This window comes from Trematomus bernacchii, unplaced genomic scaffold (genome assembly GCF_902827165.1).
Source record: "Trematomus bernacchii unplaced genomic scaffold, fTreBer1.1, whole genome shotgun sequence".
NCBI lineage: Eukaryota > Metazoa > Chordata > Actinopteri > Perciformes > Nototheniidae > Trematomus > Trematomus bernacchii.
The window spans coordinates 3,301,872-3,362,413 of NW_022987409.1; the positions used below are offsets into that span (position 1 = coordinate 3,301,872).

Consider the following 60,542-nt stretch of genomic DNA (forward strand, 5'->3'; position numbering starts at 1 on the left):
TTATGCATCTAAGGGTTAAAATCCATGACACAGTGCCTAGTCTGCACTGCCTGTATAGAATTCAAAAGAACAAGGCGTGGCTTTAATTAAATGACAAGGACAGTAAATGTTGCACCGTGGGTTTTATTTTCATTGGAGCAGGATGGAAGTCCTGAATTGTCACACAGCAGCTCAACTGGCAAACAAGGAAAACGACTAACCGTAACCACACACCTCTTTCTGCCATGCAATAAACTGTTGGAGCTCACAAGTCATACAAAATAAAGATTGGAGTGAAACTAAATATGCAAAAGTGTATATAGATGATTTGTCTTTTATAAATAATGAGCTCCGTAACTAAAGAAGCCAATTATTTATATGTTATCTAGGAATGATTGCAGGGTGTCAAGACAAGCTGGAAATAATCTTGAGTGAATAAAAAGCACATATATCACTTATCTCAAAGCCTCACCTGTGAAGAGGAAGAAGATGAGGACCATAATCAACGTGTATCCGAAGTAGAGGAAGGTGCTGGCAGCGCCGACAATTTGTAGCTTTGAGAAGAAGTAATGCACAGAGTAGATGAAGAGATAGACTGCTGTGAAGCCGCTGGTGAGGAAGGAACGCCACCACCAGTGGTAGTCCTGCACACACATCACAAATAATAACATGTTAGGATATGTGTACTTTAATTACTATAGGCAAAAAAGTATGAGTATAACATTTATTTTTAATTCTATTTTACTTGTATATAGTTCACTTAGTCTTGCAACATTCTCTTGCACTATTTCATTTCCACTTGTTTCTTCTTGCACTATTTTTATTGTCGTTTTATTGATGTTTTATGACTTATATATATTTATATTGCATTGTTGGAGTAGCCTGGGTCTTAAGATTTGTATTGCCATAACTACAATGTGGCTACTGTGCATATGACAATAAAGCCTTTGAACCTTTAGACCTTTAGTCAGGAGAGTGACATTAAATAACTAATATCTTCAAAGGCAAGAGAAGAATACTAGCTTAAAATATATGAATATATTCATTTGTATTTCTTTCATTTCTACAACAGTGGGACTATGATATTACAATTATAGTATGAACTATTAACAGTGAAGTTATTTTCAAGTTTCAATCAGTTTTTCCAGACTCAAGTTTGTGAACTGAGACAAAGTTCTCTGAACATGTGGGTACCTCAGCACACAGGTGGAAGTAGCAGAGCAGGACTGTGGCCTCGGAGCAAGTGATGAGAAGAATAATAAAGACCAAGAACAGGAACCCGAACATGTAGTACATCTGATGTGACCTGAAAAGAACAGAGGCAAACAACATGTACTGTAACAAAGAGCTCAACCACACCTTCCCTTTCAAATCAGGAAATACAGCATGTCTGTGTTCTTACCAAATGCTGTTGAGAATGAAGAAAAGCTGGATGAATATGCAACCAAAGGGCAGGATCCCGCCCATGACGATACCAGGTACAGGCTTTGTAAAGAAAGACTGCTCAGGAATTTGACGAGGGATTTGATTTGTTCTCACCGGTTGCTCGATCGCCTGCATGGCAGCAGAAAGAGAGAGGATTTTATAACAAACTCAAGCATATTTGATCAACAATCAATTACTTCAAGATCATTTGATAAACTCGGAGCTCTAACTCACAGCTTTCTTGAATCCAAAGTAGGCGCCGAGGAAGGTGAGGGGCACAGAGATTCCAAACCACAGAGCCAAAATGGCGACCAGAGTGCCGAAGGGGATCGCTGCTGAGGAACCTTCCACCCAAAGGATCAGGTTCATCAGGAAGAAGTCTGCAAACACAATACTAGGGAAGAGAGGGGGACGGAAGACAATGACACAGAGAGGGACAATACATGTGAGAATGATAAAAGTAGTGCAAAGGCATTTACAGCATAACATTTCACTCCAGGGCAGAAACAAAGTAGAAAAATGGAAACCTAAGTAAACCTACCCTGGGCACAAGAGGGCTGTCAGCAACACGTTTGTCTTCCACTTCTCACCTCCGAAAGCTAAAAGCAGAAAACAGAGACATTAGAATGAGAACGATCACACTGACTGCTATAACTCTTAAGACCTTTGTAAAGCCGTGTGAGGTGTTTTCAGTTGACTCTTACTTTTGTAGAGGCGAGCAGACACATAGCCAGCAGGCGTTCCCAGCAGCACCCAGAGGACCACAGAGCACGTCATGAGGGCCCCTCTGTTGGCCGGCGACAGGAAGCCCAGACAGGCCAGGACTACAGGGGACAAACAAACTTTAAACCTTGTTCTGAATGTTTTAAGAAGAAATATCTTCACATTAATTGTTCTACTGCCCTCTCAATCTGTAGGGATGTCCAATACCATGAAGGCAAATTAAAACCTTGCTCAGGGATTGTTTTTGGATTAAATAATGCAAGCTAAAACGTATCTGTTTGTCTTTTTTTTAAACTGGCTTTTAATGTGTGATTAATGTTGTGTCCTTTGTGTTAAACATTGTTTTATTAACTACATTTTAAATTTGACTTTTATTTGATTAGTTTGATTAGTTTGCACATAAACCATTTTTAGTTCATATATAATTAATTGTAACTAAGTTGACTAATAAGGCAGCTGTTTAGTTTAATACTGACTGCAACAATAATAATCTGGAACAATGATGTGTGCAAACAAATGGTACACTCCCTGATGTGGTGAACACAAAGATAATTGAAAGTAATGATAGGCATTACTAAGAAGGAAACTATGTATTACTAATAACTGATACAAAACAGTCCTTACAGAGAGTGATGAAGGTCATGATGAAGATCTGGGTGCCCTGTCCGAGGAACACAGACAACAACATGCCTTTCCTGGGGGGCCGGAAAACATCCCCGTGCACCTGCTTCCATCCGGACTCCTCCTGTGCGTCCTCCTGGGAAGAGAGAAAGCAAACAATAGAGCAACAGTCACTATCAAGGAAGTAATGAATATTTCCATTGATAAAAGTTAAAGGTTAACCCACAACCAAGCAGTGAACACTACCTCACCTGGTAGCAGGAAAAACGAGGCAAAGACAGCGAGAACTTGGTTTACCAAAAGCTGTAAAATGTGGTTTGAAACTTGTCTATGAATTCATTCACTAAACGTCTTCCTTGAAAATTGCACAAATATTCACACCACATTTTACATTCTGTTCTAGAGTGCAGGTTTTCTGCAATCACACACCCAAACACCTGATTCAACAACCACAAAAAGGTTCTGTTAAAAGAGCTTCCATTAAGCTTACGTAAGGCACCGAGGATTTTTCCTTGGTCGTTGGAAGCTTTATGAAGTCTGCCTGTGAAATGTAACAAAATATTCATAGTTGTGGGTACTGTGCACCTGGTGTGCTTGGTGGTATTTTACACTGCAGAACTAAAGCATTAGCCATGTCACTGTGATGAACACCACCACACATTTAGTTAGAAGGATATTATGTGTAATGTTACATTTTTCAGCTAAATAGAAAAGTATTATCCATGGGATAAAAAACATGTGCAACATTTTAAAGTAACCATTTAAACCCAAATAACATAGCCTCAATAGTGTATGGTCATGAAAGCTTTTAGTATCACTATAATGTTAACGCTAAAATGGTACCATCTCATTTGAATATTTAATGTGCATGGTGTCGACACGTTGCCCTGCAGCACACAAAGAAGACAAAAACGAATGAGGTTCAAATTGTACACTTTAACAACATAATCTGCATCTTTAAGAAATGTCTATTTGTATGCTAGTGCTTCATAAACGTATCTATATCAGCTCAAACTAAGAGTTTTACAATGCCTTTACCTGGTCCACCTGGTTGTATCTGGCAATGTCCTTGTGCAGAGTTCTCAGCATGATCATGGCAACCATGCCAGACAGGAAGAGGACAATGACCAAGGAGTTCATGATGCTGGACAAACACAAAAGACATACCATAGCATCAAATAACAAGCATCAAGACCAAGGGAGTTTTAGTGAGACAGAGTTTCTGTGGTGCGCAATGTAGAAAACATCTTCAAACCTAAACCACTGGATGTTGGTGTGAGGCATGGACACCAGGATGTAGTCCCACCTAGAGGCCCACTTGATAGCATTGTTTTCCTGTAAAAAGAATTACATTCAGTGCAAAAAAAACCCCACACATTGTATTTGTCATTCTCCAAGTCATATAGAAAATGTATACATTAGTTATGTACAATAAGTTGTACATTATAATTGGTGAGATGGTGGGAGACCTACCTCAAATGTAACAGAGTAGGTGTAGACTATTTTCACATCGCTATCGAACACCCCAGGGACCTCCATCGGGATGGCTCCTTCACAATTTGGGTTCTTTTCATCTGCCTGGTTGATACTGTGCAAAACACACAAAACCTTCCATGTTAGATTATTAATAGATCAAATGATGGTTATGAATGGTGAGATGTCACTCAGTTGCAGCACGTTGAGGTAGATTAGACCTAAATTAAATCATATCATGTAGACGTCATAAGATGTCAAGCTACGATCAAAAACCAGTAACCTCTTTGGCTCCAGAGTGGCAGCAACCAGCCGAGCCCCTGTCCATCCCTCCGCTTCTCCACTGTGGTAAGATATCTTGATGTCCACATGGTTGAAGACGTAGAATGTGTTCTTCTTGTGGAACTCAGCCTGGGAAAAAAATAATTGTATTAATTATCAGGTTCTCTGATTTCTCTGGGTAAGATTTGGATACACTCATCGGTGTGTTATGTATCTCCAATGCAGTTATTAGCGAATTCATATTATAAAATGACCTGTAAATACACCTTAACGTAGAACTTTTAGGTGTACTTTTCTGGCTCTATATGAGCTGGACCCATTCATTTGGCTTACATTTTTTCTTTAATAATTTATATGAATGATCTACAAATATAATAAAATAATGTTTGCTGGTTTTAATTTAAAGTTAATGTAAATTATAGACAATGTTTGAATTCTAATTACAATATATTATGCTATAAAAATCACTAAAATAAGCAAATTGATCAAAGTAGGTTCAGGTTGTACTCGTAGGTAGATTTAGTATGCAGATAAAAAGACAAGGGACCCATCCTGACACACATTCTAAGAACAACACAGACAAATCTCTAATAAAAGTACACCCTGCTCCGTCACCTCTAAAAACAGTAGTACAAACATGGGCATTGGAAGTTAATAAATAAATAAATACATAAATAAATACATAAATAAATAGGCATCTGTGTGACACCGCTACGACTTATTCATTTGTGCGATAGCTGCCGGAATAAAGCTGGTTTTACACCGCTTTGTTTTACACTTTGGGATAACTAACATCCGGCCCGAAGGAAGAAGCTTAAATTCTGAGTGCAACGGGTGGGAGTCATCATTCAATAAAGAGCTGGGTAACCGCTGTAACTGCCTGAGGTACAGGGTCTCCAGGTTTAGCTGTGGCTCACCAATCAGTCTGCTAGACCACTTTATGATCAGAGTGCTCTTTAAAGGCAGGTTACCAAACCATGACATTAAAAGGACAGAATTTACTTAGGTAACACATGGGAGATTATTTATAGTTTAGTAAATTACTATATATTTCAGGGAGGCCCCTACCCAAAACAAGCATCCCAGGTAACGTAGTATATCATGAGGACAACTACTCAATCAGATGAGCAATTAGGTCAAACTTAATATAGAGTTCATTTTCGAAAAAAGAAATCCAAACTCACATTGATAACGCAAGCATCTTTAGGTTTTCCATCTTGGTTCACAAGGCAGCCAACAGGGAAGCCCGGGTTGCAGTACTTCTGATCATCTTCAACATCATAGCACCATGTCACCGGCATGTTGTCAATTATCCTGAAAAGAAAAATTGGCTTACTACAACAACTTCTTAACAAATACATTATTTGCCCGCTCGTGTTGGATTGTATTTCTGTTGTTATCCCTTTAACAAACAAAACCTCATGCTAGGGCTGCACGATATATCGTGTCGTGACGATAATCGCGATATTCACATGGCAGGATGTGCGATTTAAAAAAAAAAAAAAAGTAAATTCTTTAAATATAGTTTAGAAATACCAATTGTATAGCATTAAAGTTCAAGAAAGGATGGTTTGCAGGAAAAAAAACAGTCTTTTCTTCAATTCCTGTATGTTTTCATATCGCAGGGGGAAAGAAATCGCAATGTCAGTTTTTTCCAATATCGTGCAGCCCTACCTCATGCTATTTATATAACATTTCAATGCATTATTATCTTTACAAACCAGTGGTGCTGGTAGTTCAACTGCATTCCCATCTTGAGAAAATCCAGTTTGGTTGCATCCTCTTTGTTCCCCTTTTTGTAAGACTTGGTGCACAAACTCTTGCATTTAACTTCTTCTTGAAAGTTGACCTGTTAAGGCAAACAACAGTCATTATTTTCAATTAAAAACATTAAAACAGATGTATGGAATGTGAAATAAGAAACAGTGTAAGAGAAGCAAGCTTAGATGTTCTGGTTGACACCCACCTTGTAGGGAGAAGACTCAATTCGTTCACCAAACAGCACCTGTCCTAGGTTCTCAGAAGGCCTCGTTTCCTTTTCATCTTTGCAAAAGTCGAACCTTTTAACATATAATGAGAATATATTAGTGACCTAGAAAACATAGGTATATCAAGATATTGCACAGATGGAATGAAGTAGAAAGTTAACGTTACTTACATATCATACTCGTAAGGCAGGACTGACTCTACTGAGTCAAGGCGATTGACAAACAGCTGAATCACTGTCTGTAGAAGAAACACACACAATTGTCCGTCAAAAAAAAGGATGTGTTTAACTGAAAAAAACATTGTATATATGGTCTCTATTTTTTGGTTTCAGTCATACAACAAATGTTAGTAATGAATCTGTCGTAACCAAATAATTGGTTAAACTGTGATATATCGTTATGATGGTTATTGAATTGTAAAAAAAACAATCCTGTCAGTGCATATAAAAAAAACGATATATATGCATCTATACACCTAAGAAAAATGTAAATACATATATACATGCATATGATAAATGTAGTTCAAATCCCAGTGTTTAAAAATAGACAGGTAGTGAGATTTTGAGTGAGTTGATCTGATCACTTAATAAAGAAAGAAATTCAGCAATAAATATGTGTTGATGACAACTTGTAGGCCATTGCAATAACAAGTTATTCAGTTCAATATTAGATCAGTCTCTCAAAAGGTCAATTGATTTGCATAGATCCAACGGCCAAGGTAACTGCCAGGTAACTTTAACACAGCAACGCCCAGTTAATACAAGAACAATGATGACTATGATCTATTATAATGTATTATTTCAATTGTTGAAAGGTGAGTCCTTTTGAGGGTTTTATCACCATCTCATCTACTACAACAGAGACACACACTGCACTCCTATGGTTTCTGTGTTTCTTGGTGGGCTGGTGAAACTCCCACACGTCAGTTAGTTTAAAAACATCCATGGCAATGACAACGTGTGCCAGCAAAATCAATGTATAAACCCATTGGAATATTATGCTAATGCTCCGGTTCCAGGTAATAGCCGGGGCCTAAAGAGAGTGTTGGCTAGCTAGCAACTTAAGAAGATACCACATTGAAAAGAATATACAAACTCCAACTGCTACAGACAATGCACTATATTAAATAAGAATTGTGAACATCATAAATTCAATATAACGTTACCTGACAATCTTCACCGCCTTTGTCTTTTGCACAAAAACTCACTGGGGCTAAACCCGGAAGATAAAACGCCGAGCACGAATAGAAATACGAGACGAGAGAATAAACCAGCACAAAACCACAGTGTATCCGCCTCTTCATTTTACCACGGACACCTTGTATTCTAAGATTCGGTAAAACTTTTGTCCAAGGAGAGCTTATCCTTTTCTAAAGAAAGTGAATGTTTGCTAGCCGTACACTGTTAGTACGTCTTAGCACTCGGGACGCAGTAGCTGACCTGACTGACTCAAACAGCATTGATGACGAAACGCCACAAGATCGGCTCCAGTTAAACGAGTTAAACGAGTTTCCCTTCAAAATAAATTCGTTTAATAAGTTATCTGTGTTGTACGTAACAAATATACATTTATAGCTGGAGTTTACACTGTCATGACATATTTGTAAGGTTCCTTTATGTATGACTTTGAATTTAAACAATTATATGTGCAATATGAGTAACACATACATCGCCAATTATTTTAAGTTGAAAGGAAAAAAACCGGAAGTCATATTTTGTTCGCAGCAGTTTGACAGGCTTGACACCGTGGAAGTACTGACGTTGCTTGTCGGTTCCTGCATCAACATCCTTGTTTTCTCACTACGAACAATCTTGTGCTTTATACTGCAAAAAGGTTTATGAAAGAATATAACAAGAATGTGGAGGTCAACAAAGTATAATGGGAAAGTTAAAGAAAGTTCAGGGTTTACTTACTTATATTTAATTCGGATTGTAGGCAAGTAGGCCTATCTATATGGGAGATTATTTAAAGACGACTGACCAGAAAATCCGGTACGGGCAAAGTATCCCGCAAGAAATACGACTCATATATTATATTGCAAACAGACATTTGCATTTACTCGAAGGTACAATTACGAAAGGAAAATATTGCGCTTATCACTTTACTTACTTAACATTTTTAATACAAACCCTTTAATAGCAACAGTGTTGCTACTTCTTGCACCAAATCAATCGAAGTCAATCAAAATGTATTTAGCCCAACATCACAAATTGTACTTTTGTCTCAGGGGCCTTTACAGTTGCAGAGAACATGAATACGTCGCAAATTCCCGGTGCGGTAGCTTTTACAATATGTTTTGAAGAGAGATGAGTCACTGTGTTTCTCTTTGCACTATGTACAACTTGACACAAAGCTTCCAAATAAAAGTGGGACTGGTCAGAGGAAGTGAAATAAAATATGACAGCAACTCAAAGATATTGTTAAAGACACGTGCACTTGTTGAAACGTTCAGAGCAATTGAAAGTACATTCATTTGTTAGAAATGTTGTCGTATTAACAGAATACAAGGCTACCAAGCAAAACAACATTGTGTGAAACACGCACAGATACAGAAATTAATAAAAATAAATGTAGAAAATACATTAAAGATATATAATGTGTGTTCTGTTTTATTCTCTTTGTTTTCTTGTGTTTATTTAGTGTTGTATTTATTTACACATTTATTTATTCATTTCTGTATTTATTTATTCTTTCTTGTGTTTATTTATTTCTGTATTTATTTCCCCATTCTTTTATTTCTGTTTTTTTTCTCACATTAATTAATTTATTTATCGTCTTCTGCTATGCTGATGTTGAATCTGGAGAAATTGTCCCCACCTCTTTTTCTAACAAAGTGATCCCGCGGTGTTCATATCTTCACAAAATCTATATTCCAAAAATGTTGTCGTAAAAGCCACTGGTCGGATACACTTATTTAGCTGTGGGAGTTGTCAGATAATTTAAAAATATTTAGTTTGTAAAATGCTCAGGTAGTACTCAGAGATCTTAAGATTTGAAATAACAAAGTGTAGGCATACTCTGTTTTAAGTAAAAGTCCGGAATTCAAAATGTTAGTCCAGTAAAAGTACAAAATAATTAGCATCCAAATATACTTAAAGTACCAAACTTAAAAAAACTAATCGTGCAGCTTATTTTAGAATAATATATATTAATGAATGATTATTGAAGTATACATGTGTTTATCAAGCTTGTAAAGGTGGAATACATTTGAATTATTATATTTACTGCAGGGTAGCATGTGAATTTAATCCAGGTGCAACTAAAGTCTTATTTAAGTGTTGATCATATTTTTATGTAAAATTACAATATTTACCTCTGAATTCCTTGTGGAGTAGAAGTAAAGTCACAACAAATTGCAACGTCTCTCAAATTTGCACTTGAGTAAATGAACTTAGTTACTTTACATTAGAGGTAAAGTGAATAGCGTGATTATTTGTAATGGTTCATTTTTAAAGCAGAAATGCTCAATAATTACTACTCCGTTCTGCCTGTAGGTGGCAGTGTTACTGTTTATGGCGTCTGCTCTGCCGGAAAAAGTGAAGGAGAAGAAGAGAGAAGGAAAGAATAACGGCGAGGACAAGCTTCTCTTTATACACACTACACACCCATGGAAACAACCGTACCTACAGAGTATAGTCTGACAACACCTGGCTGCATGTTTGATGATTAATTAATGTGTTTCCATGTGTTCAGCGTAGCGTGTTTATATTTGGAAATCTCGACACAACCGTTAGTAGCTTGCTAGCTAGCGTTATCCAAGTAACTAGCTAAAACAGCTGGCACGTTTATCGCCATTTTGCGCATTCGACAGCTCAAGACTTTCGCAAACAACAAGGTAACTCCACCAGAAATATTCTGAAAGCAAGGATTTAGACAACGTGATATGCTTGTGTGTGTACATTTTTGAATGACCTAAGATCCCGCTTTTGTTTCAGGTGGTGTAGTTTGTAGCATGGCAGAGGCAGACCGACCAGGGAAGCTCTTCATCGGGGGACTGAACACCGAGACCACCGAGAAGGCCCTTGAGCAATACTTCAGCAAATATGGCAGGATTGTTGAAGGTATGTGCTGATCCACTGCTGGCCATTTAATTCTTTCTTACTTCTTTGCAAAACATATTTAACGTTCATGCAATGCTTTAAGTCATTCTTAAATACGTGTTCACTTACCTGGCAATTGTAAAGACATTCAGTGTTTGCCTTTTCACACATTTCGTGTTTGTGTAAGTATAATCTTGCAGTTAGTTTCCCGAACTAGTTATGTTATATGTTATACATCTGTGATTTTATTTGTATTTCTTTATATTTTTCTTTATCATTTCAGTTCTTTTGATGAAAGACCGGGAGACAAACAAATCCAGAGGCTTTGCTTTTGTTACTTTTGAGAGTCCGGCTGATGCAAAGGATGCAGCACGAGAGATGAATGGAAAGGTAATAACAAGTACAATCTTCAATCAGTCATGCTTTTCAACAAATCTGCTTGAAGTTGCGATTTTAATTGTAACTATTTTTTAACAGTCTCTTGATGGCAAGCCTATCAAAGTGGAACAAGCTACAAAGCCTCAATTTGAGAGTGCTGGCAGGCGAGGACCCCCCATGCAATCACGCAGTCGTGGTCCACCCAGAGGGCCCCGTGGTTCCAGGGGTGGTGCTGGTGGTATGAGAAGTCCACCATCCAGAGGTAAATTCTTGATATGATCAGTTGAGTTTCAAACTAATTGAATGTGTGCTCAAGTTTTTGATTGTGTTTTGAATGTTTTTTTTTTTGTCTTGAGATTAGTGTGTTAATATCTGTATTTCTTGTCTGTGCAAAGACTACTATGATAATTCAGGGAATGTAGAACCCTTCTTTAAAGGGATGTCATCCCGAGGCCCCCCGGCAATGAAAAGAGGACCCCCAGTTCGTAACGGAGGTCCCCCAGCCAAGAGGTCTGCCCCATCTGGTCCCATGAGCAGAAGTAAGTGTGCCTGCTGTGTAGTCTTCAAAAAGATGTCTTTATCCAACAAGGTTTTTCACTTATCTAGCTTTCACGCAATTACTCAGATGGCCTGTGGGCATCTTATAATTTTTGTCAATACTTTGTGTGTTGCAGCCCCCATGTCAAGAGACCGGGATCCCTATGGTCCACCCCCTCCTCGCAGAGACTCCATGATGTCCAGGAGGGATGATTATCCATCACCAAGAGATGAACATTACAACTCCAAAGATAGGTGGGACATTAGGTTACAGTGATGTGTCGAAACAAAAATATTTAGCCTGCTTGTTTCTGATATCTCTAAAAGGTTTCATTATACATGAACAAAAAAAAGGGGCAGTTGTGAAGTAATAATTAAAAACGTGAGTAAAATATGATCCACATTCAATTTTATGCGGCTTGAATCTCAATCTATAACATTTTTATTTTCAAAGAAAGTTGTCTTTAGATCTAAAAAGATATAGATTTTTATGTTACTTTAGTCTTGTCTATATAACATAACTGTGTAGATCTTTGGAAAAAAAAACGAAGAATATTCTGCTTATCAGGGTTTCGGATTTACAGTTAATCTTTCTATGTTTCACCGCTACTCCAGTCGGGATTATAATTCGAGAGACTCAAGGGACTACGGACCTCCTCAAAGAGATGATTCATGCAGAGAATATTCCAACTCCAGTTCCCGAGACGACTATGGCTCGATGTCAAGAGGATACAGGTAAGACTTCTGGTTAATACAAAGGGTAAAAAACGGAGGTTTTGAGGCTCACATTTTTTTTTAAATAACAATTGTTCCTGTCTTATAGTGATCGCGATGGCTATGGGGGAGGCCGAGAACCGAGAAATTACATGGACCGTTCAAGTGGTGGCTCCTACAGAGATTCATATGATGGTTACGGTAAGACATGACTCCATGATTGTAATGACGACAGATACCTACTGTGGGACAAAGAAGAGCTGCATCAATAACCAACCAAATCAAACCATTGACTACCAGTCTCCAGTCACAAGCCCCTGCACTTTTTTCCCCCTCACCAGAGAAAACCGAATTTCAGACAGCCTCTTTAAACTTTTTTCTTTCCCTTTGCCACAACCCTGACTTGCACTCCAAGTTGCGTATTTTCATGCTATTCAAAATATGACCATTGGCTTTTCAACAAAAAACTAAATTATATCTAAAGCATTAGTCCACATATGACAGTCCATGTTACCACTGCATTCAACAAAGATTCAGTGTTTGTGGCAATGTCATGCAGAAATAACACTTTTAATGTGCCCCAGAGAGCGTCATACCGTAAGGAGTCCCAAAAAGTCCTTGGAAACGACCGTTGACCACTCCGTATGTGTTGCCTAGCAAAGCTCTCCCTCAAGGAGTAACGTTCAGAAAAAAACATCAAGACGACTCTGAAAACTTCGTCCCTCCGCAGTTCTAACACTTGGAGCTCTAAAAGGAAAAATGGCTTCTCAAATCAATGGCATGCTAGAAATGGGTAACACCGCCCATTTATTCCCAGTGCTTGGATATGTGAAAGGCCATATCGACTTAATGTCCATGATACATTTAAGATTGATTACATGATGGGACATTTAAACATGTCCTCAATAATTACAAATTTTTAGATCATTCATCTAATCAAAAAAAAAAAAAAAAAAAAAAAAATAGCACTTCACAGTGCATGGAAATGTATAAGTTGAACCGTGCCAATTACCTGACCCATTGACCCTGCAGGTAACTCTCGCAGCGCCCCAACTTCACGGGGCCCCCCACCAGCCTATGGTGGGAGCAGTGGAAGCAGTCGTTACGATGACTATGGCAGCAGTTCCCGAGATGGCTATGGCAGTCGTGACAGTTACCCCAGCAGTCGGAGTGAGCCATATCCACCTAGTCGTGGCGAGCGAATGGGCAGGCAGGAGAGGGGCCCAGCTCCCCCTGTTGAGAGAGGCTACCCTCCTCGTGAGTCGTACAGCAGCTCAAGCCGTGGAGGGCCACGCGGTGGCCGCGGTGGCAATCGACCCGATAGAGGGATGGCTCGCAGCAGATACTGAACTGGACTTGGAAATCACATTAAAGTAAACGTTAGTCAACGTGCACAGTTACAAGTGTTTTGGAAGAAATCTAACGAGACAAACTAGCCATGTCTAAATATGTGGAAAGTGAGGCTTAGCTTTGACCTGTACCTTGAATTTTCCAGTTTTTTATGTGTAAAAGTATTTTTTTGTTTTTTTGTAGTGTTTCTCTTGTACATGTAACAGTACAGTTACAAAGTTAGTGTTAGTTTTTGTACATCAGTGCTGTTGGAAACTGCAATGCCCTATCCGTCTGGCTTTCCTACTCCTAATAAAGCTTTTAGTTGTACCTTGACCACTGCTCATCGATTTTTCAAATGAACAACCAGAGACCGTAACAAGAATGTTGAGTTAAAAACATGATCTCCTTTGAAATATTCTCTGCAAGCATAGGTGAGTCTCTGCAAATGCTCTATAGTCAAGTGACTTGAGTTCTTCTTAACACAAATGTGCCAACAACTGGACGCTACTGTTTTCAAGGGTTTGGCAAATGTTACTGTCAAAATGTTCCAATGTAATCTCCTTGGAAATGGATCCATCACCCTAGAGTCATTTGATGGCATGCAACGACAAAACCAAAGGCAACAACAACCAAATGCAACTCGACTGGTAGTCAACAGCTGGTAAGCAAAGCAAACCTCTTTGTTTCTCATCAGTAAATGAGTTTCTCATTGTCCTGTATTGCAATCTCCCCTCAAAGGGTGGTACCCAAGACAGCTTTTGCCTCGGGGAACAAAAGAAAAAAAAGTTCAACTGAATGAGCCTTTTTCGATGTAGTCCGGTTTCATCAGCTAACATTGTGAAAAGTGCCGCAACATCCCAATAAGTTTCGTCCTTTTTCAGCAATGAACGTGTAACCGCCATTTTGAAAACTGAGCCCTTAAATGACCATTTTTGCCAAAGAAATCGTCCGACCTCAGTTAAATGATTGGCAACAGGTCATTTTTAAATCAAAATAAAGATTTCTTAAGTACTTGTAAGAACTTTTTGGAAAAAGAACATTTTTAAATTTGAAAGAAAATGTCTCGGTTTCAAAACTTTAACCACAAGCATGCCATTTCAAACAACGGAGACCTCTGGAAGAACGCCATCGTCCCAACAGCCAAACTGGAAACAATTGCTGAAGCCAATTCGCAGTCGGACCAAGGACTATATATAATAATTTTCAGATGCTTTTGAAATACAAGCTGAAGATAAGGGCAACGTGTTAATTGTGTGTTCTAATTGCAGGATGAACCCTCCTCCAAGGCAACTGCCCTTGCAACTATCCTGAATTGTGTCCTCAAGTTGTTGGACCAATAAACCAAAGTGCACCAGTGCGGGTATGTCTACTTGAAAAATGTATGTACTGCAAAGTATGCATACAATACGTTCTTGCTAAGTAAATCTACATCTCTTGCACTAAAAACGTTGTGAAACTCTACTTTTGAAATGTTGACAATGATTGAGTGTATTAATACTGCTGTAAAATGAAACATATGTAATGGGCTTTTCTCTTTTTTTTTTTTTTTTATATTTACTGCTTTTCAGCTGCTGGCACAGGCTTCCCTTGAGAGTGCTGGTGGAATCTTCAAGTGGAAATGTGCATTGAAAGTGGGACGAACAGAGGCTCGAATTAAAGTGTTTCTGCTGTTTTTAAATAAAGACTTTAAAATGACATTTTTGTTGTTCACTCAGTTTTGTAAATTTGTTCTGATTGTTTACAATAGTCAAATATAGTTGTTAATGATACTGAGGTGTGTGGCAGTTGCGCTACTTGTAACAATTGTTTGTGTTTTTTATTCTAGATTGATTGTAATTCCGATGCTTCTCTAAAAGTTGATAAACTGGCATTTAACATGTTCAGCTTTTATCTTCCTCATCTTTTAAATGTATTGGGACTTCCTATTTCCTGATTCAAATTCTTCACACAGCTTGTATTATCAGAAACTTCCACATGAATCAATTTGCATGTTGACCAACAAGGTTTTACTTGGTGAGGATGCTATGGCTTTCAACGGCAATGAAACATCATTTTGACTATTTACATGTAAGGATTGCATCACCTCATTCCTACAGTGTAAAATGGTCCATTTTTGTTTTGCAAAAAATTGCTGATGCATTTCAAATATCACTTCCCTGGAGGTATTTCCTAATGATTGCTGCATTTTCACTTGTAACATGATATTGGAGAAAGTGCCCTCTGCCAGCATGTGCTACTTTGCAGAGGAAAACGACTCCTGTCCATTGTTGAGGTGCCTATTTGCCAGTAGGGGTGATCATCAGTTTTGCGTGTAGAAACAGCGTCGTCCTTCCCCCACCGCCTCTTTTTTTAACTTCTAGCAGAAGTGCGGATGTGAGTTGCATATTGATACGGAACAGGCCGCCACTTTATTTCTTTTATAGCAATGCGTGCTTAGGCAATGATCATTTCGTGGAGCTATGAATCCAGAGGAGCAGACCGTAACGTGGTTGATATCACTCGGAGTGCTCAGCTCGCCTAAAAAGAACATAGCGGACCCGGAGGAGTTTTTGAAAACCTCGCTGAAGGATGGGGTCGTCCTGTGCAAGCTCACGGAGAGACTTATACCTGGCTTTACTCCCAAGGTGAGTTGTTGATCTAAGTTTACTAAGTCAACAAACGACAAATGATCGACGGCTGCTGGTGAAAGAAAGGGAGGTGTTTGATGAAAATGATACCGATATAAAACTTCTGCCTGCAGCAGGCCTTTCATTTCTGTAGCTCTCACTTCTTGAGCCGTGAAGTTTTAATAGCCGCCTGTGCGTTCAGTATGATGCCCAGTGAATCAAAAATACAGCCGCATTTGTTTAGTTTTAAGATATGAGATTACAATATGTGGTTTCCTGTGAAGCAAGCAAAATGTTCCGCATTCTTGACATGAGTGAGTCGGTGTGAACACCCACCAAAACAGGACACATTATTCGGTAGGAAGAGTGCGTGAAACATTGGACACAGAGCCATATTGGAGACAGTGAGCTGGGGGTCATACAGGACTCGGTTTTAAACAACTTTTTCGACGTGTTAAACCAACCATAATTACACTCTTAGTTGTTAAGATGACAAAGTTGATAATGACAAATAACAGTTGCAAAGACAGTTCGTCACTTCCTCCTGAAGGCTCTTCCCTGTACGACCTCCCCCTTTGAAAAAAGGCATCAATACAGCTGAAGCAGAGAATAAAACCGGAAGTAGTAACTTCTCTCTTTTCACATTTACTACCTCGCCTTTTGTTTGTTGCTGTTGACCTTGTTTGGTTGTCATACAATCCCCTATAAAAGAACAGTGTGATTTATACTTAATAAAAAGTCCAGATTGTTCCCCTCATTAAATGTGTTAACGTTGCAATGCGGTCTTTAAACATAACTTTATTTTGAAAATTTGACAAGTGAGCGGATGTTTTCCCTAAATGTGTCTACTTTGACATTTCTATGGTGTAATGGTTTTATATGCATGAAGGAGACCCAGAAAGAATCCACAGTTATTTTGTTAACTGTAGTTAACCGGATTTACTTGCGCTTTTATGTGTACCTAAATGAAATATCACGTCGGTGTCAGGCTTGTGTCAGATGTGTGTCTCCCTTACTAAGCCGTAGTTTGTGTTTATATATTTATTTCGTGTGTGTGCTCAGTATTGCCAGGATCCAAGAACTGAAGCCGACTGCATTACCAACATCAAGGAGTTTTTAAGAGGATGCTCGTCTTTGAAAGTGGAGGTAAGTGTTAGTCAAATTTAAGTGTATAAAAAGTGCAATGTTACTTATGACATGGGCTGACCCCTCTTTCATGATCTCTTTACTTAGCCCCCTGAGCCCACTGCAGTTTATAGACAAGACTTAAACACACTCTTGCTTGTGTTGTGTTCTGCATCCATGCTGTCAGTCACTCCCACTGACCAGACAGGAAGGGACCTGTCCTGTTGTTTTGAAATGGCCACAACTTAGTTTTCAACAGTGTTTACTTCCTTTTAAATTCCCTTTCTCTTTCATACTGCAGGGACATTTATATGTATTGCTTACTGGGCAATACACGGCATGGCTGTGTTGCTAAAGAGATGTTCTAATATTAGAAAGGGGCAAATCATTCACAGATGTTGGGAGTTTTCCCTGTCTCTGTACCAGCCTGTTTGTGAACGCCACACTGGACAGTAATGTGTCCTCTAGCTTTATAAATATTCCTTTCTGGTCTTGAGTCACCTCAGTTGGTTTCTTTAAACAGCTAATTGACTCCGCAAGCTGGCTCTCTGCAGAGTCAAGTGGTTTGGCACTCCTGCCCAGCTGGCTTGTTATGTCTGGGAGGTCCCCTTTGCTTTTATCCACCAACTCAGCCTTGGCCCATAATTAGACCTTTTGCGGCCCGCCAGTAGCTCACGGGCTGTCGTTTTTGGAGAGCCTCTGTCAAGTGGATCGGTCAGGGGATGTCTGTAGCGCAACGGCGAGCCATACCCTTCATTTTGGTCAGTGATGTGATCATGCTTGGAGAACCTTTTTTTGCCATAGCATATGGTGCCTGTTTGTCCTGTGACTGCACAAAGGGAGCAGTCGTTCTGCTTTCACTTCTGCACTGAGATGCAGAAAGAGGAAGCGCCAATTACTGCTCAAGGATATTTTTAGCTGTGTTATTAACTGCATGAAATTATTTATTTGTTCTGGTTTTATACACTTACTGTAGTAATTTAATTTAACATGAATCATAGAAACTACTGGCGCTGACAATGGTCAAGATGTCAATACTGGCAACCGTTATTACTGATCAATACTGTGATGTAAGACCTATCCACTCCATTTTGTTTTATTATTGTGTATGGGGTTTTCCATTTTTTTCTACTTTCAAATAACAAGTACAAAATCATTTTGTACGACACTGTGTTTAACCCCCTTTTTAACACGATGAAAAGTGAGAAAAGTAAATCTTAGTAGTGATGTTGACCCTCAGGCCGATCCCACCTTACAGAGATCTAACAGTCACACTTTACCTCTAGGTGAGGTTGTACGCAACTCATGACCAAGCCTGGACTGCTCAAACTCTACTGTATATTTAAGATGTTTTATTTAAAATGGGAAACCTTATCTGCTGGAGGAAAGAAGATAGCTGTCTGAGACCGAGTGATCAAGCAGTGTGACTGTTTATGTGGCGATCATCAGTGTGTGCGCGCAAGTGCATAGCGAATTGCAAATGAGACTGGCACTGTCTGTTTTATTACTAACTACTAAGTCACAAAATATGGGTCACGCTCAACATGTCGGATTTGATCTCTGTCTTGTTATAAGTTTATTAAAATCCCTGTGTTTCATTGTGTGTGGGTGTGGGTGTGTGCATGTGTGTGTATTGTTTGTTTTGCTGCTCGGATTTGTGTAGAACTTCACATTTTAACTTGCTCTTCTTCATCTTCTCTGTTCCTTTCTTTCCAGGGGTTTGAACCAGAGTGCTTATACACTGGTGAGAATTTTGGCAAGGTGCTGACCACTTTGCTGGCAGTCAACTTTGCCACACAAGGTAAGAGCTTTGCCGTCTGGGTAAAAAAACATTTGAATTCTATAAAAGGTGGCACATTAGGCTAAATACTGCAGATAATGCTTCTTTGGTGTTCATCAGTGAAGCTATATGTGTGTCCGTAGATGCACATTTTCGAATGAAATGCTTGGGTGGTTAAAAACTGAACAAGTATCGACATGTTAGCAGCCGTTGCCAGATGATTCTTTATGATCCTCTACACATTTGTGCTATGATGGTGGTCATTTTCACAGACGTTGTCCATGCAGCCCTTGTTAATCATGTTGAGTGTGTTTCCCATGGGCAGCTGGCATGGCAGTGTGTGTTTGGATCATGCTGAGTGCCATATTTACTCATGTGCATCCAAAGCTTGATACACCATGAATTTGATCCTCTTGCTCATTTGATGGGTTTTGAAAATGTTGATTAAACTCAAAATGCATATAGTGACTTAATATCACTTTTAGACACACACATACACGTCCTTCTCAAGTGCATTTCTTCAATAAGGACACAGCTGAAAGTGTTTCGCAGTGCAGCAGCCCAACAGCAATTTGTGGCTAATTACTTTGCTCGAGATTCCTCGTTTGAGGGCATTGAAGAGGTAATGCCTTTAGTTTCCAGCTCACAGCTGCCACAAAACCAGCAGCCTTACAATTATTAAGTCAGCAATTTTGGATAAATGTGCCCCCTCTGGATGCTCTCTGACAAATGCACAATGCTCCAATCTGTTTGTGTTATTCCTGTGTAAATGGCAGTGAAGATTGAGATTACAACTAATGATTATTTTAATTTTTTATCAATTAATTGTTCTATAAAAGTCAGACATTTTTTTTAATTGATCTTCGCAATTTCCAAGACCCCAATTTGATTGTAATTCAAATTGCTTGTTTTATTTGACTAAAAGTAATTAAAAAAAGGTATTCAATCTACATTGGTGTTCAGCACAAATGCACCCCATCTTCACCTTATCCTCACTCTAGTAGCAGCAAATATTTGGCATGTTTGCTTGAGAAATGAATAAAATGATTTATTATCGTAATAGTATTTGGTCTTGTAATTAATCGGCTAAGTGTTTCAACGCTACATGATATTACTCTCCTTTGGTGATGTGGTACATGTGCTATGACTAAATGTACAGGAGGCATGCCACAGTGTGAAATGTAGACCACAAGCATCGGTCAGTACTCTCTTTTTGATATTCAAATGTTTGATATAGGCTGGCTATGCCCAGCAGCTGCTCTTTCATCTCTCAAAGTGAACTCGATTTAAAGTGGATTAGTCACAAGTTAGTTGATATGATCTAACAGAAGAGGCCTCCATCTTTTAACTTGTGATTCTCTTCCAAGTCTGGCTTAGCTCCTGACTCAGTGTTTAGAATACATGTTTGTTTTTAGGGGGATATGATCTTCAACATAGCCTGCACACAAAAATAACGTTGGTAACCTTAGAGCTGACAGAAGGGCTTGTTAGTCTTCTCTGTGTGTGTTGGGAGGGGCATGTGGATCCATGAGCCCCACCTGCAGTTCATGTGGACTCTCCCGCTGCCTTTAGTGTCCTTCTCATCAGTTCGGCCTCCCTGACATCTCAGCATATGGAAAGCAGTAGGGAATCTCCAGCCTTCACCTTACATAACATAGGTTACAGATGATCTCCTGATGAAACAAGATCACAAAAAAGTGTTATCGCATTTCACTGCCTGTAAATGGAAGTGCAAGGAAGCATTTGTCAGTTTTATAGGATCCGAGTTGAACACCTCATTGGATCTGAATTAGAGGTGGCTAAGACTAATGGTGCACTTTTTTTATTTTATTTATTCTTCTTGGATATACAGTGGACCTGGCATGCATCCAGTTTGCATTTAATAGGGAGTCCTCAGTGAGGGTGTTTCTGTTTGTTAGTGTAAGAGGTTGCAGGGTTGTCATGTGTCATTTTTCAAGTGAGTACCAGCTACAGAATTGATCCCTCTGTCAGCTCACCTCAAGGACTGCACATACACTGCAGGGCAGCTGGCAGCTCCAGGCACTAAATCACGGTTCCTCTGCTGCAGCGGCACAGTGATGACACTGTGGAGGGAACGAGTGTCGGTGTCATACATTTTTTTTTTTCACCGAACTGCAGGGATAACAGACAGTGTTGGTGGGAAATGTAGCTAAATATGTGTCAAGTAGCTATAGAAAGTATGAGTGATTACTGGAACATATTTATATTTTAGTCTAAAGACTGCATGCTGCATTCCTTCTTACAGCTGCTTTATCTAATGTGGTTGCAGTGTGCCAGCTTTGGTTAAATCAGATGATTCTATCAGGCATTGTTAATGTGTAGCGTGTGTGTTTTTTGTGCTGGGGCTGTGCAGAGCAATGGACCATACTCGCATGCATTATCATCAAGTTGCCAGCCCCTTCAAGTATGTGTACCTGCGTCAACTGTGATGATGTTCTTTACCAGATAAGAACAAACCATGTGTACAAATCTAAATAAAATAGGCTCTGTATTTCCTCTGTGTCCGTAGACTGTGCTGCTGAGAGATGTTCGCAGTCCGGTGCCCACTCTCCTAGTCAGTCGACATCTTCACACACACTCTCCTCTGCCAAAACCAAAGGCTCTCTGCGTAGACACTCCAAATCAGTGGTATGCTACTTCTTTATACACTACATATCGACTTTCTGTTTTTCTATGTCACTACTAATTTCACTAAATTATGTTGAATGTATCAGTTAATTTATTTATTGTTAACCTCAAATGACTACACATTGCATTTCCCTGCCCCATGACGAGCTAAAATATATAAAGAGAAACCCAAATTATTTCTTAAAAAGCCTAATTTATAAGCTTAATGTGCAGTTTAAAGATATGGTGAATGTTTTTATTTATTTTACAATTCTTTATTTAGTTATATGTGCATCTTATACAATGTTCATGAACTTTATACAATAATAGAAGGGATGTTTCGTAACAGAGGCATAATTGACATAGTGAGGGGCAATCCTGCAGGTGTAATAACAGTCAAACAAACAATAAATTACAATAATTTGGTAATTAGACCAAGCACCCTTTTTCTTTTGGTGATAGAACTGGTTATCAGCTCATCAGTAGTTTGTTAATTCTATGAAATGTGGCCGTGTCTGGCGGATAAAGGAAACCCAATCCTACCATAGCTCAGTAGGTGAATGTTTTTTTTATAATGCACGCTGTGTACAGTATATAGAGCTAATACTGATGATACATTTGTTTGTGTTGTTGACCGTCTCTCTATCAGGAGATGTCTGAGAACGGTGGAGGTGGGCAGCTGATGGTGAAGGCTCGCTTCAACTTCAAGCAGAACAATGAGGATGAGCTGTCCTTCAATAAAGGCGACTTGATCCATGTGATGCGGCAGGAGGAGGGGGGGTGGTGGGAGGGCGCCCTCAACACCAAGACGGGCTGGTTTCCCAGCAACTACGTCCGGGAGATCAAACCCTGCGGTGAGTCTGGCCACACAAACAAGATCATGAATTCCTGAGTATAATAGGGACTGTAAGTTTCATAAAGTTTCATTCTAAATGTTGCCACACTTTCATGGTAATTTAAATATTACACTTTATTTCGGAAGGGAAATTACAACATTAGAGTCTGATGATGCAGTAACATTATGCTGTTTAAAAAAAAAAGGCTATGATAAACAACAGTTATGTTATAAAATAGCAACTTGTTTAGCCTCGTTCTATTGTTATTTGTTCCAACACTTTTTGAGAATTAAAACTAAATAAAACTATTTGCATAAGAGAATCGAGTTTTTCTTTTTTGAATTGGGTTTTTAACATCTCCAACAGATTTTCTGAGAAGGTCATTATATATATCGAATATTCTGTTAAAATGTTTATTTTTCAAACTTTCTGATATTTTGGTTGAAAAAGCTTTGAACAATTGTCCTATCCCTATCTATGTCCTCTACAGAGAAGCCTGTGTCTCCTAAAGGAACTCAGCTGACCAAGAACTACTACAGTGTGGTGAGTCAAAATGATGCAGGGCATGGCTAATGTTTTATTCTTTGTGTCATACCACTTTAGAAATCAGAAATTAGTCAATGTAAAAATGTTTCTCATGTTTGTATCTTAGCTGTCTATTTGGGTTTATCAAAATGTAGCTTTTTCTTGCTACTGCTTCTGTCCTGATGAAAAAGAAGAAAACAATTATCTAACAGTAAATGAGTTAAGTTAAGGAGTTTATCAGCTCATACAACATAGGATCAGTGTGTCTGCTTGTCATTTAAGGGCTCTTCACTATGATCCGTTTTTCGGAAGTAATCTTGTTCTTAACTTCTAAAAATACAACAAGTAGCTTCTCCGTTTTTAAACCGCACTCGGTCAGCAAAACCTCACTTTGTTTTTTCACATTTTGAGTGGACTAAACATAACCACAGTGATCAAATGTTGTTGACTAATAATGACAAAATCATCTAGATTATCGAGCAGTTTAACCTGAGATTTTAACTTGAAGGAAAAACTGTTTCCCTGGAATCTGTTTACGCAAAATATTCAGATTTATGTGCTGTTTTTCAGGTTGTACAAGACATCTTGGAACATGAGCGGGAATTTGTCAAAGAACTACAAACAGTGCTGAGCTGTTATCTACGACCCCTGCAAGCCAGCGACAAGTAAGAGCATGAAACTTTGTGAAATAAGTGTTTAGATATGAGTCAATATTCTTGAATTGACTGAAATTGTAATCAACGATGATGATTACTGTACTTTCATGTTTATTGTATGTTGTAGGACAGTCCCTATAGTCTCCTCTTATGCTAAATATGTGTATATCCAGGCTGAGCAGTGCAGACAGCGCCACCCTGTGTGGAAACCTGGAGGAGATACTCACCTTCCAGCAGGGACTGTGTGCGGCTTTGGAGGACTGTACCAAGTAAGTCATACTTTACACGGACCTCCATGAAATATGTGGTAGTTTGCTCAGTAAATTCAACATCTAATTTAACTTATATCAGAGGAGATCAATATTTGTACACCCCGTTGTGCTTGTATTGTAAGCCATAATGAAATGCCTTTCAGAAGACTTTTCTAGTTTTCATTTATGTTTTATAGTCATGTTCTCCACTGCAAGCATACTATACATTACTGCCAAGTGTTCCGCAAAGCATATCATACTTCATTATATTTTCGCAACCACTTCCTTCCTCCCTGACATCTCTATTATATTCACTTCTTCATGGTACAAATATAAACTTGCAAAAACATGTTTTAAATAGCTAATCCATCCTTGTCCCTTTGCCTCATACATTATTCTTAATGTTTACTCCGCATTCATTCATTTGGTGCATTCAAGGTTCAAGGTTCTTTATTTAGTCATACGAACATAGCTACAGTGTAGTTATGCCGATGAAAATCTTGTGTCACAGGCTTCTCCAACAGAGCACACAAAACACAGATAAACAAATATAGTGCAAGTAAATAGTAATACAAAAAGAAAAAATAGTTTTAAAAAAAAATTGTGCAATAAGAGTCTATATGCAAGTTGTTGAAATATGATAGGTAAATAGATAAATAATTTAAAAATAATCTTTAAGTAGCAGCCAGATGAATATTAAGGATGTTGTTTCAACTGTTCAGGTGTTTAACAGATGTTACACTAGTGTGGAAACTCTGACCAGCAACTTCAAACTAAGACAAATGTTTTCACTAGCTTTGAACGCCATTTGAAATCTCTGCCTTGGGGGAAAATACATTCATACGTAGAAGGTATGGTATGGTATGCTTTGGAAAATGGCCGGTAGGAATGTGAAGAATCTACAATTGTTAGAATACAGTAAACTACATTATTTTAGGTTGAGCCTTGGAATGTCTTCAATGTGTCTCAAATACAGTAGAGATGTTATGATTCTGTGGTGTTCTGTTTTGGAAGTGAAATCAGGTGAGTGTTTAAGACCTGTATTCTGCCAGGTTTCAAAACTGCAAGCCCAGTCTTGTATTTGAACTGTCAGTAAAAACATCTGGATCAAGCCCTAAACAATGGCAGCTTTTGAGATATTTTCACTGCATGTTTTTTCCTCTTATCTCTTACCATATCTTTCTTTTTCCCCAACTGTTTCTTTTTTAATTGTTAACCCCCCTCTCACCTTGTTTCTGTGTTACTTTGCAGAGTCTCTGAAGGCCAGCAGCGAGTGGCGGGTTGCTATTTAAACCTGATGTCTCAGATCAAGACTCTGTATCTGGCTTATTGTTCCAGCCATCCTTCAGCTGTTTGCATCCTCACTGATCACAGGTCAGTCCTGCACACAACACAGCACAACACTGCCAAAATAAGTCTGATACCGACTGAGTCATATCGAGAATTTGGATGAACAGTGCAGAAGTAAAGTGTTACAGTCAGAAGAAAACTGTGGTAAAGGGGACGTGTCAAGAAAAAGTCATATTTCAATGCATTTGGGTATCCAAAATGATTACCAACCAACACACTGTGAAATGACACAGTTTTTGTGGTTTGCCTTTGTTAGAAAACTTTTAACAAGCCCCTCATATTTGGCTACCCTCCCTACGTCCCATGTAGGCATATTAGAAATGACTGCTCCCCGTATGAGTATCTCCACCTGAATTTTGAGAAATATTGTGGCAATTTATTCACAAGACAAATAAAGCAGACTGTGGCCTGAAGAGACATGTGCTAAAACAGATCGTGGATAAATGTATATTTTTAGATTATCCAAAATAATGTTTTACCCTTTTAAAGCCCTTAAAGGTCCCATGTCATGGCCATTTCTACTGATCATAATTCCATTGTTGAGGTCTACTAAAATAGATTTATACTGTGCAATTTTCCAAACTCACATTGGTTTCTCATACAGCATCTCTGTATAGTATGTGTATTCACTCTCTGTCCTAAACGGCTTGTTGGAGCTCCTGCCCCCCCCCCTCCCTGTGAGCCCAGTGGCCGTCTGCGAGACACCGCGAAACTCAGCCTGGGCACACACACACACACACCCGCAGCCTGGCTGGGAGTTTGTGTGTGTGCCCAGGCTGAGTTCCGCGGTGTCTCGCTGTCTCGCCGACCCCACACCAGTGAGCCAGCTCACAGTGTCCCGCTGGTCCAAACGTAAAGGCTCCGCGGTCAATTTGGACCAATCTGCGGAGCCGTTACGTAACGTTACGTCACTATACCCGAAATACGTCACTATACCCAAGAAGTAAACAATGGAACAAGGGAAATCTCCAACGAGGCGTTCTGGGCAGCACAGACAGGTTTTTTCTGTGTTAGAGTTTTACTCGCTACAGGGTGTACTTTGAGGGTTTGTGACTCTGCAGACCGTTTACATGCAGAAAAACCTTCATAACACACAAGGGGACGGGTAATAACCGGAAAAGCATGACATGGGACCTTTTAATGTGCTATTCGGGACCCAAATAAGAGTATGAACCCAAAACTTAGCATAATATAGATGCTTTAAATCATTAAGCATAACTTTAAGATTGCATTTTTTTTAAGGTTTGATATAAACCAGCAGGGGTCACAAGATGAATTAAAGGAGTCATGACATTATTCTCTGGGTAGGAAATTAAAGAAAAATGAACCGTGTAACACAAATGTAGTAGTTTTATTCCTATCTGTCCAAAAAAGTATTCATATAAGGGATAATAATTAAGAAGGGATAGTACATGTTTCATTGAACCTTTCTTAAGGCATACACCCTGTAATGTGCAATGAGGTGAAAGGCAAACATGTGGAAACCATCAGTATGACCAACCAAATGCCCAAGACTTGCTTACCTTATCCTTTTTCACCCTACTTTTGAGGCAAGTCTACATGGGTCTTGGTAGTCGTGTCATTTTGTGCACTACTGCATGTTGTTATCTGTCGATGAGCTGCAGTTTAGCAATACACCGCACGGTGTCAGGCTTCCCTTCTGTAAACGTCTAAGAGGCTAAACTAAGTCTGATCGTTATAGTGAGATCTTCATATGCATTTTTCCCATTAAGTAGGACCTATTGGTATGGAAATCTATTGCATTGATCAGTCACTGTGAAATGGCAGAATAAAGAATAAAGAATTTAAATGATTGAATCTTGGCTTATGTAGAAGTGGTGTTTCATATTATACGCTGTGAACTGCACAATAAGTTGAATAACACACAGGAAGCAGACCGTTGGCAGGATACATAGAAATGTGGTTTTGTTGACAGGCAAGCGAGACACTTTTTCACAGTAAGCAGATTTTTGTCTCACTTGCAAAAGCCTCTTTTGTGACCTTTACATTTACTCAAAGTTACCTGTTAGTGTTGCAACTGGGTATCGTGTCAGTCTTAGACTATAGAAACTCATGAATGGTGTTACTTTCAAGTCATGTTTTCAGTTTGGCTGTGAAGTGAGCGTGATGCAAAGGAGAAAAATAAAAACTATGACCTCATTTGATCTGCCTTTTAACACCATTACAGTCGGTTATTCTAACACTCACCCCAGATGTGACATACTGTGTGTTTTTCATCATTGCGTTAGTGGTTTTTAAATGAATGACAAATAAATGGAAACCTTTAGTGGTTACATAAGTGTTGCCCACTTTCCTGTCCTCATTAGAAAGTGTGATGCTTTGAATTGCCTTCTCAGAGAACGTTTTATAATGCAGGTATTGTATAGTTTAAGTGCGTCTCGATGCATTTATGTTTATTTGTGTCCCTGTATGTAAATGCATCTTCGTTGGGGAGGCACAGATAATGGACTGTGGACACACATTTTCCTCAAGCTCTATCTTTTTTTCCACTTAACCTACACAGTCTGCATAATCTATAAGAAATTATTCTCTTGCAGTAATAGCAACATTTTATTAGATGGTAAAACCTTTATGTATCATACATTTTATATTAATATAAAGCCTAAATGTAACGCTATGGAATTAGCACCAAAGAAAATCTCAATCTTTATTTATTTATATATGATTAAATGTTGTTTTATATTTGATTTTATGGTCTTTCAAGTTCTCATCATCAGAAATTGGCCTCTTTTTAATGTTTTTTTAACCTGTTTAGTCAGTTATTCTAAATCTTACAATCTAAAAACCTTAACTGTGCATTACAAGTGTTTTCTTTGTGTGTTCAACAGCGAGGAACTAGACAAGTTCATGGAGAGCCAGGGAGCCAGCGCTCCGGGGATCCTGGCCCTGACCACCAGCCTCAGTAAGCCCTTCATGAGGCTCGACAAATACCCCACGCTGCTGCAGGAGCTGGAGAGACATGTGGAGGTACAGGAGAAAATAAACATAGTATAGTATATATATACAGTATATGTCGGACAATGTACCTTATCTCTTTTGATCTCTGAATTTCTTGGCATATTACAGAATATTCAGGCTGCCATGTTTGCTGATGTTTTGTTTATTTCCTCCACAGGAAGCTCACCCAGATTATGCTGACATTGTAAAGGCAACAGCAACATGCAGGAGCTTAGTGGTAAGTGTGGGACGTCCCGGGGTTCTACGTGCTCAAATGATATAGATAATATATAGTAATCCATATCATTTTTTTTTATCTCCACTTTTGATTGGGCTTGCTCTGTACAAAAGCAGGCTTAAAGTTAAACAACCTATGATTGTTCCATCATCCGCCGTGAAGGCTACTGGGTATAGTTACAGCAAAAAACGTGCTCTTTGGTAACTGGCAATAGCTACAAATAGCTACCATGAAAAACAAAAGCACTACCCTCTTCAGTTTTGGTCGTGCAATGTTTGACGCACTTACTTTGTTGTATACATTTTTACTTAATTTTCCTGGGAGATTGAACTCCGTGCCAGTTGTTGCATATTAAAACAAAACTAGGAGAAACAAACTAAACAAAGGTGATGTCATTATTTTCATAATTATAATTAAAAGCTTTTCAAATGTATGCTATTATGTTTGTACTTTTATGTTATTAACTGACTAAAACACTTAAATTAAATCAGTCTTGTGTTGGTTATTGTTATGACTTCACCTCTGTCAGATGGGCTACACACTAATGGCATGGTAACGTTACAAAGCACTTCAAAATAAATCAAGCACAGGTTGGCAGAGAGGCAAACAATTATGGAAGTTTGTACTGCATGTTGAGTGATGTTCCTACAGTGGGTGTAAACTGAAATGCCATTTTAGAAGGGATGGATTAGAAGCGAGTTACCGCATTGTACCTCAGTGAAGATCACTCTCTGAGACACAGTTTCCTCGGTAAAGCTCTGAGTTCCTAGTAAGAATAGATGAGGTGACTCACACATGTCTGTTCAGCAGAGCTGCACAGCAATGCGGGAAAAAAATCATCACACAACAGTGAATGTTGCAATTTGCAAGTCTCATTTTTTTCTGTGTGGTTGGGTAGGCAGGAAAGCTAGTTACAACCTCTGTAGTGCACAGAACATCATTCTTGTGTGCTGTGGAAAATGAAAGCAGTTGCATTGTCATTTTTCCTGTTTGAACAGGGAGCGCCCCTGCCTAGCACCTGAAATTGTTCTACGTTATGTTGCAGGTTACTCCATATACTTCTGGAAAATACGTAAATAAAAAATCAATGATCAGTAAACTTACATTTTCTAAAGCAGGAAAAAAAACCCTGCTGCACATTACTCAGTGTTTCTAAAAATCAGGAAACCACCTTTTCTTTATGTGAGTTTATGTAATATAATTTGGATTTCAATCCAGAAATCAGGAAAAGATTTGAATAGCAGCTTTGCCTTGATGTGACTTATTTGGTTTCCAAATCTATCCAAAGTGACCCTTTATGTCTCATGGTAAATTATGAATTATGTAACACAATCTTTGTTGATGTGTAATATATATTTGTATTTTTGTCTGCATGTGTGTCTGTTTGTTTAGACACAATGCCAGGAATTGCGAAAGCGTAAGAACCTGGAGCTCCAGATCTTGTCGGAGCCGGTGCGGGGCTGGGAGGGAGACAGCATGAAGAGCCTCGGTCACGTGGCCTACATGTCCCAGGTCCACGTCAAAAATGGGTCCAGTGAGGTGAGATACTTCGGCTTTGATGCATCCCGAGGACTGAAAGAAGTTGGAATCAATTGTCCCTTTTTGATCTAATTGTTAGAATTTGTATAGTGAAAGCTTCAGATTGGTTCCATTCAGTGAAAGAGGATAAAAGCACAAAATGTGCCTGCCTGAGTGAAGACTGTAAGAAGAACTTTTATACGTCCTCATTCCCATCGCTAAAATACTTTTATTTGGTCTTTATATATAATGTAATGTCCTAGATTGAGAGTACATGGGCTGTTTAATGCAGACAGCAGAAGTATGAATGGCATTGGAGGTGAAATGCTCTAGATTTGTTTGACCTATGCCAAGTCTCATGATTACTAGTAACCAGAAGTTTGTCAATAATTTAACTTAAAGTGGACCTATCATGCTATATTTGAATAATATAGTGTAGGACCATACCTATATAAGGCATATTTATACTTTTTTTTTTTCAAAATACCAAACAGATCATGCATTTTAGCCATGCCTCATTTTGCTCAATTTGACAATTTCTAGCTCTGGGCAGATTCAGTGAGAACAGCACCATCTACTGGCCTGGCATATGTACTACAGCGTCTCCAGCGCTTTCGAACGGCTATGGCCGTGGCTGTCTCCTCCTGATTGGTGGAGTTGGCCCAATAGCCGTAGCGCCACCGTCCTGACGTCAGGACAGTGTTCAAATCTGGATCAGTTTTTATCAGATCCGTTGCAGCCCCTTTTTTAGAGATTTGGGTATGGAGGAAAATAGAGAGGGTTGTGTTTTCTGACACTTGGTGAGTTCCCTGGAACACCGGGGACACATATTCATGTATAAAAGACGTACAAAAGTGCATTTTGCATGATAGGTCCCCTTTAAGATATGTGCGTTATAGGGTTCCCAATGTTAAAGAATCGTGTAGGCAAAAATGAATCGTCCATTTTTTGGAAATTCAATATCCCGCTGGTGTCAAAACAGAAACCTATGTGGGCCATAAGCATTCTGAAAACCATCTCTTCTTTCTTGTGTGGTTTCTAAGCAGGGGTTTACTTTGAAATGGTGGTTGGAAGAAAAGCCTTGTATAGACGTCTGAATGCCCTATCTTTTAATCACTGCCAACCACTTTCCAACCACCATATTATATTAAGCCTTCTCGGGAGCTCATCTAATTTTCCATCTGTATCAAAAACAACAGCCCAGCCAAATTGTATTAAGTATAAAGATTAATCAAAAATAATTACACAAACTTGAACTACTCACTTAATTTATGCTTTACAGATTAGCAAAGTGGTTCAAATTCAACTAGAGTATTCTGAGAAAGTGTAGGATGTGAATGAATTGTCACATAATCTCTATTGATAATCTATGAAACATCCACAGACAATGCAACACTTTTAGTTGTCGTTTCATAATCTATAAACTGTTGCAATGTTACAAGAAGGATCAGCTAAAGCCACCTTCCTTTAACTGACTGTTTAAATGTATTTGTTCCTACATTACAACTACATTTTCTTCTCTCTTTCTTGCAGGAAAAAGAGGAGTGCTATCTAATGCTTTTCCCTAACATGCTCGTCATGCTTTCCGCCAGTCCCCGGATGAGTGGCTTTATTTATCAGGTGAGGACTGTCCCCTAAATCAATCATTCATGACCTTTTTTGTTATCTTTATACATTTGTATTTATTGGGCACACCATTTTAGTACTTTCAGGAGTCTCTTATCTACAATATCTTTGCCTTATTTCACCTTTCCTTTTGTTTGTCCCCTTCAGGGAAGACTGCCGCTGACCGGCACCACAGTCACAAGACAAGCAGAGGATGCAGACAACGCCCACTATGCCTTGGACATCACAGGTTTGCATCTGAGTTATCGAACATAATGATGACTAATCTTCTTTAGTTTAGTCGAAGATGTAGCAGTCACTCGGCATACAGAATCCTAGATAAAGCCTCATTGAACAGCCGCAGGATTGTGTTTTCAAAACTCTTAAAGTATGAACAAATGTCACTCCATCCCAGGGAACTCATTAATATGAGATTACTCTAAACATAAAAAGTCTAATTTAGTCAATGCATCCCCTTTTCCCTGTGAAATATACATGCTGGTGTCCAAGCAGTCAATACAAATATATAAGAATCGCCCTACTGTTGCAGTTGGTAGTTGCAACACACGTGAATTAAACATTTGATTCAGATAATCCCTTGATTTGCACAGTAAGAAATTACCTCATGATATACCAAAACATATTGCTTCGCCATATCTATTCGTTTATGGCATCTTTGTTAAGAGGTTTGACATACATTTTGTGTTTAATCATGTATACTTATTGTCACAGTGCATGAATGACTATTTCTTGCAGAGATATTTAAGGTAGACCTAGATCTTCTATGATGCCTGCATTTCCTCAATAAGAGTTTCCACTTGTGGTTGTAGCGTGTGTTGACTTTTGTGCAGCCATAGGTAACTCTCACTTGTGTGTGTGTGTGTGTGTGTGTGTGTGTGTGTGTGTGTGTGTGTGTGTGTGTGTGTGTGTGTGTGTGTGTGTGTGTGTGTGTGTGTGTGTGTGGTGTGTGTGTGTGTGTGTGTGTGTGTGTGTGTGTGTGTGTGTGTGTGTGTGTGTGTGGTGTGTGTGTGTGTGTGGTGTGTGTGTGTGTGTGTGTGTGTGTGTGTGTGTGTGTGTGTGTGTGTGTGTGTGTGTGTGTGTGTGTGTGTGTGTGTGTGTGTGTGTGTGTGTGTGTGTGTGTGTGTGTGTGTGTGTGTGTGTCTGTGTGTGTGTGTGTGTGTGTGTGTGTGTGTGTGTGTGTGTGTGTGTGTGTGTGTGTGTGTGTGTGTGTGTGTGTGTGTGTGTGTGTGTTGCAGGAGGCCTGATCGATCGTGTCACAGTGTTCTGCAGTAGTTCCCAGGAGTTACAAGAATGGCTCGATCAGCTTCAGCCCTTCACCAAAGGGGGCAGCCCTGCAGGCACAATCTTGAAGGTTAGTACATGTACATGCACACAAACACGCACACAAACACATACAGTCAAAGCATTACCCACAGTGAATCCTGCAACAAACCGAGGTGTGAACATTAGACTCATCTCTTATCGCACGTACATTTCTCACACTCATGCTTTTATTGTCCCATGCAGACTGTAGAAGGCAAGCCACTGAGCATGGTCGGCCCCCCCACTCACCTATCTCACCTGGGCAGCCGTGGCCCCCTGGAGCCCCCAAAGATCAGCAAGCCCTGGTCCCTCAGCTGTCTGCGCCCCGCACCCCCCCTCAAACCCTCTGCTGCTCTGGGGTACAAAGAGGTAGGAGGTTTAGCGCTGCACAAACAAACCCACACACACTTCTTATGCATCTCCTATAAGCAGTCATACATTGTTAGTCAGAAACCACAAGACATCTACCTCATCTACTACCTCTCTGTTTCCCCTTCTGTTTATTCAGATCTCCACTGACCTGTTTTACACAAAAATAAGCAAGCATGCAAAAAAATACACAAGTGATGTTGACCTACATACCTTTAATGTTTTAATTAGAGTCTAATTTATAGTATGTTTAATTATTAGACTTTCTATAAATTGACACATATTCAACAATGAAATACATTCATACTCCGACTTTACAGAATATATATTTGTGTAAATATTATGTGAAACGCTGGATTACCTGTAGACATAATTTGTTAGATGCCTGTAATTTACTTTTGTATCTAAGTAGCTTCCAGTGTGTAGAGTTATTCATATTGAATCACTTATAATTTGAGTGCTTTTCATCAAATTGATCAAATATGTATTACTATTCCTTAGTAACGTTTAAACATGTACTAAAACGTAGACTACCTATGCTCTAAAAACATTTGACTGTGGCGTGATGACAACAGGAAAACCCATATATAGATCAGTTCTTTGCACGTCATTTATGCTAATTAAAAAACATGGTCACTGTTAAGCAGCAACAACTATTATTGTTACAATAATTTATGCATATAGGGGAACAAATTACTTTGGGGGGTTACAACAAGAGATGTCCTGAGGACGGCCCTTTCACAGCAGCATCCCTGAATCAAACAGGGCCATGAACAATGACATTAATAAGACATGTGTTTACCCTGTGATGAAATGGCTGCCGAGAAAATGCGCTGTTCTGGTGAATTCAGCATGATCGCCAACTCTGTCGGGCATTGAGTCTACCGGTATTTTGAGCTATGAGTGGTATGGTTGTCACTTGGTGGTGTATGTGGGAGGTAGAAGCTTTACACTGATCGTCAGTACTTTTAAAGTTTCAGTAAGCATGGACAGTCTAGTCATTGGTTGAATATATGTCTACACTAAACATGCATTAAGTTTGATAAGCTGTAATTGAACAAACATTGCCACAAACATTTACTTCTAAACTGAATATTGTCCACCTATCTATGAGAAAATAACCAAGCATGCGTGTAGCAAATGGCTCTTATTTTCTTGCATGCATCAAAACTTTCTTTCCCCATATGTCCCTTTTTCTACAGGAAGTAATCACCCTATTTTGCGTATACAAAGAATAGGTGAATGGCAGATGGGGGTGTAAAAATGATCACTATTAACTCTCTATCACACCCTTCTCTCGTTGTATTTTTCATGCACATTTCCCCTTTTTCTCTTTCTCCATCCTGCCTTCTGTAGAGGATGTCTTATATCATGAAGGTAAGGTTAGAACTCACTCTGTTTCTATCTGTGTGTGTGTGGGTAAGGATGTGGTTTGGGTGGGGGAGGTTGAATGGGGTTGCCTGTGTGTGTTGAGCTGGCATGCCTTTGCTCTGTTTGCTTCACTCTTCTCTCATTGTCATCTGTTGGATTCCTGTTTTCTGTGGCCCTGCGTGTCTGCTCTTTTTTTTTCTTTCTCTGTATCGAGTCAAGGTGTCTGACCACGCATTGTATCAGTTAAAAAAAAAAAACCTTCCTCAGGTAACCTGTACGTTTTATGGCTACAAAAAAGTCCCAGTTTTGCATTTCATCCCACTACTCTCTTTCCCTGCATCTCCTCTATCTCTCAAACATCACTATGACATATCAAGATATACTTATATATATATAAGTGTTATAGTGGATTAATTACATGTTTTTGGAGAAACGTGTAGGAGCTACAACGTTTTCCAGGTGCAATGATGTGCCATTGTATTACAATGATCTACGTTCATTATTGGCAAAGCGCTTTTTTAAACATAACTCCAGATGTCTCTGTGTCTTCTGGATATGTAGGCAGATGTTCAACATGCTGGACAATCAGCTTTAATAAGCAATAATATGACAAGCCCTTGTGTCGGTCAGCTTATTTTGAAGGTCATCTGCTGCCAAGTGGCTGTAAACCCTAAATTGCGGGTTTAAAGTGACATGGCTATTACAGAGCTGTGCACCGAGCATTATGTACTCCAAAAAGGTCATCAAACGCTGCTAATCTCGGCACGGAAATGAATTAAACGGCAACCGATTTAACCTCCCACTGTTGAACACGATGAGTGCACATACACGTCAGTAAAATGCCCGAGCGCCTGTGTTTATGTGAATCTCTGAGTCCCTAAACAGGTTTTGAGAAACATGATTATGACATCTCAATTACTAATCTTGAATCTCCTGAGCAGTCTGTGGAGTTCCAGGAGGCCCTATAAATGACCAAAGCAGGCAATTGCTTAATATCTTTTCCCTCTTGACTAAATCGCTCCGTTCCAGCGAAAGACATCCATTACGTCAACACATCTGCGTTGGTAAGGAGTCATGCTGATGTGGCATTGCTCAGACTTGATTTATTTATTTATTCATCACACCTCAGCTTTTAGTGTGCTGAGGGGAGGCAACAGACATTGCACCAGTCTTCAAACACTAAAATTAACCCAGCAACAGCAGCAAAAATAAACATTATTGTTGTTTGTAGCAAATAATGTAAACAAATCTCAGCTTTGTGAACGCTGTATCCCAAAGGTAAAGCATTTGTGACAGTAATTACGGTGTTGGGTAAAAATGTTACAATTATTAAACAAAGACATTTTTATAAAATGTTCCTTTATGCTTCATTAGGAGGATTGATTTTAGCATAGATAGATGACTTAGCTGGCTTTGTCCCAGACCAAATGCTTGCTGCCTTGTTTGTTGATGGAATTTTGTTTTTCTAATGTTCTGTGTTCATAAGGGATGCGCGTCCCTGTAAGCTTGCATTCTGTTTTGGTTTGGAGCCTTGGCTTTGTGTGTGTGTGTGTGTGTGTGTGTGTGTGTGTGTGTGTGTGTGTGTGTGTGTGTGTGTGTGTGTGTGTGTGTGTGTGTGTGTGTGTGTGTGTGTGTGTGTGTGTGTGTGTGTGTGTGTGTGTGGTGTGTGTGTGTGTGGTGTGTGTGTGTGTGTGTGTGTGTGTGTGTGTGTGTGTGTGTGTGTGTGTGTGTGTGTGTGTGTGGTGTGTGTGTGTGTGTGTGTGTGTGTGGTGTGTGTGTGTGTAGTGTGTGGTGTGTGTGTGTGTGTGTGTGTGTGTGTGTGTGTGTGTGTGGTGTGTGGTGTCGTGTGTGTGTGTGTGTGGTGTGGTGTGTGTGTGTGTGTGTAGTGTGTGTGTGTGTGTGTGTGTGTGTGTGTGTGTGTGTGTGTGTGTGTGTGTGTGTGTTAGAGATATATGTACTGAATCTTTATTTCTTTCCTCCAGGACTCCAGTAAGAGCCCGCGGCCAATGAAAAAGTTCCTTCCTGGCAACAGGAAGAAAGAGCGGAAGCCGTCTGATGATGAGGTTCACACGAGGAAAAGTATGAGTTTTATCATTATTTAATATAATAGAGAGTGTGTGTTAGTTCATTGCATGTCTGTGTATATTTGTTCTCAATGTAGTGCCCATTCCCAGCCCTTAAATAAAAAATAGAAGAGACATTTGTGTGTCACCGTCTGCTGAATTAAAGTCTTACGTGTATATTTATCCTATTTGATTTTATATGACATTATTGTTATTTACATTATTAATTTGCGTGTATATGATTGAATCTCCAGGCACAGTGGCGCTGGAGGAGGACGCTCAGATTCTGAGGGTGATCGAGGCGTACTGCACCGGAGCCAGCCTGCTTCAGACAACCACGGGTGCTCGTTTATGTAAGGAAATGGATTCCTTAATGCCTTCTGAGATTGCTCATCTTGAACGGCTGATAGAGCCATGAATCAAGCTTTTTCCATTAATGTGTGTGTGTGTGTGTGTAGCGGTGCGGAAAGAGTGCGTCCCTCAGGTGCTCCTGCCAGAGGAAGAGAAGATCATTGTGGAGGAGATGAAGAGCAATGGGCAGACCGTTATTGAGGAAAAGTAAGCATATGATTACCTCTAAAAATAAATTTTCATTTGTTGGCAGAGACTTTTCATTATTTGTATTTGGATCCTGATTTTCTCTGTAATCAGAAAGATGATATTGATCCTATTTATGCTGTTGGGACATGAATCATCTTGGGGTTGAAAACCGCCAGTAAAACCTTGATATCCAAATAGAGTTTTATACCCGGTCAACAGGGCTCGAGCTTAAGGACCTCCCGTCGTCCCGGGGCCGAAAAAAATCGGGTCGGGGAGGATACAAATGAATTTTGGGACGAGAGTTAAAATAAAAATACCCTGCTAACTCTACTACGAACGGCGATGAAAATGAAACTGACTGCACGTTTTGTGTAGTACACAGTTATTAAACCTCCTTGTCAACATAAACACACACAAAGCATTTAGCAACCCGCGAAACACACACACACACACACACACAGTACGTAGCTACAGCTGTCAGCCAGCCGCACAGCTGTGATGTAACTACCATTTTTTTTACCCCGGAGCGGTGCGGAGAAACAAAACGTAACTTATGAAGCAGCTTTTGACGGCGCGCTATGCATGGGGCACCCTAGAGGGGGTTTCCAGACATGTCATTGCAGCTGAGATGAGAACTCTCCATCGTATTTAGTCCTTAGCAATATGCTTCGCCTCTCCCCATGTAGGGATGGGTACCCTACCCTGGTCTTTTTATCGGTACTGGAGACATTTAAAACATATGTCATATGTATTATTGCTACATGAACATTATATTGCAGTTTTAGTTTCGCCAACTCCGTTTCTAATATGCAATAAGACTACAAAATGCGTCTATGATGTATTTTCGATCTTTCCAATCCAGACAAGAGAGCTCTCTCTCCCGTCTGTGTGCGAGGGGGCGGGGCAGTTTGTAAAGGTCTCCTGACTGTGTTACAGACTGTCATCCTGGTTAGTGGTTACTCTGGGTTCTGTCTTCTGTCTTCAGGACAGAGTGTTGGATTTTTTTGTTAATCGGATGGGACTTGATTGGATTCAATATTAGAGTAACTTTCTCGCTTGTGTGTTTTTTTTAAATATATTTGGCCTTTGTTTATGTGTTTGACTGATTTACTCAAATAAAAAGGTTGATGAATTATCATCTAATGATTTGTATGATGTTTTATTTATGTTAAAAGTCACTTTGAATGATTTTAACTAATGATAATGTAGAAAAACAAATATTTTAAATTCGGGATGATCCACATTAATTTCGGGACGGCTTAGATTGTATTTCGGGACGGTTCCGGGAGGATGGTGAAAAAAGTTAGTCGAGAGCCCTGCCGGTCAAGGGAAAAATAGATATTGATCTCGTCCAGCAGTACTTACTTTTCTCTATTTGTTTCAGGAGCCTGGTCGATGCTGTGTACGCTTTAAAGGATGAGGTTCATGAACTGAAAAAGGTTTGTGTGAATTTAGTTTGACTAATGTTCTGAAGTTGTTGAGTGTACTAGAGCCGCAGCAATTTTAGTTTTAACACTGACATAAATTAAACAAATCTAATGACACATTTTATTAAGAAATTATTTATTTAGAATTGTTCCTTTTATATATAATATATATATGTATATATTTAATAATATGACAAAACATGACAGATAATAGAAATAATTTAATTTTTTTAACAAAAGAAAAGCGTTTCAATGGAAATAAAAACACTGTTTCTATTTTAACACTAATTGATCAAAATGAGTTAAGTATACAGAAAAAAATCCACAAATAAAACACTTATTAGGGCATCATTGAATAGCATGCCAACATACATGCACTTTATTTTTTTGTCAATTTATTGAACATGTCAGAAACAAAACATACAGCAATAATATTAACATATATATTTTCTTTATTTCTTATAGTAATAATTATAACAAAAAGAAAACGTTCAAGGTACAAAGAAAAATCAAATGAATTCTCAAATAGTCTCTGTCATGTTCAACAGGGGCAAGAAGAAGCTTCAAAAAACGTTTCTGGTCCTATCCCCTCTAGCGTACATTTTTCTTCAAAATAAAAGATTAGGTCATCGTCATCACCAGCTTCATGTTGTAATCAAATGTTTTTTTTAATTAGTTTTTTTTTACAAAACAATCGAAAAGAAATAACTTACAATTTCAAGAAACAACAAGTATGAGTTTACAGGTCCTCCTCATAACCATTCATGATTTGGCTTCTAAATAATAGTTTTAGTTTAGATAAACTTTTACAATATTTCAGCTCATCATTACTGTTATTCCACAGATCACTTCACTTGTCATGATCTTAAATCAGCCAACAATGCTGTCTGTAGTGTACACTTTGCAAGCTATAGCCATTAAATGCTTCCATTGCCTGTGTGTTTCACAGGAGAATAAGTGGATGAAGCAGTTTCTGGAGGAGGAGCAGAAATCTCGCAAGGAGCTGGAGAGAGTGGTTCGAAAACTGGCCAAGCAGAAGAACGATTGTGCTTGGGACGACGGCGCCCACTGAACGCATTCACACACTCATCCTCATCCCAGTGTGTGTATGTGTACATTTATGTAAGCGTGCTTGTGGAGGGTCAGGTGTGCGCGCGTGTTTCTCTCTATGTCGCATCTCCCATTTCACAGCAGTGAGTTTGAACCCCCCCCCCCCCCCCACCCACGCAAGACAATGCTTGGAGTTGTTTTTGCTTCAAGTCCTGCTGGAGCTTGATTTGACATTTACAATGAAATCTGTCTTCCTGATCTAGCCGCAGTACATGAGACCACAGGTATGCTTCTGCTTCTTCCTGAAGCAGCTCAGCTAAACAAAGACTGGCAGGGCGGGGTGTTTCAAACATACTGCCTCTTGGCAACTGGCACTGTGAACTCTGCTCCGACAAATGGAACCATTTTGGACAAGTACTTCTGCTGCTTCCTTTGCTTCAGTCTGAAAAAGAAAAGGAGTTCAGAGCCATCAAGCCCAATAGGAGTTCACTTGCATGCACAAGGACTGTTTTTATTCTCCTCATACCACAACTTATTTTGTCTTTGTCACAAGGACAAGCAGGAAAATTGATTGATTGATTTTTCAAAAGAATGTGCGATTGTTATTTTTGTACATTTACATTGACAATTTCCAGGCCTTTTTGGAGGTGTTTAAGCAATTCAAACAGGTTAGATCATTATGCTACATTCAGTTTTTTTCCAAATGCAGCCTTCAACTGTTCATTTAAAAACTGCATGTATATACAGTGGTTCTACAGTTTAAATTCTGCATCAGAAATGTGATAATCATGATATTCAGATATATAGTCCAAAGCTATCAGGGATGCAGCTTCATATTATATAATAGAAAAGGCTTCACTATGTATCATTTATATACATTATAGTACACAAATATTGACAGATGCCACCCTTACTCTCTTTAATAAAATATATTCAAGTATAATTTTAACATAATTACATAACCTTGCTTTATTTTAAAGAGTATTTATTTTTCACCCAAGCATTTAATTGTGGTGTTAGCCTTATAGATAAAGTGTTGCTGCCTTTACACCTGTTTGGAATTTTATTAAACTTAATTGATACGTAAATGCAGGAAAAAAAATGTTGTGGCCAAGGGAAAAATGACTCGACTAATGACAGAAAATGACTAATAATGAGTCTGACTGTGGATTTCAGAGAGCAGCCTGTGTGTGGCCTGTTAAGGAGTCCTGCAGAGCTGATAACAACAGGAAATACAAAGAGAGATTTGTTTGTGGGTGTAGAGCTCAACTGTTTAAGTGCCTCCCGAAGGGGTCCATAAACTAAAGTTTAGGACCAAACTGGGACTAAATGCATGATTTATATTGAAAGTGTCACAGGTGGTTTGTTGTAATATTTCAATAAGAATGTCTCAAGCTTAATGGGAATATATTGGGTCTGAAAAACATGCAGGGCTTTGCATGCTTTTTTTGAGATACAGCGTCTTCACAAAGACCCACAGCGGTACATTTCCTCATGAGGTTGAGTGTGTGCTCTGTTATCTTCTCTCGCTGCAGTGGATGCTAAAGATGCAATAAGTGACTGCTTTACTGACCGACCTCTGGGTACGTGCCAGCATGGTAGGCCAGATGTGGAGAAATTGCAATAACAATGAATGAATTAACCCAATTTATTAACCAAAAAGAGCCAGACTGTGTTGTTAAGCCACCACACAGGTAGGCGTTCATTATCTGCCTTTATTTAATCAAGTCTGTTGGTATTGATGATTGTTTTTTTGCTCATGTCCAGTTCCCAATTTTCATCACCAATGATCCAAAATGTAATAATATTGTAATACTGTACAATCCCTGTTGGGAAGTGCTGAGCTGGGAGGTCAGAGCAGTGTGTAGGGTACCAGGCAGCCCCTCTTACATCTGCAGCACAGTTAGTGTTTTGCTCAAGGGCACTTCAGCAAGGGAAAGAAGCTGATCTTGAATAGTTTTTCTCAATAGGAAGCCCAGTTGGCAGTCAGATTCTCTCCAGCGTTACGGAGACTCTGCTTCCTGTACAGATGTTTGCCTGTCTTATATGTTCACACGATTAACATTGCTATTCTGCACCCTAAATAGTTTTCGTCAAGTACCACATACTGTCTTTTTTCAATTCCCAAAAGCCTCAGCGAGCACTTACTGGTGGTAGGGGGTTGAACTTCGGTTTCATCTTGTTAATCTCCAGACCACTGTGTGTATTGTTTTTCAAAGGTTCTATGCAATCATTGTTGTTGCAAGTATTGTTATGTTTTTCTTTTCTAGACACTCTGTACTTTGTGTTTGGTATGGTCATTCTTTTATTAAAATTGTAATATAATACATGGAGTTTGACATTCATTTCGCCAAGTGGGAACAGTCAAACATTTCTTAACCTCACAGCATGAGCTGCATGTTCACTCATTCATTCTGGAAAATCCACTGAGCCGGTTTTTCTAGCATTTTTCATTTCTGTGGTTCAGGAATTTGTAGGTTTTTCAGATTTTGACAGAAAGAAACCCTTTACAGGATGGAAGGAGTGACTAGAATAGACGACATCCTGTGAGAGTGTGCCGCCTCCATAGAGATTCACACTTTCCATGTTGTTCCACTCCTTTGCAAAGCTTTTGCTTTTGATGGGTAAGGGGTACAACCATTTTTTACATTTCTCACCAAATCTCATATTAGTCATCAGGCTGGTTACAGTTACATGGAACTCATACATGTAGGCTTTTATGTATCCGGTTAATTAATTAATAAAAAAGTTCTCAAACGTACACGTGCATTTTAACAGGACATTAACATGTTCGTGTTTTAGCCTATTTACTACTAGTTATGAATACCTGACATTATTGATACTTTCAAACCAGGTTGCATTTTCTCCTGCTTTTTGGCCGAAAGGTCGAAAATCAATTGTATGCTGTTTAAAATCAAATAGCCCTCTTGAGTTGTGTAATCAACCATAATGAATGTAAAGTCCATATTCATTATTATCATTGTGAGGGAGTGTCTATATTCTGCATGTAAAGTGTATCACCACATGATAGAGAACATAAATGAAACCTGTGGGTTTAATGTGAATGGATTTCCAAACTCAAACAAGTTTCATAAGTTTGGTTATTGACTCGCATGGCACATGGAAATGAATGGGAACCAATGGCTGTCAGGAAAGAAAGAAATATTCAAAAGTGGAAAGTCTGTAACTTTCTTTGGAAAATGTTCAGCAGTACAGTTACATCTATATGATTTGTAATTATTGTGTGGTCCTTGGAATAATCAAATGTGGACACTGCATTTATTTCAATAGAGAAGATAACTGACTTGTAGCACTGAAAACAACAATGTATTGTTTCTTTACTTAAATGAATACACATAAAAAAATGACGGTCAGTCCTGAGTCTAATAACAGACCCTCGATTGGTAACCAACCTGAGTGCTCTTGTTTCTTGTGGCTTAGCTTCATGAGAAAATGCATCTTTCCAATGTGGTTTCTCATTGCAAAACTATAGTGGTATACAGACTGCGCTAGATTTGAAATGCAGTGTGTGTTGCACTCTTCAGAGTGTGGTGAAGAAGTTTTATTTCTGAGTAGCCTGTGAAGGACCATTTTGTGAATTTCAGAAGAATGTGATAGTCTTTGATCTACTACTACTTTAAATGTGTTATCACCTGATCAGCTGTTGTAATTCAGATTTTTCAGGACTAAAACTGAGTTTAAAAAAAATATGAAACGTCTACACCAGAAACCTGCAGGTCCGCTGCAACTCTGACTACTTTTAAATCCAGGCTTTTTGCCGCTGCTTTTAATTGAACTTAAACTGCACTGTAACTTTTATTCATGTATTTTTTTCTTTTAATGTTTATTTTATTATCTTTATTATTTTGTTTTTAAATGTCATTTTCTTAATGTCTTTCATTTTTGTAAAGCACTTTGAATTGCCTTTGTTTTTGAAAGGTGCTATATAAATAAACTTGCCTTGCCTTGCCTTGCCTTACACATCTTTCCTTTACACCGATTTAACTATTTTGCATTTTCCTGAATGTTCCGGACCGGCTATTTTGGTCTAATGTGTGCAGACCAACATAACTTCTAACTCGTGAAAATAAAGCAGATGAAAAAGAGAAGACATCTTTAGGATTAAATATCAAAGTTTCATTTCACAGCCATACAACATCGTTTACAATAATAAATACAGAACAATCTTCCACATCATTGCCATACAAAAAAAAATCTGATTTAATAAATTATATTTTAGGAAAGGTCTCTATGAAGATCAGAATCCATTAGTTTGATAATCGATCCAGTCTATTTAACAGTGTTCTCTGTAGATTTAAATCCAAGTACATCCACGTAGGTCCAGGGGTCCTACAGTCTGAATATCCCAAAGGCTGTGGCCCCCTCCATGTAGGTCAACAGTGAAAGATCTTGTAACCAGACACTGAGCTGGTCCCCTTTCTCCAGTGTGACCAGCCCTCCCTGTGTGGCCGTGCACAGCTGCTGTGTGCTGATGTTCAGGTTGCAGTACGCCTGCATCACTATCTTCTCCTCTTTCTTCTCACTCTCCCTCAGCTTCACCATGCTGACCAGCGGCCTTGTGGTGTCGCCCTTGGAGAAGGTCACCCTGGAGTAGACGTAGTAGTCGCCAGGCTGCTCGATGGTCAACCACATGTCGTGGTAGTAACTGACGCTCTTTAAAACTGAGTGGTCCATGTCCCACTGGAGATAACCCGCTGGAGAGACACAGGGAGAAGTTTAAGTAACATATATTTTAACCATCTAAAAAATATCTTTACTGCATTTCATATATCCAAAAAGTATGTTGTTTTTAATATTCCTTACATCCTTTGACTCGTTTCAGAACTTGCTTCTTATCTTGCTGCTTGACTACCATGCGGGCCAGGGCTCTGTTTGATGTTTCCTGCTTTCCTGATGAGCGATAGGCACCTGGAGAAGAGAACAAACATCTGATCAGAGACACAGGTGAGATTGCACATTTTTATGCAACCTACTAAACATTGTTAATATTACTTTCAGGAATAAATGAATTAAATCAACATACCTTTTCCTTCACCTGATGGGAGCTGGGATTGATGCTGATGGGAGAAAACAAATCAGTAGATTAGGAACAAGCAGTACAATATGTGGAATTTCTAAAGATACATATTGCAAATGTTTAATATTCATAATTAAATGTTGTGATATTTTTTGTTTGCAAAACGCTCATTTTGTAACACACGACTGAGCTGTGAATATCACACTTCACTTGTTTGTTCAAGAGCATTTCCTGTTGCACAGTTTCATTGACATGCTGGTTATATTTTTACACTGATGTGACAGATCTATTTCAATAGCATTCAATTAATCTGAAATAAGAATTTAAAGATCTATTTATTTTTGTAATAGAACAGAAAGAGTGTTTACACTAGTTTTAGATTTATTTTAAAATAACAATAGGACTTTTACCGTTATATAGTAAGTGCAAAGTAAAACATGTTAACTTGTAATGTATTGAAACATTGCTATATAATATCTGTAATAAAACATGTAGCAGTGCCACCAACTATTAGTACATTTAAAAAAAATTGTCCTTTTATTTTACCATTGTGTCATTTTGCCTCAGGTAGATGAATCCTCCGACTGAAAGGAATAAGTGCAGCACCACTACACCGACCAGGAACCTGATGAGAGACTTGCTGTGGCCTTGTGATGGAACTGGGAAGAGGACCTGTTGGGACCGGCTGAGGCGTGGAGGCACCGGCGGTGCAGCGACACTGGTCTGGTAAGTGTTGATCATGGTGGAGAGAAGTGCTGAATCCTGAAGGAGCCCGGGCTCTGTGACATCCCATGCACTTCTGAACACTTGCACTCAAGCAACTGAGTTTGTTTCTCGCTACTTCCTGGAAGTTCTGAGGTACAGATCTGTGACTTCTGGTTTGTGTGTGTGTGTGTGTGTGTGTGTGTGTGTGTGTGTGTGTGTGTGGTGTGTGTGTGTGTGTGTGTGTGTGTGTGTGTGTGTGTGCGTGTGTGCGTGTGTGCATGTGTGTGTGTGTGTGTGTGTGTGTGTGTGTGTGTGTGTGTGTGTGTGTGTGTGTGTGTGTGTGTTGTCTGACATACCTCATTTTACTTGTATTTTCCCCTGCCTGTGTGTCAGATATGTGTCCCTGAATAGCACGCTCTGTCATTCCATGTCAATGTGGCAAAACTTCTATTTTGGGCCAAAGTATGACAAATTGCCCAATAGTTTCAGTATACAATGAATGACAAATAGTATGATATAGACATTTATTAATTCATTTTCTCATAATTTAAGAAAATATGTAATACAACAAAAACAATACAGAAACACAGACAGGGCAGAATGTACACACTAAATGTATTTTTACACAGTTTTACACCGTTTCTCAGACAGCAGCAGCAGCAGAATACAGATATGAATTATAGAGTAATAATGAAAGATGGAAATAAGACATATTCTACTCATTTATCCTTATAACATTTCAACGTAAAGTCTCCGTCAGCACTTGAGAAAAGCTGAATGTATGACAATATGTTGTGCATAATTCAGTCCCAAAAATGCCAAGAAGATTTTTTTTTTCAAATATTTCACAATGTTGATATATTTATGGGAAGTATTATCACAGATTTAATTTATTACAGTATAAATCAATGTAAACGTTTTTTAGATAAACAAAAGGTCATTCATCTTGCATACACTCTGCGTGTGTACGAGCTTCGTTCGGTTGTGGTGGAGCATAAGGCTGAAAAGGCTAATGTGAAACGTTCTTAATGTGGTGTATTTACAGATCAGGTGACAGGCGGCTGCACACAAATAGCGGTTACACTGTATGTTTAGTACACATATCAATACTTGTTACAGAATATTAACAACATGACCTTTAGAGTTATGAGTGTTGGGTGATATGCACACCATTTTGTATAATGCACAATACAGTTGTAACTGTTTAAGAGTAACAATTGTTGTTGTATCTAACACCAGGTCAACATATATATATATATATTACATATTTAAATGTTGCTTAATTTATGTAGTGTTTGATGATGCAACCACTATGAGAAAACTGCAAATGCTGCATATTTAAATGGTTCCATGTGGGCATGTCTTTGCAACGGCTTACAGCTTCCCCTAGTGGTTTATAATGTTCTCAATTCTCCACTGTAAATATATACATGTACATCTATAAATACACTGAGTATACAACATGTTGTTTACAAATCCCAGAAACTCCCTTAATCAGTCTATTGTTTTCAATTCTGCCTGTGAAGTCAGACAATTATGTGAGAGTTTTTAAAATGTACAGGTTTGTAATTGTTGTATGAGGTAGGTACTCATTATTATATTGTTCTTGAATTCAATACTCCTGTTTGGTGTGGTTTCAGTTTTTTTTATAGAAAACAATGAAACGTTAGGAGAAAAAATAAAACATCAAGAAGATTCTGGACAGAAATTCAGAAAAACAAACAAACATTGTTTTAATTTTCACAGTATGTTAGATGGAAACGATTAAAAAAAGCTTCTATGGGGTGTAGTGGACAACGAGAGTGTGTTGGTCATTGTGCTGGCTGAGGATCTGACGCTGGGAGGAGCTGAGGGAGGCTTGTCTGTGGACTGGGAAGAACCCAGATAAGGTTGTCCTCGCAGTTGGGTTCTCCTTTCCGTGAAGAGACTGGGGTTCTCCGCTGCACTTCATGAAGGCCACCAAGCATCTATAAAACTGTGTAAAAGTGCAAAAGAGTATTTATGAATTGATGATTTTCAGGACAAAAGACATCAAGTCAAATCTGACCTGCAAATCCCAACAAAAGCTTTCCCAAGACAAATCAGTAGGACCGTGACATCTATTTAATACAGCTGTAGGGGAGAAGAGCTCTCTGGCTACCATAGGGAACATTAAACTATCTAGTGTGCTGCATGTAGCACCTGAGAAGTGGTACTGAAGAGGCGCTGAAAGCCACGATAAAAATAACTGGCTGAGACTGAGCATCCTCAATGTCACAGAAGTGTTGTAATGAGTTCTCCTCTGTGGAAGAAACACCATCCCTCTATTTTCCTCCAAGATGAGCTGAGCATTAATTTGCCCTTTAACCAACAGATCTTACATCGTAACCCTAACCCTGCCCTCGGCTCTAACCTGGTTGTTGAAGAACACGTAGATGATGGGGTTGATGACGGTGCTGAACTTGGCCAGGACGGAGGGCACCACGCTGACCACGGGGGTCACCAGCCCCGACCTCCCAAAGGTGGCCACCAGCGCCATGATGCCATAGGGCATCCAGCACAGCATGTAGCAGGACACCATGGATAACACCATCGCCATAATGTGCTGCTCTCTGCGATGGGCTGCCAGCAGATTGATCTTACCCACCTGGAGGCAGGGAAGAGGAGAGGAAGAGGGGGAAGAGGTTAAACCTAATAGTCTTAAAAATACAATACTAAAAGATAGGCATGGTCATGTTTGGGTCATTTGAAACACAGACTCTCAGAGTGTCTGAGGTAGATGAAAAGATGGTGGTACGCTGCTCATGCCTCTCCCTCATGCGTTGAACATTTCTTAATTTGGCGCCATCCAGTGGAAGTATTAAATCAAGACACTGTGACACATCGCAATGCATGCCCACACACTCTTCCTCCTCATGGACCAAACCTGGTGACAATGAGAAGAACGAAGCGACTGATCGCAACAGATAGACGGCTCTGATCTTCGGTCAGATTGTTGAATTATTCTACCAACTCTTTCTCAGCTTTTTGGCTCACTTAAGCGAGTTCTATATTCTCATTAAGGTTGTGGGATGTGATTGAAAGCTCTGAAAATGCTTATATGTCAAAAATGTGTTGGGATTATTTTGCACAACCAGTTTAGTAGTTTGTGGAGTGGACAATTGTACAATTTAGCATTGCTGCTACAATGGGACAATCAGAGGGCTCCTTTCAATTTCCCAATCACATGGCTATTTGCTCGGCCAATAAGAGGGCTCAACAGAATTTGTTTTAAATGAATTGAAGCATATTAGATATTAGATACTCTGGCTTTTTCTCCCATGCATGATTCAAGCTCCACAAAAACTGGGTCTTACATTTCTCATAACGCAATTTGATCGTTTTTTTTCGTTAGACCTTTCGTGCCCTAAACGTTGTGCAGCATCTATTAAACACAACTCCTAGAGTGAAACATTTAACTTTCTCAAAGCCTATAGGTGACAATGAACGCTCATAACCTCAACCCTAGTTTTTTCTCCAAGTCCAGAGTCACAGAATAGGGTTTCAGAGTCAAAAATGGTTCTAGATAATTGTACAATATTTATTATGTGTATAAAATGATTTTTAAATGTGTGTTTTACGTGTTTAGAGAAAAAACTGCAGATGAATGCAACAAGATAATCAGTTGAACATTTCCAACATGTACTGTAATCGTAACATTACAGTAAAAAAAACAATATAATTAAAGATAGTCCAGCAGCATTGGGGCCATTATTTGCCGTTCATTAAATGTGTCCTGCTGCTTTCTCCTCATGTGCTGCGGTGCTGTAGCTGTTGTGCTAAAATGAGCTCATAATAAGCCATGTGTTTAATGTTCCCTCTCAGCTGTGGTGATTGTCCCCTCCTCAGTATGGATTTCACACCCCTGTGGACACAGTCTTGTGTAATTACCACTGTGTTCATGATGGTGCTTCATGAATAAATGACCATGTCTGCCTCTAGAAGGAAGCCCTCCAGAGGACAAAAAGTGCCCTTTCTATCAAATCACTGCACATCTCTCGCACGCCCAATTACATTTCACCTTGTGTGGTGTTAGGTCACAACCTTTGTGGCTCTGTCTCCCCATCCCCTATCGAGTGATGAGTATTCTGACAACGTTCAATTACCAGTGATTTCTGCATGGCTGCACTTTGTTTGAAATGTTGACCACACAATCTAAGAAATAATCAAAGCTAAATCCGACTAGCAAAACTCAATACTGTCTCATCTCAACTAAAAGACTAAAATATGAAAATCAAGCCGGTCTGCTCCATGAAATCATTATGATAAGACATGTTCAATTGTGTCTTGTGTTTTAGAACAAATTCTTACATTTTATAAAGAAATGTGTCCATTTCAAATTCAACAAGATATTAGTATGGAACAGTAAATCTCAAACGTGAGTGTGCTTTATAGACAGCGTCGTGAGTTGAATCTAAATGTGATTCTGTCATGCGGAGAGAATAACGATCTGAGCCAAACTGATCCTGTTTATATAAATGTCATCGCTCCTTCTCAATCAATCAATCAATGTTTATTTATATAGCCCAATATCACAAATGTTACATTTGTCTCAGTGGACTTCACAGTTTGTACAGAATATCAGTATGACAATACTTGTATCTCTTGTATCACAGCCTTTGAAAAAGCAAATAGATGCTCCAGACTGCTTACTCAGTTTCTTGAGCCTGAGGCGGGCTCTCAGTTAAAGGGAGGCTGGTGGGTGCTGCTGGGCCCCCATTTACGGAGGCATCCATAAAATCGTTTTTTTTTTAATGGAGGTGCTTAGCAGGTATCCAATAGTAACACATTGCTTCCACAATCTATAAATACCTACAAGGGGATTGACAAATGTGAGTATAGCTGCATGGAGAGGCCCTACATTAATTGGTGATTAGTTGTGTTAGTTTGTGTAAACCCGATAGTGAGTCACTGGAAACTGGGCGGGGGGTATTTGCCCTCAAGAAAACAGCAAGCCACAATTGCCCCCCACGCACGCTTCTGGAGAAGTTGCACCTAATTTATTCTCCTGCAGGAGACATTGAATATAAGAATGTGAACACTGTGAGCTGTGGGCACAATGATTATCTGATTGCATGCTCCTGCAAATGACTTAGAAATCATTTGACCAAGTGTTAGATGGAGTTTGAGAGACACTCATCAATCATCCTATGGGCTGCAGTCTTACAAGCTAAGAACCCCCTTTGCAGCTCAAGAGCCACAACAAAGCCCATTAGGCAGAGCTATTAAAGCTTACAGCTGATAGACATGATGACAAGTGTCTCTCTGAACATATAACACTAGAAAATAGGGACCTGTGGTGAATTTAAATTTGTATTTGCATCAGGATGAATCTTAACAGCAGCTACAAATACAACAGTAAATTCTCTGGACAGATAATATGACCAGCATTTTTAAAAATGTAAACATTCTGGGAAACACAGTCCATTAACCTTGTTTCATTATGTGTTTTCTGTTATGTTCAGTTGTGTTGTTTCTTATTTTGTTTGCATGTGCTTTCATTGTCAAGATGCTATGAGCATCTCTTTAATCATGATCGTTCAGTAAAGATATTCTATTTCTAGTTCTATAAAGTTATCAAAAATCTTGAAATTCAATAATTAGTTCCTTGTTTTATCTGTAATTTGTACGTCAACATACATAACCTTGTTAAGAAAGAGTGCAGATTATGATGAACTCACCCTCCTGATTGCCACCAGGATCCTGCCATAAGAGTAGATCATCACCAGAAGGGGCAGCAGCAGGCAGAAGATGAAGAGACACAACACGTATGAGACGCTGCTGGGTGAACGGAGGTGCCACTGGACAGAGCATGTAGTCCCGGGTCCCTCGGGCCCATAGCTGCTCCAACCCAGGAGGGGTGGCAGGGTCCAGAGCAGAGAGTAGAGCCAGGAGCCCCCCACACAGAGCCAGCACTTCCTGAAGTCTGAGATGTCGACCCGGGAGGAAAGCAGCACGGCGGTGTAGCGCTCATAGGAGAGAACAGACAAGGACACCAGGGACACAATCCCTAAAAAAAACAAGAATGGAGAAGATATAAAAAGTAAATCACAAGTTAACACAACTCAAAATCTGACTGCCTTGTAATGAATCCATGGTTGAGTGTTGTCCTGCTTGGACTTAATTCACTGTAAAATAAGGACGAGGCCACTATCATCATAATAATCTCTAGTGTGGGCATTAAATATGATGTAAGCTATCAGTGTAATTATTACTGACTCATAGGACCAGCTTTGTGCCTCCATTGAATGTGTGTCTCTCTCTTCAATGAAACATCCCACATAAAATATCACAAGATGTTAAAGAATAGTAATTCCCTTAGCCTTTCAGCCATCGTGATCAATAATATATGTATATCTGTCAGTCCACCACTTTATTCCATACTGAAATATCTCAGTAACAATTTTCCGGATTGCAATGACATTTTGTGCATACATTTATGGTTCCCACACTAAATCCTGATGACTTTTGGGACCACTGCCTTTTCCTGTTGCACCCCATGAGGTTTAAAAGCTTGGTTTTTAGGTTAATGACCATTCATTTAAGTACACACATTCACAGGATGACACAGGATGACTCTTAGTAACTTTCCTGACTTTTCATATATACTGCCATAATCAGGTTAAAATATGAGTCTGTCGAATACTTAAGTGGATGGCCAATCAGAATTGAACTTTTACGACTTCTTTAATTCAAAACAGGTGGTTTGGAGATCAAATCAAACAGACAAAACGTGGTATATCTGAACTCCTCGCACTTACCAAAGAGGGAATTTGCGAACCCGTACCACTTGCAGCCGGACTCTCCAATGAGCCATCTCCCGTGCACACTCGCAGCGAAACTGAGCGGTGTGCCGAAAACACACACGAGAACGTCGCTCAGACTGATGTTCAACAGGATGACATTGATCGGCGTCCAAAGGCAGCGAAACTTTGCAAAGATAAGAAGAGCGAGGCCATTGTTGAGGATTCCCGTCACCAAGATGAATCCGAGGCATACTGCCACCACCGTGTGGCCGGTCCGGCTCAGCCCGCCCAGGCTAGAGCCGCACGCGGAACTGTCTGTGGTGCTGAAGTTACAGCCGCGTGTGTCGACGACCATAGCAGAGAGAGGAGAGCAGAGGGCTGGAGAGAAACAACAAGTCCTGCACAGCCCCACCACAGCATGGCCGATATGTGACACTTATTAGTGTGTGCCCTGCGCACTTCTTATAACTGCACCCTATAATGTATGTAACCCCCCACCCACCCTTTTCTGTGCAACGCAAAAACTCTCTGTTTGTCTTTTATTTCCTTTCTAAGAACCTCTAGCTATTATAATGAATTCATTTGAACTCAATGGCCTGTGTAAATAGAGTTAATCCCCTAAATCTATTGCTTTCTAGAAAATGCATTGCCTTCCAAGTCGTTGTGCTTGAGCTCATTTTGAGACGCACACATCTTTGCATTGTTACAGTGATTTTCTTGTGCTTTTTAGGATTTTTCATTGCCGATGTAGGCCAGATTTATTTTTTCGCAAGATGAAGTTTAAATTCTCCAGTCACACTGGAGAGACTTAGTCAGGGTGTTACGCTCCAGAAATACAAACTTTGGTTGCATGAATTTGCTAAGCTTTGCATTTCTTATTCATTGCTGCTGTCTGTGCCAGACTGTTGCTGTGTACAGCTGCTTCAAAAGAGCACATTGAGTCACATACAAAGAGAGTTTCACACCTGTTCAGCATTTTCTTTTCTGCACAGCCTGTCTCACAATAAACTTACTTCCACAATAACTTTAAGGCACAATTCAAGTGTTTGTGTATTTATTTCTAATTTAGATTTCATTAACCATGTTGCACAGTTCCACTAGTTCCCATTCGTTTCTGCATTGAATGCAGTGAATTGTTGTCAAGGTTCAGTTCATGTTGCATGTTAATACATGTGCACTCCCCCCTACCAAAGAAAAAAAAATCACTTGTTTAGACATTTCCTTCTCTTTTGTTTCTGCTTTATTATTTATCATCAAAATTGGAAGAAATAGACCCAGATGAAATAAAGCAAACACTAATAACCGAGTAAATAAAATCCTTATTATTTTTATCTGACACTGAAACACTACACTTTCTATATTCCTGTGCACACCGCCACACCCTAGATCTCTTAGTGTGTTTGCATCGAGCAACACTGCTGGTTCTGTAAAAACCAGATTAGCGTTAAAGAGCAGAATTACGTCAATCCCTATTGACGTAATTCTGCTCTTTAACGCTGAAAAATGCAAAGTTTAGCAAATAATCGAGCAACACTGCTGGTTCTGTAAAGACCAGATGTATTCATGTGAAATTCCAGTGGATGTATGATACATACATCCAATTCTGCTCTTTAACGCTGTAGTCACAGGGGAGATCTCTGTAAATCTCAAATGCTACTGGTGTCAGCTGGAACATAGACATAGCGACCATTTTCCCATGAACACTTAATGCCCCCTTTTCTCGCTGTGCAATCACTATCACTTGCTGGTTGAAAGCTCAACAGGCAGTCATCAGTGCAGACCTAATCTCCTCGTCCTCTTTCCTCCATGGACCCTCAGATCAGCCTGATGTCTGACACAAGTGCTAGTGACTTATCCGAGCGGCCCACATCGTCCGACCGGCCCACTTCAGTACCGGCCCATCGGGATTCATCCCGAACGTCCCGATGGCCAGTCCGCCCCTGGTTTCACGTCTGCATGGGCTGCTCAATCCATGCCTGCATACTGGGAACAAATATATTTTTTCCAAATGTGTTACCATTCGGCTTTCTTTAATATTTTTTAAATTGTTAATTAAAAGTGATCTCACAATCTGGCTGTTATTCATCACTTTTTCCAAGTGAGCCCTGTAAGGCAAAGAATAATTCATTGCTGTTATCGAGTTGGAAGAATGCACGTTTTTTTTTTTCAATGCAGATTTACTGTTTATCTTTTTACACCTGCAGGTATAGCCAACAACAGGAAACTGTCTGAAATATTTTGTATTAGGGGGCTTTTTTGTTATTTACTTTATCAGTTGTGTGCTTTTTATTGTTCCTGTAAAAGAACATTATTATTATTAATTGGTAGATATTGAAAAGAAAGATAAAATATGGCTGATACAGAAGAAAAGGTCAGGGATTGGAGGGATGAATTAACAATTTAAAGACTTTGAGTGCTAAACCATTTCAGACAAATACCTCAATAGAATATCTTAGAAAATATGCGCTATGGTACAACAAATGATATTGACGGGATCGATCCACTGACCCTCCAATTGGTATATTTCTAAATGCAACACACATATAACTATGTTATTCTCTTTTTATGTTACATGTATCACAGAGGTATGCACAACTACAGTCAGCAGAAGTCACCATCTTCAGACCATGAATGCCATCCTTCGTAAGGCTTCTTTTCCTATGTGCATCAGATGTTGTGCGGATCCTGCTTGGGTAAGAAGATAGATAAATCTATATATAGACTGTAGGCATCCAATGCACATATCGTTTTTTGCATAATGTGTTATATGTATGTTCCTCATATATCACAGTTAAAGTGTTTCCCTGCTCCGCCATTATCCCATTTTCAACACAGGCGTTGGTTAGAGTCTTGGACTGATTATGAGGTGTTTGCCCACTGAGCACAAACACATCAAATGGCCTCTAATCCACTACCGCACCTGAGTCGGGGTCCATAAGCCCGTTGTCAACAGTGCACAGTAGGACCATTTCGTTACTCACCCATGTAAATGTGGTACCAGATGGGAGAGACTAATAATAACACAGTATCATCAATGGTCCACGCTCATCATGTGGAGATGTCTACTCCTCCATCTGGGCTATGAATGGTGTGTGCAGTCAAATGGTGCTACTGTCGTCATGTACCTCTGATTCACTATGCAGGATAATATCAGACTCATCGACTTAACATGTGTTACAGATTCGTAATCTGGGTGTCATATTGGTAGAAATAGATTCATCATCAGAAACATTCCTAGTCCAGTCTGCTCTGATTGGTTCTGGCTGGCTCGGTTGCGATTGGTCAACCGTTTAGAGATGTCCCGCCCCTTAGCATCACATACAATGTGTTGGAGCACTATCCAATAGAAGCATGAATGCAACGTAGTGATGTCACTATGTTACAGAAGTAAACAAAGGAGTCTAATTGAGGCGTTTCAGGCAGGAGGGGAGAGAAAATCCCTTTGGAGGGAACTTTGGGATTTTAGCCTTTGCAGACCATTTACATGTACAAACCTATATAGCACACTACAGGAAAGGGAAACATCCCTTGTAAAAGGGCCTCTTTAACTTTCCAACCATTCTCACCTGTAATTTGTGTTAACTGCTAGTAAGCCTACTTTAGCATGATAACTTCTAAACCAAGAAGAAGAACATGGTAAAACATGGTAAATATCAGCATGTTATCTTTGTAAGAATAAGCTTTTTAGGATGTATTTATTTAAAATCCCCACTGTAACTATGCGGCCTAAGAGAGTTGCTATGGCTGTAGACTACATACTACATACAACATACTTAATCAGTAGGTACAGCATATATCTACATACATAAACATACAGTACATGTTTTCAAGCAAAAAAACATATAATGACCGAATTCATCTGGACTTTACGTCATGACCTACTTTCCTTCTAACTTCCTTTTTTCTGAAGTCCAAATAAACTACAAATATCTTGTCTACCTCCGCCATTCATGCCTTTTCAAGAGGTGTTAAACAATAATAAACCTCCTCACAAAGCATTCATTAAACAGCCAAACTAAAGGTGTCGACATGCTCCAATAACGACAACAAACCTTCAAAAAAATATCCACTGCAGTTTTCACGTTGTTTATTATGCTACTTTTGGATCATCCCCTTCTTGTGTTAAATGATGTCAATCGGATGTGATAAGAGGTCAAATAAGCCACATTGGTGAAAAGAGATATAGAAATAAGGGATGATAATGATTGTGTGAGTTGTGTATCCTCAAAAGAAAGTTTGTAGACTCATTTGAATGTGAACGCAGCATCAAACTTCCTGTTAATAAACTTGTCCATTGGTTCATTCTCTTTCTGAGTGCACTCTTCGGCAGCTCTAATGGGTTTGCTCCAGAGACCTCACACAGCAGCAGGCCTTTTTACAACTACTTTGTGGGGGAAATATAAATTAATTAAAGGGTTCAATATTGAATCTACTATAGGACATGGAAAAAGGAGTCATAGGAGTAAATACAGACCTAATAATAGTGTAACCATGACACTGTGAAAGGTCATTCTATCTCAAGGCTGGGATTATTATGTCCTCTTTTATTCCATAGCAGCTTTTTCCCCAACACCTGTTTTATTTCATAATGCCATTTTAAATAATCTAATCTTTGTCTGACAGTCAAGACCATAGACTGTATATATAAAGGTCAAGACACACAGTAGATATGTTTGGAACATCATTTATACATTATCATGTTAGTGATAGACTACCTTAATGTGGGAATTGGGTTATGGGAAGCTACTTTTACTTCTGTGTAGTTTAATCTAGAATAATGAATCCCATTTGAGTATTTGTCAACATGAAAAGTAACAGTGCAAACGACTTCTGTCAGGTTTTTCTAATGAAGTGAAAATATTTCTACTTGAATTGTAGTGGAGTAGAATTATAAAATAACACACAGTTAAAATACTCAATACATATATAAGTGAAGAATAACAATGTATACATTATACCTTATTTCAGTAGTCTAGAAACTGTGTCTTTCCACCACTGATCATGTTTGTTTTGTATTTGTACATCAAAAATCTAACCCTAACCCCGAATAACATCAATTGTAAGTGTTGTTAATTTTGTATAGTTTGATGTTTGATGCTCCTTCTTTAAACAATTATATTTTCTTTATTGAGAGAATTTCACATTGAGAATGATGATTGATATGTTTGTGTTTGTTTGCTCAGTTATTTATTTCACATTGTATTATGTTTCAATTTTTTTGTACAATTCACAACAAGGTTGATATACAGAAAAAAGTCATTCACAAAACATCAATATCCTTCATTTTTTTGTTTTTCGAAAATTAAATATACTCACAGCAACTAAAAGTTATAGAGATGAACCGCAGACAGGTATTAACCTTCATTGTTATACACTTTCTGTAATACTGGTATATTTACCTGTGTGGGCCCACAAAAAGAAGTGCCTTATAGGGCACAAGAAAATGCCCTTCAACCAACAGGAGCAACAATATATACAGTGCTTTGAGATACAAGAGGAGCGACATAGTTGCAGAACAGGTTTATCAGAGACTGTTCCCTTTCAGGAAGGCTGTTCCAGTTGGTGCATGCTGACGTACTGAGGTCATTTTTACTGAGAAAAGGAAAGAAGGGAATGGAAGCGTGCAGTGTTTCTTCTGTGTGTATTCTCAGATGACACTCAGTGACGCCTGTTTGACGAGAGAATATCTGACAGCTTAACCCAAAGCCAGGTGGCTTTGCAGAGCCACAGGTATGTGGTGTTTCCTGTCACTGCTGCTGCAGCCCCTCTCCCCTCAATACCAGTATAAGTCCTTCTTTTCCAGACGCCGTCCTGTCCCAGAGGAGACAAAATGTCAATGACTTCCAAGCAGCTCTAATGAACAAGCATGCAGTGTAAAAATAAGCAGTAATACAAATATGTCATCCATTTCACACGGCAGCATTTCTTAGAATTAGATGCACACATTCCTGAGTAGTTACCATCAAGATAATAACAAATACCTCACCTATAGTTCCTAAATAACTCAGGAACAGGATCTTAAAATCATTGGTTTTCTATTATCTGGTTATTAGCTCAACCTTGCACATAATTACACAACTTTTAATGTGTTACTTTAAGTTAAGCAACATGATTGTAACAATCGCATGTGTAAATCAAAGTAAATGTTCTCTATGTTTGGGTAACGATTTTTTATAATTTACTATTTATTAACTACTAATACCTTCCAGTAAAAACAAATCTAGTAATTGTTCTATAACTGTTACATCTACTTTACCTGACACGACACAAACATAGCTGCACATATGCTCAAAACCAGGAAGAACAGGTAATTTATTAAGGGACATTTTGCAACTGTCTAATATTTAAAGCTTAGGAAATGTAGTTTTTCCTTAAAATGTGGAGGCTTACAAGAGTTAAATATGATTCAGCTGAGGCTGAGATATCTTCATGTCAAGATGCTAAAATGCTCGAAACTACACTTCCCACAATGCAACTTCAAATTGTTTGTTAGACTCTCCATGCCTTCCAAATGTCTACATCCAGATCCTGAGTTTGTTATGCAAGCTTTTTATTAATATTGGTTGAAAGACATTAAATATGTTACAGCTGAAGGCTCACCATGTTCAAAGCCCACAGCGGGGTCCCCAGGGTCTCTAAATCCCTGAGGCATCGTCCAGCTGGGGTGCAGATCTGGTTTGGAGCTGGAGGCCATGCTGGGTCCCATCTGCCCCTGGTCAATATGCAGCAGGTTCAGCAGGGATGTGGCGTATTGCTGTCCAGTAAGACTCAGCCCTTCTGGGGACAGAGAGTAGGCGATAGACGGCAGCCCCGGGCCCTCTCCCGCCCTGGTGGTGAACGAGGACCACGATCCAGGAGCATCTTCTGCAGAGCTGAAGTTGAGGAGCCGTCCTGCTGCGGGGGGGGCCCTGTGAGTCTGAGAAACAGTCAGCAGGTCTCCCCTGAGGGCTGTTGTCTTCTGAGGGGGACACAGAAAGGAGTGAGGATTAATGGGATTGTCCTGTTTATAGTCAGGTTGGTCATACACTGTTGATTTTGTCTGCTTACCCAGTTTAATGGTTTTACGGATTTTCTTTGTCTTTCCTCCCGGCGCCTTGGCCTTGCAGACTTTGCTGAGAGCACGGTTAAAGTGAGCATCCACCATGCTGTTGATGTCCCCCTGGAAATAAGTCAGGATGACGCACCGAGAGTGCTCCTCCACCTTCACAGCTATGGGACTGTCTGTTCTGTCCTCCATGGTCAGCTGTGACTGAAGCCCCAAAACAGGTCGTTTACTTCACAAGAAACCTCCAACTGTGTTTAATATCATTTACAAAACAGTACACATTTCAGTTGGTCTTTTTTTGCATATTGTAATGACATGTTATTTTATTTATTGCTTCCCTGGTGCTATTAATAATCCAAGTATTTAAGTGTTTAGGATGACTCACTGCTGACATGTCCCTGAAGCAGACCGATTATAGTTCACAAAGAATTACAAACATTTAATAAAAACTGTATGATGTTATGTTAGAGTGCATGGAAATCCCTTTTGGGCACACTATGTTTACTACAACATCAAAAAATCAATTCTTAGAAACATGTTAACATCTGGCAAAATGCAGTTCTTAATTTGCCAGAAAATAGGGATTGTATTTGAACATTTAAAAATGACTTAGTAAATGATATATTGTGTTAGTTTGCATGGCAGGATGTTTAAAAAAGAGGCTGAATTGCACTATTAATGGGGCCTAACTTGGGGAAAACATCTCTGCCACTGTAACTGAAAACTATATGAAGTATAGTACAGAGGTATACAGTAAAGTGAAAATTAACAATCGCTTAGTGGATTGAAACAAACGTAATTTAAATGCTGTTGTGAATAACTGGATTATAGTTTCAGTTCAAATAACTTGCTTATCTCTTACCTGACCTGATGATTGAACAAAGATGACCAGTGAGTGCGTCCTTACATTTACCGGAGGATCAAAACTGATGATGTTCACGTACTTAAGCAGCCGTCGAAATGGTTGTAAAAAATGTCCCCAATCTTAAGTTTAAACATCAGAGTGATTGATAAGATTTTAAGAACCTTGTCTCTTCTACGGCAACATACTTCCTTCACTGAGCCTCCAGAGGAACATGACTGGCAGGGCGTGCTTCCTGAACACAGACAGCTATGAACAGAATGCCATCCAGCAAGTTGCTCCAGAAACTGACTGACACCTTATTAAAACATTCCTCCGTCGCACTGTCAATGAGTTTCAACAGTTTAACAGAAGCTGTACAGTGATCTGCCAGTCAGAGAGGCTACTTCTTTATTTTATTTTTAAATTGAAGATAAA

General features: G+C 39.2%; 5 protein-coding genes across 9 annotated transcripts in view; 2 read left to right on the forward strand and 3 right to left on the reverse strand.

The window, feature by feature from the left end:
- LOC117489522 (transmembrane 9 superfamily member 2) overlaps positions 1-7,949 on the reverse strand; it is an 11,020-nt gene extending 3,071 nt beyond the window's left edge. Inside the window, exons 1-17 of one of the 2 annotated variants that reach the window (XM_034138853.1) lie at positions 7,657-7,949; positions 6,662-6,729; positions 6,470-6,563; positions 6,225-6,352; positions 5,688-5,817; positions 4,505-4,632; positions 4,222-4,336; positions 4,004-4,083; positions 3,787-3,892; positions 3,239-3,289; positions 2,752-2,884; positions 2,109-2,228; positions 1,946-2,003; positions 1,639-1,798; positions 1,382-1,533; positions 1,174-1,285; positions 452-623 (exon numbers count right to left, since the gene is read on the reverse strand). In XM_034138853.1, coding sequence (XP_033994744.1) covers positions 452-623; positions 1,174-1,285; positions 1,382-1,533; positions 1,639-1,798; positions 1,946-2,003; positions 2,109-2,228; positions 2,752-2,884; positions 3,239-3,289; positions 3,787-3,892; positions 4,004-4,083; positions 4,222-4,336; positions 4,505-4,632; positions 5,688-5,817; positions 6,225-6,352; positions 6,470-6,563; positions 6,662-6,729; positions 7,657-7,794 — 1,945 coding nt within the window. In that variant the 5' untranslated portion in view covers positions 7,795-7,949. The remainder of the gene's footprint in view (positions 1-451; positions 624-1,173; positions 1,286-1,381; positions 1,534-1,638; positions 1,799-1,945; positions 2,004-2,108; positions 2,229-2,751; positions 2,885-3,238; positions 3,290-3,786; positions 3,893-4,003; positions 4,084-4,221; positions 4,337-4,504; positions 4,633-5,687; positions 5,818-6,224; positions 6,353-6,469; positions 6,564-6,661; positions 6,730-7,656) is intronic. The other variant, XM_034138863.1, reaches the window with a different exon arrangement.
- Positions 7,950-10,011: 2,062 nt separating this feature from the next.
- Positions 10,012-15,189, forward strand: rbmx (RNA binding motif protein X-linked). Of its 3 annotated transcripts, none has more exons than XM_034138905.1 (10): positions 10,012-10,326; positions 10,427-10,552; positions 10,815-10,921; positions 11,009-11,171; positions 11,305-11,448; positions 11,584-11,701; positions 12,062-12,181; positions 12,270-12,361; positions 14,761-14,852; positions 15,061-15,189. In XM_034138905.1, exons 2-9 carry the CDS (start codon positions 10,444-10,446, stop codon positions 14,763-14,765), a joined length of 858 nt encoding a protein of 285 aa, XP_033994796.1. In that variant the 5' UTR covers positions 10,012-10,326; positions 10,427-10,443; the 3' UTR covers positions 14,766-14,852; positions 15,061-15,189. The 3 variants fall into 3 exon arrangements, with proteins under 3 accessions (XP_033994796.1, XP_033994777.1, XP_033994788.1); XM_034138886.1 differs by having other exon boundaries at positions 13,193-14,852; positions 15,061-15,187; XM_034138897.1 differs by having other exon boundaries at positions 11,332-11,448; positions 13,193-14,852; positions 15,061-15,187.
- Positions 15,190-15,825: 636 nt separating this feature from the next.
- Positions 15,826-42,038, forward strand: arhgef6 (Rac/Cdc42 guanine nucleotide exchange factor (GEF) 6). 2 transcript variants are annotated; one of them, XM_034136529.1, is made up of 22 exons: positions 15,826-16,116; positions 17,161-17,244; positions 18,940-19,024; positions 21,534-21,652; positions 22,281-22,485; positions 22,958-23,010; positions 23,563-23,657; positions 23,822-23,917; positions 25,151-25,273; positions 28,099-28,237; positions 28,386-28,445; positions 29,838-29,984; positions 31,497-31,583; positions 31,737-31,818; positions 32,825-32,940; positions 33,096-33,260; positions 34,617-34,637; positions 36,614-36,710; positions 36,949-37,047; positions 37,153-37,252; positions 38,619-38,673; positions 39,611-42,038. In XM_034136529.1, the coding sequence occupies exons 1-22, from the start codon at positions 15,952-15,954 to the stop codon at positions 39,731-39,733; spliced, it is 2,316 nt and encodes a 771-aa protein (XP_033992420.1). In that variant the 5' UTR covers positions 15,826-15,951; the 3' UTR covers positions 39,734-42,038. The 2 variants fall into 2 exon arrangements, with proteins under 2 accessions (XP_033992420.1, XP_033992429.1); XM_034136538.1 differs by lacking the exon at positions 34,617-34,637.
- Positions 42,039-43,826: 1,788 nt separating this feature from the next.
- On the reverse strand, positions 43,827-45,580 carry cd40lg (CD40 ligand). Its single transcript, XM_034136547.1, has 4 exons — positions 45,296-45,580; positions 44,756-44,789; positions 44,536-44,640; positions 43,827-44,426 (listed from the first exon to the last, which is right to left on the reverse strand). The coding sequence occupies exons 1-4, from the start codon at positions 45,488-45,490 to the stop codon at positions 44,062-44,064; spliced, it is 699 nt and encodes a 232-aa protein (XP_033992438.1). The 5' UTR covers positions 45,491-45,580; the 3' UTR covers positions 43,827-44,061.
- Positions 45,581-47,231: 1,651 nt separating this feature from the next.
- tmtops3a (teleost multiple tissue opsin 3a) lies at positions 47,232-52,573 on the reverse strand. Its single transcript, XM_034136365.1, has 4 exons — positions 52,234-52,573; positions 51,154-51,482; positions 47,847-48,080; positions 47,232-47,429 (listed from the first exon to the last, which is right to left on the reverse strand). Exons 1-4 carry the CDS (start codon positions 52,571-52,573, stop codon positions 47,232-47,234), a joined length of 1,101 nt encoding a protein of 366 aa, XP_033992256.1.
- Positions 52,574-60,542: the final 7,969 nt, after the last annotated feature.

Coding starts and splice junctions, on each gene's coding strand:
- tmtops3a (XM_034136365.1), bottom strand. CDS start 52,573: ATGGTCGTCGACACACGCGGCTGTAACTTCAGCACCACAGACAGTTCC. Junction 48,081..51,153: donor TCCTGGTGGCAATCAGGAGG/GTGAGTTCATCA, acceptor CCCTGCCTCCAG/GTGGGTAAGATCAATCTGCT. Junction 47,430..47,846: donor ACGTGTTCTTCAACAACCAG/GTTAGAGCCGAG, acceptor ACTTTTACACAG/TTTTATAGATGCTTGGTGGC.
- arhgef6 (XM_034136529.1), top strand. CDS start 15,952: ATGAATCCAGAGGAGCAGACCGTAACGTGGTTGATATCACTCGGAGTG. Junction 37,048..37,152: donor AACCACGGGTGCTCGTTTAT/GTAAGGAAATGG, acceptor GTGTGTGTGTAG/CGGTGCGGAAAGAGTGCGTC. Junction 37,253..38,618: donor CAGACCGTTATTGAGGAAAA/GTAAGCATATGA, acceptor TATTTGTTTCAG/GAGCCTGGTCGATGCTGTGT.
- rbmx (XM_034138886.1), top strand. CDS start 10,444: ATGGCAGAGGCAGACCGACCAGGGAAGCTCTTCATCGGGGGACTGAAC. Junction 11,172..11,304: donor GAGAAGTCCACCATCCAGAG/GTAAATTCTTGA, acceptor GTCTGTGCAAAG/ACTACTATGATAATTCAGGG. Junction 12,362..13,192: donor AGATTCATATGATGGTTACG/GTAAGACATGAC, acceptor TTGACCCTGCAG/GTAACTCTCGCAGCGCCCCA.
- cd40lg (XM_034136547.1), bottom strand. CDS start 45,490: ATGATCAACACTTACCAGACCAGTGTCGCTGCACCGCCGGTGCCTCCA. Junction 44,641..44,755: donor CCCATCAGGTGAAGGAAAAG/GTATGTTGATTT, acceptor TCTCTTCTCCAG/GTGCCTATCGCTCATCAGGA. Junction 44,427..44,535: donor TCTGAAACGAGTCAAAGGAT/GTAAGGAATATT, acceptor GTGTCTCTCCAG/CGGGTTATCTCCAGTGGGAC.